Source organism: Crocuta crocuta, unplaced genomic scaffold (assembly GCF_008692635.1).
Source record: "Crocuta crocuta isolate KB4526 unplaced genomic scaffold, BGI_CrCroc_1.0 scaffold144, whole genome shotgun sequence".
Taxonomy (NCBI): Eukaryota; Metazoa; Chordata; class Mammalia; order Carnivora; family Hyaenidae; genus Crocuta; species Crocuta crocuta.
The window spans coordinates 1,997,646-2,069,734 of NW_027529669.1; the positions used below are offsets into that span (position 1 = coordinate 1,997,646).

The 72,089-nt window shown below is 40.6% G+C and overlaps 1 protein-coding gene across 2 annotated transcripts; it reads right to left on the reverse strand.

Moving 5' to 3' along the window:
• Positions 1–21,786: 21,786 nt before the first annotated feature.
• Positions 21,787–47,405, reverse strand: LOC144230579 (phosphatidylcholine transfer protein). 2 transcript variants are annotated; one of them, XM_077762873.1, is made up of 6 exons: positions 47,323–47,405; positions 30,792–30,906; positions 28,112–28,191; positions 25,079–25,250; positions 24,141–24,208; positions 21,787–23,029 (listed from the first exon to the last, which is right to left on the reverse strand). In XM_077762873.1, the coding sequence occupies exons 2-6, from the start codon at positions 30,832–30,834 to the stop codon at positions 22,970–22,972; spliced, it is 423 nt and encodes a 140-aa protein (XP_077618999.1). In that variant the 5' UTR covers positions 30,835–30,906; positions 47,323–47,405; the 3' UTR covers positions 21,787–22,969. The 2 variants fall into 2 exon arrangements, with proteins under 2 accessions (XP_077618999.1, XP_077618998.1); XM_077762872.1 differs by having other exon boundaries at positions 30,792–30,909.
• Positions 47,406–72,089: the final 24,684 nt, after the last annotated feature.

Here is a 72,089-nt window from a genome sequence, read left to right on the forward strand (position 1 = left end):
AAAGAAGATATACTGATGGCAAACAGACACATGAAAAATGCTCAACATCACTCATCATCAGGGAAATACAAACCAAAACCATGAGATACCACCTCACACCAGTCAGAATGGCAAAAATTATTAACTCAGGAAACAACAGATGTTGGCGAGGATGTGAAAAAAAAGGAACTCTATTGCACTGTTGGTGGGAATGCAAACCAATGCAGCCACTTTGGAAAACAGTGTGGAGTCTCCTCAAAAAATTAAAATTAGAACTACCCTACGACCCAGCAATTGCACTACTAGGANGTGTTTATAAATTCTGCCCATTTCTTTACTGGGTTTTTTGTTTTTCAGGTGTGGAGTTTGGTGAGTTCCTTATAGATTTTGGATATTAACCCTTTGTCTGATATGTCATTTGCAACTATGTTTTCCCATTCCGTCAGTTGCCTATTAGTTTTGTGGGTTGTTTCCTTGGCTGCGCAGAAGCTTTTAATCTTGATGAGGTCCCAATGGTTTGTTTTTGCTCTTGTTTCCCTTGCTTTTGGGGATGTGTCAAGTAAGAAGTTGCTGCGGTGGAGGTCAAGGAGGTTGTTTCCTGCTTTCTCCTCTAGGGTTTTGATGGTTTTCTGTCTCACGTTCAGGTCCTTTATCCATTTTGAGTTTAATTTGGTGTATGGTGTGAGAAATTGATCTAGTTTCATTCTTCTGCATGTTGCTGTCCAGTTCTCCCAACACCATCTGTTAAAGAGGCTGTCTTTTTTCCATTGGATGTTCTTTCCTGCTTTGTCAAAGATATGCACTACTAGAAATTTATCCAAAGGACACAAAAATACTAATTTGAATGAGCACATGCCGTCCTATCGACGATAGCCAAAGTATGGAAAGAGCCTAAATGTCCTCAACTGATGAATGATAAAGAAGATGTGGTATATAAATACAATGGAATACTACTTGATGATCAAAAAGAAGTCAATCCTGCTATTCGCAACAACATGGATGGAACTGAAGGGTACTATGCAATGCAAAATAAGTCAGTCAGAAAGACAAGTATCATATAGTTTCACTCATATGTGGTATTTAAGAAACATAACTGATAAATGTAGGGGAAGAGAAGAAAAATAAGAAAAAAACACAGAGGGAGGCAAACCATAAAGAGACTCTTGAATACAGAGAACAAACTGGGGTTTGCTAGAGGGAAGATGGGTAGGGGGATAGGTTAAACGGGCACTAAGGAGGACACTTTTTGGAATGAGCACTAGGTGTCATATGTAAGAGACGAATCACTGGGTTCTACTCTTGAAACCAAGAATAGACTGTATGTTAACTAACTTGAATTTATAGTTAAAATACAGATAAATAAAGAAGGCAAGTGGAGAAACAGGTATTTATGTCTTAAAACACATAGTCTTAAGTATTTCCGAATTTCTATGTTTTGGGCACATGTGTGGGGGGAGCATTTTAAAGGATGTTTTATTGCTTCTCTTAGAAAATTCAACTTTGGGCAAAATTCATGACATTAATGATGAAGACAACATATTCCATCTGGGGTAACAGTGAAAGTCAGTGTGAAAATTTATCAGAAAAACAGAACAACTATTTGTAGTAGTAGGGTAAAAATTCCAACAGGGTATTGCAGCTACTTATCAGGAAGAAAATAAATTCTATCCTCCTTTGACCAAATCTGCAACAGACTTCTAAAAACCATAGGAATTTCACCTTCTATCTCCAAAATGACAATTGTATTTTATACATTAGAGTGTAAATCCAGAAAGGCAGGGAATTTTTTCTGTTTTATTTACTGTTGTCTTTCTAGTGCACAGAACACAGTAAATACTCAGTAAAGATTGTAAGCCAATGAATTAATTCAAGGATTATGAGAGAAACTAATTTGAAGCACTACATTTGCTCATCTATATAGCCTTATAATCATTTCAGTGTTTCAACAAACGCTCAAGCTGTCCCCAGGACTTCATCATCACTTGCCTCTTCCTTCCACTCAATCTGTCACAGAGGATTTGGGTTTACTGAAAACTAGAGAAGAGCTCTCAGATTCAGAGCATTCCATATGGTTCTGCTCTGACTAAAGAATCCAATGGAAAAGTGGCTTTCCTTTGACTAAAGGATGAAAGTGTAGCCACAATATTCCTGGAAATACTTCAGAATACACAGAATCAGGCGCTGCACAGAGTCACAGGACACAATTCCCCTTCCGGCTTCTGCTCTGATCACACACAGCAGAATGAAGGAATATGTTGCTTCCCTTTAGGACCTGAATTATTATTTCAGTTGATTTTCATCTTGTTTCTAAAAACCCTGCTACCACCAGCATGCTCACAGTTAATGCCCTCACTGAAATGTTTCCATTGACAAGGGTGTCTTTGTGCCACTTCCCATAAAAGAGTAACCATGGCTTCTTCTGGACGTGAATCCTTGTAGCTGTTCAGTCACTTTTGTCCAAGAAGAAAGGGCACAGTCAAGGTGTTGATTCTGCCAAACTCACTCAGACATCCTGAAATGTTTTCCAACATTTGGAATTTGACAAGATTCCCAAACATATTTGGCACTGGGTCCCCTTTCCCTTAATTGCACTGGTCCCCTTTGCCCCCTTAAAATGTAATCCATCTACTTCAGATTCATTTTCTCAAAACTCATGAAAATTCTCCTCAGTAAGCCTATCTGATGCCTTTGTCTTTGTGGACCTAACACCTTCCTTCTCACATGGGCCCAACACCTTCCTTCTCACGTTTCCCTTCTTGGAACTAGGAAGCAGACACAGCCAAGACTAACAGGACTCAGTTTCAAACACAAGACACAATGTGTAAAATCAGGTGCTAGGGGTGGAAGGTCGAGAGTTTCACTCCCAGAATTACAACTGTGACACATCTGAGGGGGAATTAAAGGACAGTCTAATACAAATAAGTCCTTGGAAGGCCAGAGAACACAACTCACTAGGGTAGATTCTGCTCCGCCCCATGCCCAGCAGCAACTGGGGGCCAACGCCTTACAACGGTTCCATGATGAGAAAGCTGGAAGCAGAGATTCCATGAACTGCCGCTTGGTGGTGGTCATATTGAGAAACACTGGACTTGGAACACAGGAAGGCCAACAAGATCCATCTAAGACCTGTTAGTAGGACCCTGAATCTCAAAGTAAAATAAAAGTGGGTCAAAGTCCTAACTTATATCTAGTACAGTACTTACCAATTTTGTGATGTCAGGCAAGTTCCCTAATATGTATGAACTTAGGTTTTTCTGTTGTAAATAAAGATAATAAAACTTTCCTGGCATGTTTATTATAAAACTTAGGAAAAACTATAAAGCTTAGCACAGTGCCTGGCATCTGGAAAGTAATTAATGATAGCTATTTGTTTTGTTATTGAGATTTTTTATAATAGCCTTATTGAGATATAATTCACATACTATACAATTTATGCACTTAAAGTGTACACTTCAAAGGTTTTTAATATATGCACAGAGCTATGCAACCATCACTGCCATCAAATTTGGAACATTTTATCACCACAAAAATAAACTCCATACTCATTAAATAATTCCCCATTTTCCTCAATCCTAGGCAACCATTAAATTCTTCTCTTCTCTATGCATTTTCCTGTTTTGGATGATTCATATACATAGAATGATATATGATCCTTTGTGACTAACTTCTTTTAAATAACAATGTTTTCAAGGCTTTCCCATGGTGTAGCACATATAAGTTCATTTCTTTTTATTGTTGAATATTATTCCATTGTCTAAATATACCACATATTATTTATTAATTCATCAGTTATCAAAAATTTAGATTCTTTCCATTATTTGGCTATTACTAATAATGCTATGAACATTCATGTACAAGTTTATGTGTGGACCTTTATTTTCATACCCTTGGGTAGATCTTAAGGCAATATTAACTCTACGTTTAACCTTTTGAGAAACTACAGAAATTTTCCAAGGCAGCTGTTCCATTTTAAAGTCCACTCAGCAGCAAACAAAAACTTCAATGTCTCTCCATCTTTACCAACACTTGCTATTGTCTTTTTCATGTTAGCCATTCTAGTAGGTATGAAGTAGTTTCAATTTGCATTTTCCTGATGTCTAATGATGTTGAGCTTCTTTTATGTGCTTATCAGCCATTTGAATATCTTCTCTGAGTGATAGCCTATACAGATACTTTCTTTTCTTTTTTTACTTTTCTTCTTTTAAGGAGAAAAAGAGGAAGATAGGGGTGCAGAGAGAGGGTGAAAGAGAATCTGAAGGAGGCTCCATGCCCAGCATGAGATCATGACCTGAGATGAAATCAAGAGGAGGACACTTATCAAACTAAGCCACCCAGGAATCCCAGATCCTGTTTTATTTATTTATTTATTTATTTATTTATTTATTTATTTATTTATTTATTTTATTTATTTATTTATTTATTTTTGGATGTTGTCTCTTTATTATTGAGCTACAGATATTTTTTATATATTTTATAAGTTAGCCCCTTATTAGATATATGATTGCAAAGACTTTCTCTCTTCTGTGGGTTGTCTTTTCACCTTTTTTATGATATCCTTTGAAGCAGAACATTTATTAATTTAATGAAGTCCAATTGATGTATTTTTTTCTTTTGTTGCTTATGCTTTTGGTGTCAAATTCAATGTTGTAAAGATTTCCCCTGTTTTCTTCTAAGCATTTTCTACTTTAAGCTCTTACATTAAGTCTTTGATCTAAATTTGAGATAATCTTTGAAAATGGTGTGAGGTAGGAGTCCAATCTCATTCTTTGCATGTGGATATCAATTGTCCCGGCATCATTTGCTGAAAAGTTTATACTTCTCCCAGTGAATATTTTGGCACCCTCTGTGGAAAATCAGCAGATATAAGTGAGAAGTTTTATTTCTGAGTCTCTATCCTAATCCACTGATCTACATGTTTATTCACATGCCAGTACCACACTGTCTTGGCTAATCTCAACTTGTAGTAAGTTTTGAAATCAGAAACTTATGAATCTTCCAACTTTTTTCTTCTTTTTCAAGATTGATTTTCTAGAAACAAGATCATATCACCTGAAAAAGAGAGAGAGTTTTACATCTTCCTTTCCAATCTTAATGTCTGTTTATCCTTTTTCTTACCTACTTGCCTGATCCAGAACCTCCAATACAATCTCTCAATACAAGTGGCCAGAGCAGACACCTTGTCTTGCAGCTGATCTTAGAAGAAAAGCTGTTAGCCTTTCACCATTAAGAACGGTGCTTGCTGTGGGTTGTCCAAGGATGCTCTCTATCAGGCTGAGGAAGTTCCCTTCTATCCCTAGTTTGTGACTGTTTTTATCACAAACGGGTGTTATTGTTATTATACAAAAATGCAGCTGTTCTCATTTTTCCCTTTTCTCCTCTCTTCTTTCCCTTTTTGATTTCTTTCCAGAGCCTGGTAGGACACCAGGATGACATCAGGAAAGCGGAAACCAGGGGCTGGTGCATCCATTCCCTGAAGTGCTCTGTGAGCAAGCATCTGCCGCCTCCTCCCTCCTGACTGCACTCAGACCTCGTGGTGCCCTCATCGTTCTGGCACGAGTTGCATCCCTTCCACTTCGATCTGCTTTGTTGGCTTAACATCTCCTGGTTCTGGGCCCCTGGCTTCCTATCACTCTTCTTCAGGGTTCAGATCCCTTTTCTACCTCTTTCCAGGTGTTCTAGACTACTTTGGCAGCCATTGGTGTTTGGAAAGCTAAAGGCTGTTTTCCACACAGTGGAATTTCCTTTTTATTCCTGTACCAGTTTGATTCCACAAATATTTCGTGAGAAGTTTTTAATGCCAAGCACTGTGCTTGTTTGAATCTGGTAATACTCATGTTGTTTTTAGTTTGGTCCAATTTTATAGAACAGAAAAGAAAGACTCCATGTGGTGAATTTGACTGAGGTCACCTACATAGTAAGTGGCAGAGCCAGAATTTGATCATAGTTCTGTCTGTTTGGAGCCAAAGAGAGGAAATGCATATAGTTGTACTTTCTAGGATAGGACTCAGGTATTAGTTACCATACTGGAAAAGCTAGGAGAAGTAGAAAATGGTATGTGGCATTTCAAAGACAAGGTTTCTGTTGATCTGGTCTTGCAAACTCGTTCAGCCCTATCTTCCAAAAACACATGCTTCTCTCCCCCCACACCCCTGCATCAAGACATGCTGAACCACATCATACTATCTCTGTTCCTGTACTTTTACATGTGCTGTTATCTCTGCCTCGAAAACATGCTCTTCTACTCAACTGCCAACTTCCAGATACTTGACCAATTTCTATTCCTACTTTAATATTTTTTTAGAGTTTGTTTATTTTTTTTTTGAGAGAGAGAGAGAGAAAGAGAATGCAAGTGAGTTGGGGAGGGACACAGAGAACAGAGAGACAGAATCCTAAGCAGAATACCCTCAAAATCACGAACCATGATATCATGACATGAGCTGAAATCAAGAGTCAGACACTTAACTAACAGAGCCATCCAAGCATCCTTCCAGTTCCTACTTTAAGACCCAATACAAGAATCATGTTCCCTGAGAAGTTCTTCTAATCCACCTTAGGCTGTGGCATGGTACTCATGCATACATACCTGTGCCATGGTACTCACCACACTTATCCTCCCTTTCCCCCACAACCAATTACCAATAAATTATTATAACTGATGTATTCAAGGATGGAGGAAGGCATGGTTAGTGCTCCCTGTTCTCCGGGATAGTTCCTGGCCCTGTGTTTTTTAAATAACTAACTGAATCTTTAGGATGAGCTCCTACAAACAGACACATCTCTGGTAGGAGACTTAAACTGCCTCTCTACCCACATAAATTACAGGGACTTTTTGTTCCCTTCCATTATGGAGAATCTGAATCTTAAACCAAGGGGCTCAGGCCTATGAAACTCAACTTGACACAGTAACACCACCTTTCCACTCTGCCAAACACAGCTCACAGTCACCAGGTCACCATGAAGCAGACCTCAGGAAAGAGGATGATCCAAAGGAGGAAACAAAGGGTCTCACTTTAAATACAGAACAAGAGCACCTCATGTTCGTAAGCACTTCTCAACACCAAGGGACCCAGTGTCAGGCCAGAGACCATTTTTATATTAAAAAATATAAGTCATCCATTTCTTCAGCTACTAAACAAAATTATAATTTTACCTGTGACTCAATGCCAGCTCAGTAAAAAGAAGCCAGTCACAAGGTGTTTTGGGGAGCTTTCTGTGACAACCTGAGAGCAAAGCTTGAAAGCAGCCACCTTTTGCTTTCTCCTCTAAGAGAAAGTTGTGAGGTCAGGCCCAGGAGGACAATGCCTAACAGCTCCCAAAAGGCTCTTGGTCTTCATCCTTGCCAATTTCTCTCCAAGCCCTGGCACATCTTGGACTGAAGGCACACATGTTATTTACAGTTAGGCATGAATGCTGAACCAGTAGGTATTTTTTTCCCCTGGGCTTTCTGTTTGTCAACAAACTGTGGTCTTAGGATATATTACCCTTGATCATTTATCTAACAGACCATACTGCGATCTGTAAGCTCCATCCTTCTTGCAGCTTTCACATTCTATTAAAATGGGATCTTTTACAAGGAAATTCACTCAGACGGGGAGTTCATTTGAGGTTGAAACTGCAAAGTGGCCAATTATCTCTCAGCCATTGGTTGCATATGATCTTTACCCCAAGCTTTGGAAATAAAGACAACATTTAGCAAACGTTCTGCTCCAAAGCTAATGTTTTGGAAAGAATAACAGCATGTTGGGAATAAATTACATGGTCGTTAGTGCATTTTAGTGTTATTGCCTCTTAACACACAGTGTGGGGTGTCAACTCATGAGAGAACTCCAGTCTTCTAAGGAATCGATTTCTGAATTCTTGAGTTTATGGCATCCATGTTATATGGAACAGAGTGAGAGTACAGGAGACCATGTCTGTAAAATCTGACCTAAGGGAAGCTATGAATCATAGGCTGTCCCTCCATTCTGAGAGTGTCCAGACCATTAGCACACTCTGGGTAATGATATTGGAGGCTTTTCATCTAGGACTATCCAGTTTCCCTCTTCATAGGCTAAACAGATCCTAAACCAGGTAATTTAACTAATACAAGTAATAATTTAACCTAACTCAAAGCCCTACTAGGTACAAGGTCCTTTACCAGGCTCTGTGGAAGAAGAGTAGAATGCTTAAATAGATCCTTGATTCCATTTTTATGACACGTTCAGAATAGGCAAATCCATAAGGCAAAAGTAGATTCATGGTTTCCTAGAGCTGGGAGGATAGGGGATTGGGCAATGCTGGCTTAAAGGATGGGGGGTTTCTTTTGGGGGTACTGAAAATGTTCTACAATTGATTGTGGCAAGGGTTGCCCAACCCTGGGAATACACTAAAAATACTTGAACTGTACACTTTAAATGGGCAAATTGTATGGTAGTGAATAATACCTCAATAAAGTTGTTTTAAAAAAATTTGCCCTCACAAAAAAAAGGAAAGATGCTAATAATTTCACATGGAAAACACACACACAAAAATCAATAAACAGGTGCCAAAGAATGCTAGGGAAGATCCAAAACTGCTTAAGTTTCTTCCAGCTTTGGGAGGGTTATCTCTTTCCTGGGACTACCACAACCTCTCTTCATGTATGTTTAGATTCAGCGGGTAGGAGAGAAGGCTTTACAGGAGAAGAAGAGAGCTTCTCATAACTGAAGAGAAATGAAACCCATGGGAACACAGCAACAGATGTCGTGGAACCAGAAACACCGGATCTGGGCCTCCCCAAGAAGTCCCTATACAAGTAGGTACCTCCTTTACAGCTGGTCACAAGCAAAGTCTTTTATTTAAAGGGGAAAGAAGGGGAGGGGGATTTTACATCAGGCTGAGAGGTAACTCCTGTTACTGAGGCCTCTCCATTCTACACAGCTTCACCTGAAGAGCACTATCCCCAACCCCATTCAGCCTCCCATGCTCCTGGGGCAAAGGGCTCGGCATCAGGGCTGAGCACAAAGTAGACCAACCGGAACCAGCTCTGTGGCAACTTGTAAAGTATCGCTCCATGCCCAGGTGACAGACACAAACTTCTTTTTCAGGCCATGCAAGCGGCCATAGAAATTCTTCAGACAGAAAAAGAAATTTTATTTCATGCTTATGTGGTTTATCTTTTATTGGGGTAAACTGATTTTTTTTTAAAGATCATTCACCACCTCCACCTTCATTGAAGGGCAGGCCCCTCTCTGCCACCATTTTTGTTTGTTTGTTTATTCTCCTGATTTCCAATATGTACTCAAAGGCAAAATGATCGGATATATTTAATCCACATAATTTAGGTACTTTTAAATGTGATATTTTCTCAACTTTCAAACTAACTGAAATATTTTAAATGACAAAATGCTTTCATAGGTCTCATTAACCGTCAGGATATACATTTTCTTTCTCTCTCAAAAAAATAAACATTTTAAAAAAGGCAAATACTGAAAATTAGAATAAAAGAATACTATATATGAATAATATACTACAAAGGCAAAGAATCCTAGAATTTAAGTACTCAAACAGGCTTCTGAAGCAACATGACTATCTCACTCATTCCATGGAAATAAACTGAAACCCAGGGATGATGAATTCTAGTGACTCATCATCCATGCAAGCATGCATGAATGATCTCTAACAAGGGCCTATGGGGTGCTCCCCATCCTATGTGCTGGGAATTCAAGGATGGAATAGTTGCTTTTCTCTGGCTACATGATGCTTACCATCAGGTAGCAAGTTGTTTCAGATATGTTGAGAAAGTACATGACACCGTGGAAACATCCAAAGTAAAAGACACAGTATTGAACTTGTTCTCAAAGGAAGTATGGGACTTTTGCAGGTTTGAAGGAGGAAGATACTGCAGACAGAGCAATCAGGACACACAGACAATAGTATAAACATACTAAATCAAGACAGGAATTGACAACAAAGCATTTACAACATAACAGCAATTATAGGCCACCTGGTCAGGAAATGAATAGCACTTCCTTAACATCTATCCCATACCTGAACGAAAAGGAAACTTTAAGGCAATGTATGAATTCATATCTTCTGATACTAGATTTGCTAACCCAAAGCATCCAGTAATACATTATGGATTTCAGTTTCTAGGAATTTTATCTTTCAAAGGGTAAAGCAAGAAAAGAAGCATGAATGGGGATTAACCATTTAATTCACATTTGTAAGGAAGGAAATAATGGTATGTGAAAATAAAGTAGATCAGTGCAGGGAGTGGTAGAAGTGGGGCAGGATGCATTTTAAACATGCTAAGTGAGTATGTATAGATTTTATTTAGTTTTCCCAAAAACTTGGGGTATGAATATGATTATCCCCCCATTTCAGGGATAAGAAAAATCCAAGCTCAGAGACATTAAGTGACTTATTGGGGGCACAAAGCCACTAAGTGCTGGAGTCCTACCTACTCCATCTCCAATGCAAATGTTCTTTCTATTAAATGATAATTTCTCTCAAGAATCTGGGGGGAAAGAGGCTGCAGTATCCTGAATTACATAAAAAGTAAAACAATGTAAAGACATTTTAAAAGGGATATGTACACTTCCATGGCTGAGCACCATAAAAAAATATAGCTTATGAAGAATAGACAAATTTTCCTCCAACATTTTATCAGGAAAATTTTCAAATATACAGAAAAGTTGAAGGAATTGTATAGTGAACATCTATAAATCTATCACCTAGATTCTACAATTAATACTGTGCAGTTTTTGCTTTATCACGATGGGCCTCTATGTAATCACTAGCATTATCACTACGATAATAAGTCTACAAATGAAGATAATAAGTCTACAAATAAAAATATAAATACTGTAGCATACGTTCAGCAATGTCAAGAACCATGTGTGGGGCAACTGGGTGGCTCAGTTAGTTAAGCATCTGACTTCAGCTCAGGTCATGCTCTCACAATTCGTGGGTTTGTACCTGCATCTGGCTCTGTGCTGACAGCTCAGAGCCTGGAGCCTCCTTTGGATTCTGTGCCTCCCTCACTATCTGCCCCTCCCCTGCTCATGCTCTGCCTCTCTCAAAAATAAACATGAAAAATTAAAAAAAAAAAAAAAAAAGAACCATGTTAGTTCATTTATCTCCATATAACCAATGCCCAGCTTGGCTCTTGGCAGAATTGGCCCTGATAAATTTTACTAAGTGAATGGATAACATAATCCCAGTGAGTAAAAATGGGCTTCGCCTAAAGAAGCTAGTATAGTATGCTCTCTGAAAAATGAATAATAGAGGAGAAAATGTTCTAAAGATGGAAGGAGCCACAATTCATTGGGGATCAATATATCAGGGGAGCATCCTTTTGGTAAGGCAAAAATGAACTGCAACTAGTTTTTCTGCATCTCCTGACACACTACAACAGGATATGGAGGTTAAAAGAAATATGGTAAAACTCATGAAAGATGAATGTGAAATATTTCATTTACCTGAGGATGAATTACACAAGTAGAAGATGCAGCAACTATTCCTGGACAGTGTTTATATTATTTAAATTTTATGGATGAAGGGCACAAAAACATACAGTTACATCAAAGGAACAGACTAGAGAACCCAGAAACAGACCACAAACGTGCTTTTGACAAAGCAGGAAAAATATCCAATGGAATAAAGACAGTCTCTTCAGCAAACAGTGTTGGGAAAACAGGACAGCGACATGCAGAAAAATGAACCTGGACCACTTTCTTACACCATACACAAAAATAAACTCAAAATGGATGAAAGACCTAAATGTAAGACAGGAAGCCATCAAACTCTTAGAGGAGAAAGCAGGCAAAAACCTCTTTGGCCTCGGCCACAGCAACTTCTTACTCAATACATCTCTGGAGGCATGGGAAAACAACAGCAAAAATGAACTATTGGGGCTTCATCAAGATGAAAATCTTCTCCACAGTGAAGAAAATAATCAGCAAAACTAAGAGGCAACCGATAGAATGGGAGAAGATATATGCAAATGATACATCAGATGAAGGGTTAGAATCTAAAATCTAAAGAACTTCTCAAACTCAACACCCCAAATAACAAATAATCTAGTGAATAAACGGGAAAAACACATGAATACACACTTTTCCAAAGAAGACATCCAGATGGCTAACAGACCCATGAAAAAATGCTCAACATCAAACATCATCAGGGAAAAAAAATTAAAACCACAAGAAGCCACCTCACACCAATCAGAATGGCTAAAATTAACAACTCAGGCAACAACAGATGTTGGTGAGGATGCGAAGAAAGAGGATCTCTTTTGCACTGCTGGTGGGAATGCAAACTGCTGCAGCCACTCTGGAAAATGGTACGGAGGTTCCTCAAAAAATTAAACTAGAATTATCCTACAACCCAGCAATTGTACTACTAGGTATTCGTCCAAGGGATACAGGTGTGCTGTTTCAAAGGGGCACATTCACCCCAGTGTTTATAGCAGCACTATTGACAATAGCCAAAAGGTGGAAAGAGCCCAAATATCCATCAATGGATGAATGGATAAAAAAGATGTGCTATATATATCTACAATGGCGTATTACTCAACAATCAGAAAGAATGAAATCTTGCCATTTACAAGGATAGAACTAGAGGGTATTATGGTATGCGAAATAAGTCAGTGAGAGAAAGACAAATATCATATGACTTCACTCATATGAGGACTTTAAGATACAAAACAGATGAACATAAGGGAAGGGAAGCAAAAATAATAGAAAAACAAGGAGGGGGACAAAACATAAGAGACTCCTAAATACAGAGAACAAACTGAGGGTTGCTGGACAGGTTGTGGGTATGGATGGGCTAAATGGGTAAAGGGGCATTAAGGAAGACACTTGTTGGGATGAGCACTGGGTGTGATACACAGGGGATGAGTCACTGGATTCTACTCCTGAAATCATTATTGCATTATATGCTAACTAACTTGGATATAAATTAAAAATAAACAAATAAATAATTTCATGGGTGGAAAGGAAATTGATTATTATGAGCCCATAGTGTGTGTGTGTGTATGTGTGTGTATACATACATATATACATACATATATATATATATATGGTTAAAAAAAGATCTTCTAGACATAGACAGCAAGAACGGGCTGGGGTGGGGGGGAAGCATAGATTATAAGATGTAACAGTCCTACGGTACTCAGTATTCTTCAAACACCGGGAGCCAAAATAGTACTATTGAATAAACGATTGTGTCTACAGGAATAGAGGAGGTGTTTTTTGGTGAGAAGTGTTCAGAAAATTATTGTAGATTAGAATCATTGAAGGAACAGGGGTTGTACCATGCAACATGGTGTCCATGGTTAACACTGCTGCATGTTATGTGCGAGGGTTATTGGAGGAGAGGATCCTGGGAGTTCTCTTCCCAAGGGGAAACATTTTTTCTTTTTATTTTGTCTATGTAGGATGATGGATGCTGGTTGAGCCTGTTGGGGTGGTCATTTTATAATCTATGTAAATCAAACCATCACGCTGTACACTTTAAACTTTATTGTGCTCTATGTCCCTTGTTACCAAAAAAGAAAGAAAGAAAGAAAGAAAGAAAGAAAGAAAGAAAGAAAGAAAGAAAGAAAGAAAGAAAGAGAAACTGTGGTAAAAAGGAACTTGGGATGCGGAGATCAAGGAGGAGAGAATGACAACGAAAATATGAAAATGGTTGTCAAGAATCTGAAGGGCTAAGAGAAATAATGGTTTCAATAGCAGCTAAGTTGACTACATACACTCATACATTTATGTATAAAATATATACGTATAGTCATATTTTATATTTTTAAATATTTATAGACACATAAATACTTACATTAGAATTGAAACAGAAGGAATGAAACAAAAAGAGTGTTATACTTCATGGCCCAGAAACAAAGAGAAAACAGATGAGATAAAATTGCAGAGAAACCTGCAGATCATGAGTCATGGGAACAAAGCAGCTGTCAAGGATGAGGACATCAGGAGGATCCACATTCCAAGATGGTATCCTTCTGTATTCCCCATGAAAGGAGGACAGCAGCTAGGCCCATATACCACCACCTACCCCACAATCCAAACACTCTAGCAAAAGAAAACACTAACAAAAGAGGAATCTGCTTCAAGATAAGAAAAGTGAACGTGAGAGCTTGAGACAGACAGACAGGGCAGCTCCTAGGTGTTGCTGCTGCTGCAGACCATCCCTGGGGGGATGGCCAAAGGCACCATGGGCCCTACCACTTCTGGAAGCTGGGTGGAGAGAGGGCCATAGCTATACCTCACACATCACCACCCCCAAGCAAACGGAAAGCTGAACTTGCAATCTCAACTACAAAGATGAGCACAAAATGAAGAAACACCAACTATCCAAGAAACGTTTAGAGCAGGAATAAATTCAACAAATAAAACTTATACCCAAAGAAACAGAGTAAATGGAGCAATTAGAACAAGGCTTGTGGAAAATGACTAGATATGTTCTTTATTATTTCGTAGAGTAAAGCTAAGGCCATTAGATGAAAGTAGCATGAAGTTAGACTTCAGGACAGGTGATATAAGAACTTTTCAAAAAATTATGTTCATCCAACAATGAACTTCCATAGAGCACATACAGCTTTAGCCTTGACTCCAAACTATATGTCATTTTTATCAAATGCTTGAAGGTATAGAAAGATATGTTATCAAAGAAGGGTAACTTAGCTTTAAAAAAAAAAAAAGTTTAGCTAAGAGACTAAAATTAACTGGTCCATTTCCCAGGGACAGGAATAAATAACCTATAGTCACTGGGCCTGGTATACAGTAGCCTATGATAAGTATTTGTCAAATGTAAGCACTATCAGGGCAAATACATGTCCACCTTCTTCAGACATGAGTAAGTGTTCATATTAGACATGGTGGGTGTTGACTAAACTTTTATTCTAATAGAAGAGCCAGCTAATAAATACATAACATCAATGTAAGTAGTTTTGACTCCCACAAATAAAAACACAAATGAGTAAGGAGACAGAGAATAATGTGTATTTAATTTTCTTTGGTTTGTTTTGTTTTGCAGGTGAGAGAGAACTTTAAGGAAGGAGACATCTGAGCAGAGGCCTACATAACGTGAGGCAGTGTATAGTGATCTATCCCTGTGTAACTAACTACCCCACAACTTACTGGCTTAAAATGAAATCTTTACTACCTCAGTGCCTGACCAGGGCATGTTTTAGCTGGCTGGTTCCAATGTCTCTGCCTCAGCATCTCCAGCAAGGCTGCAACCAAGACGTCCTCTGGGACTGCAGTCACTGGAAAGCCCAGCAGGGAAGGGTCTGCTTCCAGTCTCACTCACAAGGTTGTTGGCAGGAGTCTGTTCCTCCCAGGCTGCTGGACTGAGTGTCTCAGTTCTGAGTGGCTGTCGGCCAAGAGCCTGTTTTCAGTTCATTCTCATGCCAGCGTCTCTATAGGGCAACTCATAGACTAGGCAATTTGCGGGGTGCCTGGGTGGCTTAGTCGGTTAAGATCCGACTTTCTCTTAGGTCATGATCTCGCGGTTCGTGGGTTCGAGCCCCGCGTCGGGCTCTGTGCTGACTGCCAACTCAGAGCCTGGAGCCTATTTCAGAGTCTGTGTCTCCCTCTCTCTCTGACCCTCCCCTGCTCACGCTGTCTCTCTCTCTCTCTCTCTCTCCTAGAAATAAATAAAAAACATTAAAAAAAAAAAGACTAAGCAATTTGCTTCATCAGAACGAATACATACGAAAAGCCAGAGAGAATCAGCAAGAATGGAGTCAGTCTTTTATAACCTAATCCCTAAGTGTCACAGTCTTTTATAACCTAATTCCTATGTGACAGCCCAACACTGTGCTACTCTTTAGAGAAAGTCGATTCTATTCATTCTTCTATCTAATCTATTTTCTGTTCTATTTTCTATTCTATTCTATTCTATTCTATTCTATTCTATTCTATTAGAAGCAAGTCTTTAGGTCCAGGTCACATATATGGGTGGAGGAGTATTACACAAGGGTGTGAATACCAGGAGGTAAGGATACCTGGGAATCATATCAAAAAGCTGCCATCCACTGGCATAGCACTGTATGCAGATCTGGAGGGGCAGCATTCCAGATGCTGGGACAGCAATGCAAACACCAAGGCAAGTTTGAGGCACAGAGACAAGTTAGGAGAGGAAAAAGAAAAGGAGGTGGAGCTTGAAAAGTAGGCAGGGGCCAGGTGCTATATAACGCGGAACTGTTCAGGTCTTCATTGTTTGATTTGATTATGAGCTGTGAAGAAAATTCCTTGGAGGGATTTGAGCAGAAAAGGTAAAACGAAACTTTCTTTTATGAAATCATAGTGATAGCAAATGGTACATTATATTCATTTATTTGTTTGAATTCCCTCTTAGTGACCTTTCTAGGGGGGAAGCTGGCAATTCTATGTCAATTGTTCTCTATATTAAAGAGTTATTTTATTTCATTCATTCCCACCAATCTGAATCTGACAAGAGGTGATCTATAAGATGATTACAATCATACACTTTTTTTTTTTTTTTGCATTTGAGCTCTACTATGTTGCATTTGGGAAAGAAGGGCTTGCTAATTTGCTATTATTATTTATTATTATTCACTGCAATCAAGGGAGCTTGTCCCACATCAACCTCAAGCCAAAGTCAGGGAAAACAAGGAGCTGCGTGAGGAGCAATACACTGAACCTGCTCCTGATTGTGCATGTGGAGCCACTGGGGCACTTCACCCCAGAGCCCATGGATACTCAGGGAGTGGAGGGGCGACTTCCTCTCAGAGAATAAACACACATAAATTGCTGATTCCTTCTCCCTAGCTATCTGGGTCAGTTCATCCCTGCACAGGGCCGCCAGCTGAGCTCTTCCCTGGCCAAACTGCTCTGCTTTGAAACTCTTCCCCAGGCTACCTCGCCCAATGATGTCAGCCAGGGTGAGTGCCCTGCCAGCTCTCCTCTCTTGCAAGATGATGTGCAAGGGGAAATGCACGCTGTCTGTGCTCAGGAAACATCTGGCTGATCCGCCAGTCCTCAAGCAGCTCTCTGGCTCTTTTATAAGTTAGTGGAACAGAAGAGGAAGGGAAGACATGGAGCCTCAGTGATTGCCCAACCTCAACAGCAAGTTACACACTGAAATGAGGTATGGGGAAGAGGCCTCCCTGGCAAGCCCTCTCCAGGGACCCAGCACTGTCTCCTCACACTCACATTTCCTAGCTTGTCATGGAAAGCAAACACTGTTTACAAGAGCTGAAAGTAGCTCAAAGGGGAACAGGAGCCAAGTGGTAGAATGGAGGGTGAACTCTACATGGAAGCTCTCAGCAGTTCAGTAATTCTCCAGCACCAGGCCTGAAATACAGGCTCCTGATGAGAACCATTACTCACTTTCCCTTGGGAATGGAACACCACACTCATTGGGAAGCAGAATCCATGACCACCTAAAAACAGATCCAGCCCCTCATAAGCTGTCTGACATAAAACAAAAGTTGGTATACGTCCTTCACTGAGCTCTAAGTGATGTTTTTGTCCTGCTTGGTATCCATTGGCTTCTTCTCAGAAGAAACTTGTCCCTGGGGGAATACAGGTTCTCTGAATATTCGGGGTCTGGCCTGCAAATGAAAAGTTCCTTCTCTTCTGCTTTGCCTCCTGCCTCTCTCCCCTCCCCTAGTAAAATCAATGATACCTTTCCAGTGTGTGGACTTTCAGATATTTGGTAGAAGTCCTTCAAGGGTGTGGAATCAAAATGGGTAGCAAAAAAGATTTTTAAAAAATTTTAAGTAATAAAGCAAAATATTTTAAACCACAAAATAACTGAAAGACAAAAGAATTCTAGCTTTAAAAATTTTCTAAAAATGCATTTGTTCTCAAAGTCCATTCTCTGGTAAGAATTAAGTGTAACACAGGATTAACTGTAAATCGGGGGCAGAGGGATCCATTGTTCTGACATGGCGGTCAAACTGAGATCACAGGGCTTTAGGGTTGTTGCTCCATGGATTCATTCATTCCCTCAGCAGACAGTCTGAATATGTTTTGTATTGTATATATGGAGAATATCATTGGGATCAAGATGAGGTACCATGCACTCTTCGAGTCTTTGCAGGTGAACAAGGGTGAAATGATTGAATGGACACCAAGTGCTAAGCCGGTGCTTGACATTTCCTAAGCGGTCAATAAATGTAGCTGTTATTAGCGACCACCCCCAACTTCCCATAGCTATCTGTCTCTCACTCTCCAGCCTCTGCTATGCCTCAGGCTATTCCTTTCATCTGTGAACAAAAATCCTCCCTAAATTTTGTCAAATTTCTGACCAAACTCAAAGATTTATCATACAAAAGTGCCTCACATGATTATGTAGGCAGAGATGTCCCAAAAAGATTTGGGAAACTAATTTTAACTAAGCATATAAAACATAATCATAGTGGAAAAGCTCATTTATAAACTTCTGTCATACTTAAATCTACTTAACTTACTTATTTTTAACAGTTACATTTAGTTGATTCATGAAAATTTTGTTTGATATTAAACAGCTAATCATTTAAAGTTATGTTTCTTGCTGAAAATTTCTGTAACAGAATTTGATATGAATTTAATATGACCTTATTCGACTTTTAGTAAACCGAGGCAAATAAAAGTATTACACTTAATACTGATAACTCTAAAGATATTTTGGTTTTAATTAAACCAATAAACTTAAACTAGCTTTTATTTACTGAGGCCTATCATTTGAACTTGCAAAATATTTGGGTTAGTTTCTATATTTCTCAGAGGATATTTATATAATGCATATTTGTCTTTAGGCCAATTAAATAGAACTCTTTACAAATTAATTTTGGTAGGTTAAAAACAGAACTACCCTATGATCCAGCAATTCCACTATTAGGTATTTACCCAAAGGGATACATGCACCCTGATGTTTACAGCAGCATTATCTACAATAGCCAAAGAGTGGAAACAGCCTAAGGGTCCACTGACTCATGAATAAACAAAGCAGATGTGATATACACACACACAATGGAATATTATTCAGCCATTAAAAAAGAATGCAGTCTTGCCATTTGCAATGTCAGGGATAAGGCTACAGAGTATTATGCTAAGCAAAGTTAGTCAGAGAAAGACAAATACTTTATGATATCACTCATATGTGAAATTTAAAAAACAAAACAAATGAGCAGAGGGGAGAGAATGAGAGAGAGGCAAACAAGAAGCAGACTCAATTATAGAAAACAAACTGATGGTTACCAGAGAGGAGGTGGTAGGAGGCTAATAGGTGATGGGGATTAAGGCGTGCACTTGTGATGAGCACTGGGTGATGTAGGGAAGTGTTGAACCACTATATTGTACACCTGAAACTAATATTACACTGTATGTTAACTAACTGGAATTTAAATTCAAACTCAAAAATAACCCTAATTTTGACAATACCAGTCAGAAGTACAAAATAAATTAAAAAAAAAAACAAAGTAGGTAACATAAATACGTAAGTATACATAAATATACAAACAGCTCAATCAGATCTTACAACTTTCATTTAAGAATTTTAGCCATGAGGGGCACCTGGGTGGCTCAGTCAGTTAAGTGTCCGACTTGGGCTCAGGACATGATCTCCTGGTTCGTGGGTTGCAGCCCCGAGTCAGGCTCTATGCTGACAGCTAACTCAGAGCCTGTAGCCTGTCTTTGGATTCTGTATCGCATTCTCTCTCTCTGACCCTTCCTTGCTCACGCTGTCTCTCTCTCTCTCGCAAAAATAAGTAAAACATTAGAAAAAAAATTTTTTTTACAATTTAGCCATGAGACCGTTATGATAATGCAAAAGTTTATGAAAGGACACTAGTTTATGAAAGGACAGTTGGATGGAACTGTGTTTCTGGAGGACGGAATAAGTTCACCTGCTAAGACAGCTTTTTATTAATGTTTGTGGAAGAGACTTTTAAGATTTTTCCTAGACCTATTTTCCATAAGAGCCTTTTTTTTTTCTCCTTCTGATAAGAACTCCCTTGGTTCCTGGAAAAGTTTTCATAAAATACTTATATCTCAATAGGCACAGAGAAAAATGCAAGTGCCATCAAAAAAGACTCTTGTTTCCCAAGTCCAGATCTTTTACAAAATCTGAGAGCCTTTCTAATGATTAGAAGAGATTTAAGGACTGGAAAAAAGAATAAGAGGACTTCGAGTGGTTTCCAGAACCACATTTCTGTGTTTATACTCAATTTGTAAGATATGCATAATTGCCTTTAATTCCTCAAAGAACTGAGCTGCCACCAGAATGCTATGGACACTGTCCCACCCATCCAACTACATTATCCTCAGTTTACTTCTTTGCATCAGGGAGACCTTCAACTAGGCTGGAAATCAGAAGATTCCTATGTTCTAGAATATGTTCAGAGCTGGGTTTCTTTGGAATGTTCTAGTAAATCCTTACACAAAGGTGCCAGAATGTTTTTCTTCTTTCTGACTCTATGGTTTCAATTATCTTGGGGGAAGGCCTAAAACAAATTTCTTGTCAGGCTCTGAGTATCAGCTTCCAGTTTGGCCAATGACTGACCCCAGAACTAATTTAAAAAGAAGAAGAAAAGTGGAAAAAAAAAAAAGTCCTTTTGCATATCTCGTCAAGTTTCAGCCTTGGACAAGCAATAAATATTCCCAGCATGAATGAACAACCCCATAAGGACCAGAGGCTCAGATCCTATGCTCCAAGACCCACAGCCACTCCCAGAGATAACCCAGAGAAAGACCATTCCACTGAGAGTTGGCAACAGTGGGTAGGATCCCAGCCACACATGGAAAGCATCCCACATTTCTGTACAGCTTATATTATCGGTGGCTCCAACCTGACTGTTGCCAAGCCAAGTCCTCAGGACACAAAATGAGACAAACAAGAAGACAGCATCGTCCTGACAACCAGTGAGGGAAAGGTCTGACACCCAGTGAGTACACAAAAGCACGTACAGCAGTCATCATTCAAAGACCTCACTCCTACAAATGTCTTTTGCCTGCCAATCCGAATTTAGAAAGGAAGGGACAACATGAAACTTTACCTTTTTCTCTCAGCCAGGCCCCACAGACAGAGATGGGAATGGGAGGGCGAACTCTGGTGAAGAATTCTTACCTTTCACAGGCTTCTGCCAGTTTTGTTAGGATCCCCCATCCTCAGGCCCTGGAGTGAGGGGCGTGTCCCAGGGGGTCGCACTCTGGCCACCAGAAACTTTAGAGGAGGAAAAATACTTTTTTATTAAACGCTGTGTAAAGATATGATTTGCAGGACACCATTTCATGTTGATTCTCTGCTCAAAGACTGTGATCGTAGTGCCTGTGTTTCAGTTCCTCTATACTTAAAATTTACACCTGACCCTCTGTTACAAGAGACTTTTAGATTTCACTTACCTAAACTTAAATTCCAGCTATATTACTGATAATGATTTTTAATGGTAAATTTATGAGGTATTCACTACTTGGATAAGACTATCCATATGACCACAGTGACTGGGAAGGGACAGGCACATGGTTGAGAAGGAGTCATAGGATGGTGTGGGATCTACTAGAAAGAAATGCTGCCTTTCTTTGGCTCAGCAAGAGCCTGGGAAGATGTGGGCCTACCCTTTGCTGTCAGCACAATCCTGCCACCAGACACAGCCCTACATCAAAGATAACCTGAAGACAAACGTAGCCAATTCGAACATCATTCTAATTATCAACCCCGACCTGAGGCCACCCTACACCTGGCCTTGCATGTAAGCACACCTAAAACTCTTTTTTATGTTCAAGTTCATTAGTGAGGTTGGATGTGCCTTGCAAACAAATGAGACCCAACTAGTTCATTTTCACAAAAGGAACAAGGTACAAAGAAAACTACAAACAGGATAAATTTATGTCACTCTGTATTTATTGGTGTTTGATCTATTTTCTTCCCAGAGAGAACACATACGTTGAGGTATCCCATTTTATAAAATCCTCTGCTTCTGGCTTTACATCCTGAAGTTCTATGACAACTAATCAAGATTCAGTACCATCACACACAGTGGTTAAAATTTTTCCCTGAGATCATGAAGGCTATGCCTTTAGCCACAGTATCTACCAAAATTCAGGAGAACACAGGAAACTGGAAGTCTTTAGTGGTAGAAGAGGCAGACATGTTAGGTAGAATTCCTGAGAAAAAAGTTGTAGAGTCAAACAATCCACTAATTAATATTTCCCTGGATGTGAACTCTTATCCTTTCAGTATCTCCAAACATTCTAGAAAAGGAAAGTCATATTATTGCATACAGATACTTTATCACAGCTGTGCACACAGCTTCTTGACTTTTGCAAACTACCAGTGAGAAGCATCATGATGCCTCTGTTTCTGGTAAAATGCAGAGCCAGTGAGGTCTGGTCAGCCTCTCTCCAGTGGCAGGTGGGAAAGAGAATCCCAGACATAGGTGATGAGAAAACGTGGCTACCACATCAAGTGCTTAATCAGGCCTGCCATGTGTTTCATCCTGGTTTGAAATCAAAACAGCTCACGATCTTCCACAAGTACAAATAATGGAGAGACTTGCTAGATTATCACCTCAGACCCGGCCAAATCAACACACCAAAGCATCAGACAGATGGACATCAGCACCTGTCTCCCATTCTGAGGCACCAGGAGTCCACACTGAAGGGGATGGCGTCCCAGCAGCCCCTCTGGGTTGCAAGAGGTCACATTCTGGAAGGAGCCAGCTTGCCAGGATTGGCTGCCCTTGCATTTGTTGTCGTTCCTCCACCCACCCACCCCCCTAAAATGGCACAATGGAAAGATTGTATTACCCACTGAGGACTCCCCTTTTTAAAAATAAGCCAGCAAAATTTCCCTCATCTGACCCACATTCAATAGTGGAAGAAGGCAGCCAGTTCCGATGTGGGGAAAGGGGGAGAGGAAGCCAGGCATCAGCAAACACACTTGGGGACGATGTGCGGGACAGTGTGCCAGCCTCTGAAGGTGGAAGAGGGAAAGGAAAGCTGTGCATCGCTGGGCTGTGGCACTTCCAGCGACTTCAGTACACCAACACACGATGTTCTTTCTGAAGTTACTGTCGGTAGTTCTTGCAGGCTTTTGCCATGTCCTTCAGGAAGTTAGGAACGCCATTCTGCAAAGCAAAGGAGACTTGTTATTTCTGTGTCCTCATGGACATTATTCCTGATTCTTTGGGATATGGCAAAGGTAATGAAAGAGGGCCTTAAGAGTATATTAAATATGACAATAGGGTCCCTGTCCTATTTCAACAGCGCGTTGCTGCAGATGACAGAAGACCCAAGGCACAGGTGAGAATAGACAGCAGGCAACAAGGTTGTATGTCTTGGCTTTTGCTAGTGAAAGCTAAGATGTTTCTGAGACACGATTTTTTGGAAAGGAAAAAACACAGGAAATGGGATTACGTTGGGTTGTGGGATTCTCCCACAGAAATCAGAGAAAGGACTTCTTTCACAGAATTAGAAAATGGTGAGGTTGTGGGGGCAAAGGGTTAGGTTATATTATTATTTAGTTGGTGTTGAACATTGTACAGGATTTTCCCCAGACACTGCCTTACTTACTACTACTCTACACGATCAGTAATACCCATCTCCAGTTTTGAAAGGGAAGAAATTGATGGCTTCCCTAGATTACACACACAGAAGCAGGGCCCGGACGCCAAATCTCGTGTTTGACTCAAAGCCTGTGTGCTTTTCACTCTCCCAGGGAATGTGCCGAGCCCTCCCACCAGGAAGCAGGCTGAATGAGTCCCATCAAGCCAAGTCCCCAGGCAGTCTGCAGCGATCCAGGACCACTGCACTTCCCTCTCCTTACAGAGACACAAAACACAACAGCAGTAACAAAACCGGGGGCTTCCAGGCTTGGACACCTCTGCTTGTCTCTCAAGCCAGGTCAGCCTTCCAGGCTCCCCCAGAAGCAGGGCAGGGTCCAAGGGCCCCATTTTCCCTACAAGGAGCAGGCTATTGTCAGGAGGATCCAGACAGTGATCCCAGCAGGCTGTGCTGGCAGGGAGGGTCTGACATTCCAGCTAAGGATTCTGTGTCTTTTTCCCAGCCTCCACATCCTGGGTGTTGGCATCCTCAGTCCTCACTGTAGTCACTCAACAAGCTGCTTCATAAAAGAGCCTCATTAGGCCTGAGACAGGACATCTCTTCAGCCTGACAGCCCCTTGGACTAAGTCAACATTTGTCAAACACACACTCCCCTTCTGCCTCCTGGGATCTCACCTTTGCGACCCAGTTAATGAGCCAGGATGGAATTTGGCCACCTGGGTTATCGAAGTAATACATGAAAACTAGAGGGGAAAGAAAAGACAATTCAGGAGGAGCAAAAATGTTAGAAAGATGAAAACAAATCCCGCCAACCGTCCCCCTTTAGATTTAGAAAGTAAGGAGGGAGGGAGCACGGGGTTCAGGAGGACTTCTCTGCCCTGTCTCCCTGAATATTTATACGTAAACATGTTGAAATCACAGTCACAGGCACATTTTGCTGCTGCTCATTGAATGCCTGACAATGTGCTCAACACCTGGACATAGTATCTCATTTAATATCTCTCATTAGTTACCTTCATGGTACAATGGAGTTGGGAAGATTAAACCTGAGCTAGTAAATGATAACATGGAGGCTCAGAGGGGGTAGGTGGCACGTCCAAGGTGACAGATCTGAAAAGCGTCAGAACTAAGGTTCAAATTCTGCCTCACACAGAAGGCCACACTCGTTTCAGCACTGCAAGTGGCTGAGGGCCCCTACTCTGCTCCCAGCTTTCCTCCATGTGGGCTGAACTCCAGGCAGGCGGGGCCTGGGTCTCTGGGCTTTTGCTGAGCAGGAGCTGCGTCCTCAGAGACAGACCTGCCAGCCTTCTTGCCCAACATATGTATCCTGAGGACCAACCAGAAGTGAGTTTCTAAACCTTCTGGTTCTGGTTTCATCTGGACAGTGCAAGAGTCAGGACACAATGGGTTGAGTCAGATCTGAACGTCCACCATGCACTCAGGTTTCTGGGAGACAATGGAGTCTCTCTCCAGGTGTTAGCCCCTTGTTCGTCTTGTACCTGTGCCCATTCTCTGACCCCAGGGAATAAGCACCATGCACTTTACATGCCTCACAATCAGCATGGTCTCGATACAGCGGCCGAGTCAGTGCACCACCATGCACCCTGCCTTACCTTTGCTCCCCTTCTTGCCATCACTCTCAATCGCCAGGCTCTGCTTATACTGAGTTACCCGGACCACACCAGACCTCTCAGGAAACTGAGGCACAGAAGTGCTCTGGGCCAGGACCACATGGATCTTCCGCCCTTCCATGTCCAGCTCTTGCCGCTGCCGGATGTAGATGTACTATACTCCCAGTCAAGGCATGATGTCAGTGCCAGCATTACAGATGGGCAGCAGGAAACCCCACAAGCCAGAGGCAAAGGGAGATGATTCTATTCTTCCCACCCAGCATTTGCCTCTTATATTGTTACTTCACTTACCTGCCCTGTCTCTCTACCTGCTCTGCAAGACTGTGTCCCATACTGCTTGATTTGACAGCATGCCTTACCTACCTGTGAATGAGTCCTTGATGCTTTTAATTATATAGAGAAACTCTTCCTTTCTCCAAGAAGGCACTATGAGATATTAGAAGATTGATCAGCGGTATGATTCTGCATTAGTTACTCACTGTTTCTGATGCAAAGTTTCCCTCTGTAGGAAAGGGGGTTACACCGTTCAGCAGGCATGCTTGGTGGGGGCATGGGAGGAACCAGAGAAGAACAGGTACCCCATAAGCTTTGTCCTGCCCTTCCCCAAAGCTTTAGTTGCTGACTTCTAAGCACAGAGGATGGTCAAGCAATGTTACTTGCATCTGCTGGCCATAGGAAGAAACCTAAGCACCTGAACATTTAGTAGGCTGATGTCCTCTCTGGATTAACATTGATTCACCAGCAATAAAGCCATTTCATCTCAATCAACGCTCATAGAACACTCACTATGTCTTTGGCACTATTCTAGGGAGGATAATTTAATCCTAAGAAACAGTGAGAGTTACCATTTATTGAGCCTTTACTATTTGCTTCACATATAGCATCAGTTTTGATCCTGAAAAGGTCCCTGTGATTTTGGTTTAAGTTTCCCCATCCTACAGACGACAAAATTGAGGCTCAGAGAAGTAGAGAAACTTGCTAAACACTCCATAGCTCAACTGGAATCTGAATGCAAACCCAGATCTGGCTCCAAAACCTAGTTAGACTTTCATAGCTAGACAGGCCTCAGAAAAAATTTAGGTTTCACACTAGAAGGAATTCAAAGCCTAAACAATTTTTTAAAGATCACTCTAAGTATAACACATTATACTTACTGCAGCAGCAACAACCATCGCCCTATACCACCTCAGTCTCTGCGGCACCCACAGTGGCCCCAGCCCTCACTCAGGTGCCCTGCGGGATGGGCTGTTACCCCTGCTCTCTGTGGACTGAGGAGTGAAATTCTTAAATGTTTGGGGGAAGAAATGAATTTGCTTTGGCTCTGGCTTTCCTCCCGCAGGACTCTATTTCCTCACGGCCAAAATTGTCCCACGGCCTCCTAAGACTTGTTCAGCTCATGATAGATATCACCTGACATTCCACTGAGGAAAAATTAACTGACATATTGATTAAGACTTGGCAGAGGTCTTCGAAGGGTTGGGAGGTCCAGCATTCGATAGAGCCTGTGACCAGAGAACCATCAGGTCACTGAGGCCCAGAGAAGGGACTTTTCCAAGGTCACACAACAAAATCAGGGCATAAGCTCACAGTCAGTGTGGGATCTCTGGGTCCTATTGAATGTTCTTTTCCACTGCACTGTTCTCTGTTCTCAAAAATTTAACCCTTAGTGGAGATATATGTGCTTCACTGTGGGATTGTGGGGCCGGGAAAGCCAATTAACTAGAACTTCAGGTAGCCCAAATGTCCACTTCTAAGATCTACCCAGCAGTATCACAGTGAAGTCAGAGCAATGGGCTGATGCCCTGGTCAAGGTCACCATTTCTGGAAACAGCTGCACCTGGGTCCAGAACCTGCCTCTGCCACCCACGAGTGGGTGAATCAGAGCAAAGTTCTGGACTTCTCTTTGCCTCAGTTCCCTTGGCTATGAAATGGGGATGATGGTACTCACTTTGCACAGTTGTCAGCAGGATCAGAAAAAACCACATAAAATCTAAGAATTAAGTAATCCACGATTTGTTGAAATACATACCATATGTGCACAAACTACCCAGCAGTATGTGACCAAGAAATAAACCCTCATGGATTTATAATCTAGTAGAAGCCAGGGTAAACACATAAACTTAGACACAAACACACACATAAGCAATTTCTATAAAATATACCCGCATACTCTTTCTCTTTCTCGAGAATAATTATTTAGGAACATATAAACTGTATAATGTCAGAGCTAGAAATTTGGTGGTTTCCCAAACTTTTTTTTAATCCACAAGACACTTTGCTGAAAGGACCGTCTGGGGAAACTCAGTCTGTAAAACACCTGGTTTTACTGTGATTGAAGTGGACAGTGAAGGAGTGGAAACCTCACCCATCAGTCATCCTGCCCCCACCCTGCCCGTCCTTCAAATTCCATCCCCCGTAGGAGGCTTGTCTTGAAGGGCCTCTAGGAACCTTATAGTGTTGGCTAAAACTCCCCACATTCCATTCAACTGTCTTAATGATAAACAAGGAAACTGGGGAAGGAGCATACCCCCAGTACCCAGAGTCAGCAGTCAAGGAGGGACTGCTTTGGGGTCAATAAATCTGAAGGGGAGATCCGGAGAGCTGGAAAGGTGGGGGCCTGAGTTGCAGTCTGTATGCAGGTCTCTGTCACTATACCTCCCTGGGTGCTCACTTCCACCTCTAGACTGGGGAAATGTATTAAACACTCTATAAAAACTTCTCTCCAGGTCCCCTTGTATGGAGCCCAACAAATTCAAACCTTAGAAAACTTTTCAGGTAAGTCTGAACCTGCCCTCCAGTGACCACAATCATAGACGCCCCACATGGTCAGGCCCAGACATCACACTCTGAGGTCTCCAAAAGCCACACAAGAAGCAAAAGCTTTAGCAGGTGTTTCTGCAAGAATCAAAGGACAACAGTGTCCACATTGCTGTGGGCGTGACACCACTGGGCGATGGCCAAGGGGCACAGAAACACTTAGAAAGTCAAGTAGTGGTGTGCCTTGAGAAAGGATACATCTCGGTTGGACATGGGAAAAGGGTACTTCACTTGCCAGTACACCACGGTTTCTCCATTGCATTCCTTTTCATAGAGTTCTAAGGAGAACAAAAGAAGTTAATGTATCTGGAAGCCTTCTGGGCTTCAGTTAACAAGGTATGATGATCTCTGAGGGTATGATAAACCACTAACTCATAAGGCACAGAATTCTAGGAAAAAATAAGACAGATTCATTAATGCTAAAAGCTTGTTGCCCAAGGGCAGAATCTAGTAGACACTAAAACACAGTAGAAATAAAATAACAAAACATGTCCATTGTATAGCACAAGCAAGATTCTCAAATACAATACAATGAAACAAAATCAGGCATCCAAAAATAAACGTTCATGTTTTAAAATCAGGGCAACCAGCAGATGTCACTAGAGTACCGACAGTCTTGCTTCTGAGATCTCTAGATAATTGACAGCTAGCCCTGGACTGAGTCACCCAGTCTAGTGTGTTCAGCTGGGAAATGAAGGTTCTAGAGAGGGCAGTGTCCTTCCTAAACAGCTAGAAGTGACATAACTGTGGCTAAACCTAAGTGTCTCACTTCTCTCCCCTGTTTCTTTACACACTATGGTGGCTGCAATGACCAGATTTCCTTTAATTCCATCATTCTATTGTGAGCAAACAGCAGCTAACTTTCGCTGGAGAGAGAAAAAGAATTCAATGACATGCACACCCTCTGACCCCAAGCTGTGCAGTATGCCTTCATGCTAACCATTTAGAGAAGGAGGCAAGCCAAGGCTGCTGAAGTAAACATGAGAGCCCCTTAAGGAGATGCTGATGGGGGAAATGTATTCTTTAATTCAGCTTTGGAAAGAAAATCTATTAGAAGCAGACCATGGATTAAAGAGCTTGCCCATTGGTACCACATGAGACTAAAGACAGCCCTTGAGAGGAAGGGAAGAAGTAGACCTCTGTGACCTTTGCATACTCAGCATCACCTCCCCTTTCTTGGATCAGTGATCTCCATTCTCCTTCACCCTTCCCCTCCTCAACTAGGTGGTTTAAGCAGGACTGTCTCAGCATTAATTTCAGAACTGGGAAAATGATCAAGATGTGGCCACAGTGATTCATTCAGGTCGGTGCATCTGGCCAGGGGCTTACCTTGTCACTCTAACAAGTTCAAGCCAAAAAGTGGTATAGTAAAGGCCCTCAGGTAGCTCACAGAATATGTGGAAGGACCAGAGTTGTGCTTAGAACCTCAGGATTGTTCCAGAAAAGCCAAACTGCTGCTACTGGACTAGATACCATAGCGTGAATGGTTGACATCAAGTACCAAACATCAGAGTCTCTGCAACTATTTCCCCCAGTGTCAGACATTTAGCCCCGACCATCACCAGAAAATTGACTTTGCACGCTGCCTGCTTCCTCATGTAGTTCTCTCTCACATTGAAGCTGCATGTGTGTCTTACTGGCAATGTCTATATTACATCCCTGAACCATGGCTGTTGAGGAGACTGGGACAAAGAACATCTGGCTTCTCCCTTGAAGGGACAAGCATCACAGCTACCCCTAGATAGAAAGGGTACTGGAAAACACTAGGAGACCACACATGGCAAATATCCACAGGATGCCATGAGAGCAAATTCTGGGACTGTAGCCTCTGTGAGCAGTTTAGTGGAAGGCTCCTTCCTGTTCCTGTGGGGTATTTATATGGTTAGACATAAGCCTGGATCTTCTGGTGGCCATCTTTGCCACGACATAAGAATCTGCCTGAGAATTAGGTCAACTCAGAAGAAAACTGAGTCAACGTGGAAAACTTATTTAAGCATTAAATGCAGCTGTCCTGGAAGTCAGATAGCCCTGGACTTTTCAATGCCATGAAATCAATAAACTTTTTCCATTTCTTACACTGGCATTTGTTAGCTTTTTGTTCCTTGCAACCAAAATCCTGACTATAGCAAAGGTCTTTCAGAGTGTACCTGCCCATTGGCTAATTTTGCAGTTCTATTCTGTGACTGATTTGGCAGAGGCCACTCCCACCTTTAAGTGACAGGAGGAACCCCTACTCAATGCCTTTCATAGTTGGCATTCTCCTTCAGAGCATCACTCTTCCCCTCCTACTTGATTTTCAGGGCAAAGTCTAAGAACTGGAGCCTGGTGGCCAGACTGCTGCCTTGGGGCTCTGGGCCTTCCTCCCACTCTACCTCTAGATCTACTACCCCAACAACCCAATAAAACCAAACTATTCACAGTTTTTGAACATACCATACTGTTTGATGCCTTCCTCCCTTTTACTCATGCTGTTCTCTGGGCCTCAAATGGCCTCAAGCCACCCATCCCCTCACCTTCTCACCCTCTCACCTATATGCATTATTATTCTTGATAAAACTTTGGTTCAACTTCCAAACCAAAGCTTGGACACCACCTCCTCTAAGAAGCCACCTATGACTACCTGGATATGTGAGATGATGATGAACTTACAGTGAGAACAAAGTAGCCCCCAGAGCAAATTGGAGAGTGGTTGCTAAGGGAATGCAAGGAATCACAAAGGCACATTTCAGCCCAACACTTAAGACTTTCCTGCCAAAATTAAAAATAAAACATAACATAGTAGAAATTAAACTTGTTGCTTTCTACTAGCTAGAATAAGTAACAATAGGTTTCTATTTTCTACATGTTATTTTTTTAAAAAATAATAGATGTTATTCACCTTTAACATATTGGTCCCACTGTTTTCGGTAGTCTAAGTCCATATAGACATCCGCAAGTAAATCCGGTGGGCAATCGTCCAGAACACCAAAGACTTTATACTCATAAAGTCCAGTCTGCTGTAGAAACAGAACAGGCAAAACAACCTATTGATTTCCAAACAGAGAGAAGCCAGAAGACACAGCATATGAAAAGCAGCTGTTCATACAACACCAATTATTGAATACCTCCTCTGTGGTCTTGGTAACATGATGATAAAAAAGTAGATGAGGCCCTTGCTCTAGTGGGTCTTACATTTATTGTAGACATTGGTGGTGGTGGCGGTGGCTATAAATGCCATCTAGATCGTTTGAATAGGATATAAGGAAAGTTTTGTCATCAGTGGTGCCTGTTTGGGGAGAAAGGGTGTCCTATATAATCAGATGGTCAGGAAAGACCTCAATGAGGGATAACATTTATCAGAACATCTTATTCTAAATATTAGGAGGAGCCAGCCATGGGAAGATAAGGAAAACTCATTCCTGGTGTGGGGAAGACCTTCAGGTTTATGAACCTGCATGCTCAAAAAACAAAAAGTCATGAGATCCAGAGAACTGTGGACTGGGGAGAGTGGTAGGACCTGAGGTCAGAGAGATAGTGGGGGCCAGACTCCAAAGGGCTTTGTAAACCAGGGCAATGGGATAAAGATTTTGTTCTAACTACTAAGGAAAACCAATGAGGGACATTAAACAGGGAAATACTAAATAAAAAGATGATTCTTGATGTTTGGGAGAAAATAGATCATAAGGGAGCAAGGAGATGGGTTTGAGGACCAGTGCAATGGTCCAGATAAGAGATGACAGTGATGTGAGCAAGGAGGTGACAACAGCGATTGAGAGAAGTCAGTGATTTAGAGTTATATTTAGAAGTCATGTCAGCAGGAAGTGCTGACAGACTGCCTGTGGAGAAGAGAAAGCAAAGAATTACTTAGAATCTCTGCTTAAACAACTAGGTGAATGGGAGCTCCATGCTCTAAGATGAAGAACACTTGGGAAGAGGCTATGTGTGAGCTGTGGGGAAATCAAGAGTTCTACTTTGGAGTCTGAGATGCTTAGTAAATATCCAAGTGGGAGTATCATATAATCAATCAGCTATTCTCAGGGGACACATTACTATTTTAGATATCCACAGGGCATAATGAAACACAGCACATTGTTTTTATCAATGCCAAGAAAGAATTTGCCAACAACTTCCTTTTTATTTAAACAATTTGTGTATAAAAGAAAAACAGCAGCTTCAAATCACATTAGTCCCCTTTATTTAAAAAAAAAAAAAAGACCATTTCCAGATTCCAAAATATGGGTTTCTCCCGTCTTTTTTTCTTCACATGAGGCCATACTGTCCTCGGTGAGGGTTCTGGGCTGGAGTTGGCCATGCTACACATTTCACTTTCTGTACAATGGCAGCTAACAATTCCTGACCCTCCTCTTGCCTAAAGGCACTACTGTTAAGATTAAACCAAAAGCTTTTAACTTAAGTTCCATGCAAAAGCAAACAAATCAAACAAACAAAAATGGTGCTTTTAAAATGACACATTCTTCCATGTGCTAAAGCAATATTATTGGCTAATCGAACATGAATACAACTATCCTCTTAAACACCATGCCAAGGTCTTATTGTGAAGTCAAGAGTTTAAACATGGTGAATCTTTCTAGAGATCTTGAGGCTTCAAGGGCTTCCTGGCTCAGGAGGCATAACCCAGGGAAAAACATATCCTAGCTTAAGAATCTCATCTATCTGTTAAAATAACTGGTTAGAAATGGGAGATGCAATTGAAATGGAATTCTTAAAGTTCTTCCAGCTCTAAAAGTACATGAACTTATACCAAAGGTTTCCAGCCAGCAAATGACAAACTAGCAGATCTAAACACCTCACATGCTGTGCCATGGATACCCTAAAGGAAGGACAAACATCAGGAGAAATACCTCCTTCTCTCTCCTGTGCCCTCCCCTCACCCAGATGGGGAGATAGGGAGGGTTTATACATACTTACACATTTATTAATCAACCTTGGAAGACAGACAATTAGTTCCCTGCTCAGGCATACTGGGGCCCCATTTTCTATACATACTGAGCAAAAGGATAATTATGCACTGAGATAATGATCTCAGCTTACATTGAGTTAACTTTGGTTATCTGGATAAATTAAGACAAACTGTTTCCTTAAACTGGTTCCCTTCCCCTTCTGAATTTAGTTACTGCCCTTAGTGACCTCAGTCCTATGCATATCACAGAAAAGAAAAACAGAAAGCCCTCTTAGAAAGAGAAAATAGAACGATGTGATTTACGTGAATACAGAAGAATGAACTATTGTTACAGCTTCCTTTAAACACCCCCTTCGTGGCAGAACAGAGAAATGCCAGGACTCCAGAGGAACAAAACGCTCGGTAACACTTCCCTCGTCTATCAATAAAACATTCTTTTCAAGTAATGAAGACCCCGCCAAAAGTCTTGGATCAAGGCACTTTTTCACTTATTCTTTCTTTCTGACAAGGATCTCAGCAAACATACTCACAATTTTATTTTTCATTAAAAAAAAGTGAATTTTTCAAGTTGTAGATATAATATTCATTATAGGAAAATTAGAAAATGCAAAAAACTGAATAAGGAAAATAAAAATGACGTAACCTCATAATCCTCAAAGATCTATTGGTAATATTTGACATATTTCTTTTAAGTACATAAATACTTCTATATGTTACAAAATGGGAATAATATGGTTTAAATAACCTGTATTCTTAACAAGCTATGGAGAGAGATCAGACCTAATTTAATTATTCTTGTCCAGTACTTTGTTTCCAATATTTTTACAAAAATAAATATTGCTGGCATAAGTATTATTTTATATGAACAAACTTGGTCCATAATTCTAATTTTTTTTCATTAGGAAACCCTCCTTAGAGATAGATTTTAAGGTAAAGATTCTTTATGCTTTTTCTAAGTATAAGGTTCTTTATGCTTTTTATAAGGTTTTAAGAATTGGTACCAATGTATACTCTTGGCAACAGCACAGGAGCATCTCATTAGGATTGGGTACTATTGTACAAACAATTTGATAGGAAAAGGCATAAAACTTACCTTGATTTGGGCAATGTTTTTATACTGACATGTAAGATCTCCTTAAAATTAGAAATATAAACTCTTTGCATATACATCTAAGATTCAATGGATGATTCAATAAATGGTTCCAAATAAGTATCCTCAAGAAGTTCTTGGCTTTCCTGAAGCAACTCCAGAAAGCCATTTGTAAGAATGTCTCCATTTATGTATCATGCTATAAAACTTGGTGTATATTTTTCTAATTGTCCATTTATAAATAAAATAAAAAATTATTCAGTGGTAGAGAATCAGGAAATTCCTGTGTAGAATACAATGACCAGAAGAAACAGAAGATCTGCCATAGTCTATAGTGCCTTCTTTCTTGTTAAGAGAACCTCTGTGGCAACATACACAACTAATAACTTTGCTGGTCTCCTACACTGGTTCAAATATGGATGTTCGGAGCTGCAGCAGCTATTTTGTAATGAAGAGGTACCAAACAGGAGGAGGAAGACTAAAAAGACTCAGTGTTTTACTGGTATCATTGATCAGCTAAACCAGTGGCATCAACTACTGACTTCTGTTCTACTTGTTGAGAAAAATAAACCCCTCTGTGAGTCACTGTTTGTACAGTTTCCTGTTACTTGCAACTGAAAGCAATCTTAATTTAAAAAAAAACGATCCTTCCAACAATGAATTTTACAGGAGTCCTGTGATTTGGAAAAACAGTGAAGGTTAAGAAACTCCCCTCTTCTTTGTGTTCTAGAAAAGAGCCTGTTGCAAAGAACCACTATTCCCCGTATGACTTAGATAAGACTCCCAGATGCTGCCTGTTTTTACCTGTGAAAAGGCCAGACACAAACCCTCAGAATTCCCTTGTGTTGCCTCATAAATGATTAGCTGAACTGCTTGTCCCCACTGATCAATCAGAACAAAATGCTTGTGAACCAGACTGGTTAAGTTTCTCTCATTCTTCCAGACCCCTAAATGTTGGCCCACCCTCAGGCTGAGCCAGTATACAGCCCCTCGTGTGAACAGATTGGCCTTGAGGTAAAATATTCTCTGATCTACTATTCAGGCACGCCACCTTTCATCTCACTTCCTCACACTGGTTTCTCACCTTGTTTACTCATCTCTATAAAAGAAAAATTCTCTTTGCTTCATTCTTGAGACATTCACAGATCTTATGGTCAAAGTGTTCTCCCTATTACGATAATCTCTCTCCTGACTTTGCAATTATCCTTTTTGATAAAAGTTTCTCCTTATAAGTCCAGATTTGTTTTTATTTGACATTATTACTCTAAAGTAGAAAAGCAGACTGCCACAATAGTGCTGATAAGACTTAGATGCATTTACATGGAAAAACTATTATGTATAAATCCATTAAAACAGTACAGATGTACATAAGCATTGCTAAAATGCATTGTCAAGGAAGAGGGAAGAGATCATGGCGACTGTTAATCAACACTAAGTATATTTAATTTTGCATATCTGAAACTCCACACACCCTTTTATAGAAAGTACCACCTCCTTCCACTAAGTCAGAAAAAAATTGTAATTATAAAAAATTAGCATAAGTTTTATTATAAAATTATAAACTTGCTAGGACCTACTATATCCTTGGCCCTGGGAAGAAATCAGGCATAGGCATATTCTTGGCTTTTGAGCTTGGAACATGCTTCCCCCGGTGATCTGCCAGTAGTCAGTGGAAAGCCATGTACCCTGTATTTGAAGTTTTCCAGTCTTTTTGGCCTGCTATCAATTATTTTACTAATACTAATAATTGTTCAGTTTCCAGTTTTATATTCATTACCTCTTGTAATCTTTAACAGAGCTCAGTGATGCAGATGGGAATGTTAGTGTTATCTCCATCTTTATATGAAGACATTTTCTCTGACAGGCTAAATTACTTGCCAGAGTCCCACAGCTAGTCCTTGGGATAGCCCGAAAGAAGGTGACATGGGCCCTTCTGCTCCATCAGTGTCTCCTATTTAGCTCTACTGTCTGTACATTTTCTTCAAACCATTGTTCCAAACCACAATCTAATGATTAAGGTAAAGAAGACCCATCACATAGCATCTTAGAGCCAGAAGGGGCCTTCGACCTTTAAGTGAAAGAGGTCAGTGACTTGCCAAGGGTCCCACTGATGAAGCTGGTAGTTGCAAAACCTGGCTGGGAACCTCTTCCTTCTGCTCCCAAAGCCAGTGTTCTTGCTTCTACCCTGGACCACCCAGAATGGACCTCCCACTGAGATGCTTCCCTGAGGCCCTAAGCCTGGTTTATTTCTCCATCAGGCCTCCAAGCAGCTAGAGGAGTATTTTTTAGATGCTGCTTCTGTAGAGATTCAGATCCAGAGCAGGGAAAAGGCAGGAATGGAAAGGGATAAATAATATAACTTTTAATGGACTAGTGCTTTGCTGTCTTTACATATATTATTCCAGAGTCATCTCAAACACCAGAAAATACCCCATGGTGGTTACCACATTGGGCTCAGAGTCACAGCCCAGTAGAGCTGAAGCTCTTCTACCCACTACCCTTGCTTTCCTCAGCTGCAAAGTGGGTCTAATGAATCTGTACTTAAGGGCATGATTATGAGGATAATGAGCTAATCCATCTAAAATTCTTACAATTGTGCCTTGTACATAAGTACTTAGCAGATATCAGACATCATTTTCATTCATAAGGTAGTTAGGATGATCCCCTTTTTCCATATTGAATAACTGAGGATTCAGGACTGTAACATAATCCACATTTTTAGAAAAACTAACATCTACGAAGTACAAAGCCAGGCACTGTGCTTGGTGATTAATACATGAAATAATCCTGTGAGGTAAGCATATTATTATCTCTACTTTATAAATGAAGAAATGGTGGGAGTGTGGAGGCATGGTTTGGGAATTTGCTACTGATATCACTAATCACTAATTTTTAAGATATTCTGTTATTCTGGATCACTTATCTAAATATCAGATTGTTATATTTCTTAGTAATGCTAAATCAAATGCATAACAGAACTGGATATTTTATTTTCAACTGCATTCACAGGGTTAAAATATTTTGAGAACACTACTGCCAACAGTACACTTATTTGTCCTAACAGGATAAATTCTGTAAGAGCTCATGTGTTTACATATGAGAGGTGTCAAAATGTCATAATGTTTGCATGACATTTGCTGCTCCCACAGAGGACTAGTCCGTGTTAGATCTCCTTTGCCTCTCCCCCACCTGGTCCAGAAAGGTGTCACCCCGTCTCTGCAAATTATGATGCTCATCTGCATTGACATCACTAACTATGAGACAGCCTTGGCGAATCCCCTTTGTCTAATCCTGAAAATGTACCTTTGAGTGTGTGCTGAATTTTCTTCTTAGCCTCTCACAGAAGAGTTCATTCTCATTCCTCAGTGGGGGACAAGATCTCAAATCTATGACTGTGGAAGATGACCAACTCCAGCCACTCTGTGGCAAGTAAACAGGCTCTGAAGTTATGTAAAATAAGCATTTTTTCACCAAAGAACATCAATTCTAATGACAGGAATCAATCTACAGCTGCCACTTAGAAGGGTGTACCAAGACTGTATAAAAAAAGGTAGTTGAGTAAATCTGATTTAATATATTAGATCTCTCTAAAGAAAACATGGCAGGTTTAATCCCTAAGGATTGCAGATAACTAGGTAAAATAATAACGATAGCTAATATTGAATGCTTACTGAATAGTGGTCATTGGACCAATATTGGATTATCTCACTTAATCCACACAATGATAATATAAAGTATGATTCACTGGGAAACCCATTTTTCAGACAAGGAAACTGAGGCTAAAGGAGTTCTGAGAAAATTTTGGAAAAGGTAAGTCTACAGAGATAGGAAGCAGACTGGTGGCTGTCTGGACAGGGAACGGAAACAGGGAATGACCAAAAATGGGCAAGAAGTTTCTTTCAAGGATAACACAAATGTTCCAAAATCAGACTGTGATGAAGGCTGCATAACTCCATAAATTTACTAAAATCCATTGAACTGTACACTTAAAATGTGTAAATTTTATGATATACAAATGATACCTCCATAAAGCTGTGGGGGAAAAAAAAGTCTGTGAAACTCACCTAAAGTCACTCAAGTAATGATCGCAGAACCTGGCCTGGCAACCAGTGATCTGACAGCCAAGGTCATGGTCTGTGATACTGCCTCCAGATTGTCACTGACCTCTCCACATACACCATTGGATAAATAATAAGCTGTTGAAGTGCACAGGTATAGTGAGGATGACCCTATAATTTATCATTCCAACCAGCATAATTTTGAGAGTGAAAGAGATGTAAATTTCACCAGGACAACAGGTATAAACCAGGACTGTAGTGGGTATACTGGGTGAGACATATATTTAGCTACAGCTAACCATTTCTAGGTGGTTATGTAAACACCTACATACTATCTTCCACTTTGCCTCCTGGCCCACAAAGCCTCCAATATTTACTTGCTGGCCCTTTAGAGAAAAAGTTTGGTGATCCCTGCTTGAGACAAATGCCACCACCACTTCCAGAACAGACAACTCCAGAGAACTCAGAACTGCTATAGAGTCATGTTGCAATTACACATATAAGAGAGGAACCCTTGTGTGATAAGATTGATACTTACATTTTATTTTGAATCACATGGGTGTTTTTGCCATGCAGGCTCAGACCACTCTTCAAAGTAAATCTGCCCATCGTGAACATGCCACACAGGACAAATATAAAAAAACTTAAATATATCCTATTTATTTATTTTTAAATTAATTTATTTTTTACTTACATTCAAGTTAGTTAGCAAAATAGATCCTATTTAAACTCAGAAAAGAAAAAGAGAAAATCTTGACCTATAAAGGAACATAGATGCGGGTTACACCAGACATCTCGTCAGAAGCCATCCATGCGAAAAGAGAATGGGATAAAATATATAGTATGTTACAAGAGAAAAGGCACCAGCCTGGAATGCTATATCCAATGAAACTGTCCTTCAAAAGTGAAGGAGAGGGGCGGCTGAGTGGCTTAGTTGGTTAAGTGACAAACTCTTGATTTCAGCTCAGGTCATGATCTCTTGGTTTGTGAGATTGAGCTCCACACTGGGCTCTGTGCTGACAGTGCTCAGAGCCTGCTTCTGATTCTCTCTCCCTCTCTCTCTCTGCCCCTGCCCTGCTCACCCTTGGTCCCTCTCAAAATAAATAAATAAACTTAAAAAAAGTGAAGGAGAAATAAAAAAGTTTTTCAAACAAATAAAACCTGGGGGAATGCAGCAGACCTATTCTAGAAGAAATGTTAAAAGAAGATGTTCAAAGAGAGAAAAAAATGATAAAGGAAACAGATCTATATAACATATAAAGTGCTTGTTTTATGGTCTTAAAGCTTCTTGAAGGTATAAACTTGGTCTTATTCATCAGGTATCACCAGGCACTCAACAGGTCCTAGACTGCTTGAATGAGCACATGAACAAATATTTTGGAGTTTTCATTCACCCAGAGGTAGCTATGGACAGGTATGTAGCCTAAACTAAATGGCAAAATAAGGTTGTTAAGTCTATCTCTAAGCTTTTCTGGGTTCTTTCTAAAAATTTTTTAATGTTTACTTATTTTTGACAGAGAGAGAGAGAGAGAGAGAAAGAGAGCTGGGAAGGGGCAGAGAGAACGAGACAGAAGATGTGAAGCAGGTTCTGCACTCAGAGTGGAGAGCCTCAGGTGGGGCTCGAACTCACAAACTGTGAGATCATAACCTGAGCCAAAGCCAGACACTTAACCGATTGAATCACCCAGGAACCACATCTAAGCTTTTCTGGGTCTTAAAAACACATTAAAGGGGCACCTCTTCATTTAACCTCAGGTCATGATCCCAGGGTCATGGGATCAAACCCAGCATCAGTCTCCGCACTGACTATGCGGCCTGCTTAGGATTCTCTCTCTCTCTCTCTCTGCCCCCCCCATCTTTCTCCCCCACTTATTCTCTCTCCTCCTCTCTTTCTCTTTAAAAAAATACAAACAAAACACATTAAAAGTCCCAGGCTAAAATTCAAAGGTTTGTATTTGCAAGGATGCTCCCTTTCTTACATGAACACATTCATTTGCATAATATCCCTGAAGGATGAAATAGCCTCATAAAATTATGTCCAGGGACTGTGAGCTTGTGAAGTAACAAACTCTTCCCACTGAAGGGAAATTCCCACTAGAAATCTCCTCCCACCTATAAGTGGTGTCAACAGCAGATGGGAAGAACCATTTTCTACCTGGCACTGCTCCAATTCAGCCCCTGTTCCCCCAGGCATGGGCATGGTATTATGTCCAAGGATCCAGAACGTCCAAACTTTTGCTGACAAGTCACTTCTGCTCTCAAAGAGACCCCACGGCCCAATGAAAATCAGAGTTTTGCTTTATTAATAGTCACCTCCTGTGACCCCTTTGTAGGAATCTGGTGAAAAGACAGGGTGAGGATATGAAGCCTGGCTTATACCCAGACAGAAGTGGAAGGTCTTACTCACCCCTGTACTCTCATTCCCCTCAATTTAAATCTTGGGACCAGCATTCTCACCCAGCCTCACACCACATGCTCATCAGGAGAGAGAAGTGAGGAGGGGAAGACCTGAGGCTCTGATATATCCATCCAGTTGCTTGCTCAGGAAAATGGAAAAGTGGAGGGAGAGGGAGAGAGAGACAGAGACAGAGAGCATGAAAAAGAGAGCACAAGAGCTGGCCTCAGTCTGCATGGGTGCTCCACATTCAGACACGGTGGCCCTGCCCACTAGTAAAATGTGGCTCCATATGTGTCCCAGGTCAAATAATCATTCTGTCACTCATGCCAGTAGCTACTCTTCCCTTAGCAGAGAGGTAGAAGGGTGGGAGAAGGAGGCAGAACAGTCCTGTAATCTGGAAGTGAAGATGCTCATGATGATTATGATCTGTCCTGTGGTGGGGGGTTGGGGGTGGAAACTTCTCATCGATGGAAGTAAACCTATTCTCGTGGGAGTTAAATCTGTGCTTCCCACCTAAAGGCTGAATTTTCTCTTAGCCAAGCTGGCTAAACACCATTTTCCTAGGAATGCCAGGCTTTTTGTATTTTAGTAGGTACACAGCACAGAAAAGAACAGTCCCTGGAAAAGAGTTGTTAGCTCCTGAGCAAACTCCTTGATTAGAAGACCTATTCAAGAACAAAGGCACACTGCAGGCAGTCCCTTCTCACAGTGCCAGACATTCAGATTTTAAAATGTTAAGAAGTCAAGCAATTAACCACATCAGCTCAGACACTATTTACTTGGTCTAAATTGAGGATGAAAAGCTCTGCTCACTGATTTCACACTCTTTGTAGGCATGTCACAGTGTCTACAGGCATAGTGATGTAGCCCAAAGCTCCAAGGAGACCTGAATGCAGATCACTGGGAATGCTTTTATAAGTGACCTGTGGCCCCTCTTACCAGGGGGACTTCTCAGCACAGCTCAGAAGTCAATATTCACTACTAAGGTGGCCGCTAACTTAAAAATCAGTAAGAGTGAGGTCTTCAAATGGTCTTGCTTTTATCTTAAGATATTCTTTTTTCTCACTCTTAACTTTCAGTTTCCAATGCTTTTCTAGGACGCTGCCCCCTCTCAGTGTCAGAACCCCACCCCCCAGCACCATGTTAGATCCTCCCCCTTAGCAATGTCAGAACACTGACCCTCAGCACCCTGATAGATGCTCCCCACATATCGGTGGTACTCAGAGTATTGTCCCTGGACTGGTAGCTTCAGCGTCACTTGGCAACTGGTTAGAAATAACACACAAACAAAAAGAAATACAATGCAAACTTTCAGGCCCCACTCCAGTCCACTGAATCAGAAACTGGGAGTGGGGTCTTGTTTCTGAATTTTAACAAACCCTGTGGGTGATTCTGATGCATGCTGAAGTTCGAGAATCATTGTGTTGTGCCACATACCATTTCATTTGATGATTGTTGAGAGGTCTGTAATTCTGAAAGGTAAATATTATCCTTGTTTTGAAAATGAGGAAGCTGAGATTTCAAAATGAAAAGATATCTGACTGATTAATAGTCAGATATTAGCTGACTAATATCACCCAGCTAATAAGTGGGGCTTGCCCCTGGCTACTCTGCAACCCTAGCTTCACCCCAGTCCTGTATCCTTCTGGCTCTTCCTGGAAAACAAGGCAAGCTTAGCCTGACTCTGGGACTTTGCACTCAGTGTTCGCTCTACTACATTGATTTAAAACCCAGCAAGTCCATTTGAATCTCATGGGAAGCTTTACCATTGAAAACAAAAACAACAAACCATTTTATTATGAAGCATTTCAAACATACACAAAAGTGGAGACAACAGAATGATCAACCCCTATAATGAAAGGGGGGTTTTTCAAAGGACTCCCCAAGCCTCACCCCAGATCAATTAATTCTGGGATTCTAGAGTAGGGCTTGGTCATGTCTTAATAGCTCCCCAGGTGATCCTAATGTGCTTGAGCTTTGAAAAATACTCTCTGGTACATTTCTCCTCAAGGTATTTGCATGATGCAATCTCTCACTTCATTTCTGTCTCCACTCAAATGTTACCTCAGCAGAGGGGATCTCTGGATTCCTGTATCTATCACATCACCCCTGGCCACCACTGCCATACCGTCTCTCTATCCCTTTTCCCCACTTTACTGTCTTCATAGCATTTTTCACCCAATGTATCATTGTATACTATGGGTTTATTCTCATTAGTGAATGTCATTCATTGTTCAAGAACTCATTTATTGGAACAGTGGCGCATCTTTCCATTCATCGTTTATCCCCAGTGCCTGTGAGAGCAATAGCTCATGGGAGGCACTTGATGAATATTCTCTGAATAAAAAAAAAAAAAAATGATAATGGGCAGAATGGAGATTTTAACCCAGGACTGTGTGCCTCCAAAACCCATGTTCTTCCCATAATACCACGTGGCTGTTCTGGGCTAGTTTTGCTTAGCCTCCAGAAAGAAAAAGTAATTCTTGCTTTGAAGCAAGCTGTATATTTGGTGCTGAGCTTATCAAAGTAGTCATGTCTAGTTACTAGTTATGAGGTCTTGTGTGATTCACTTAACAACTCTAGGTTTTGTTTCCATCTGTCAAATAGGAAAATTAGCCTGTCCCTACCTATATTACAGATTTGTTTACAGGGATAAAGGAAACTTACATGTGCAGTTTGTAAACTAAATCACCATGTAGTGGTAAGTTACTGACATTACAACCTGGGGAGGAAAAAAGAGAAGAGGAGAGGAAGGAAACAGAGCAGGCAAAGAAAGTAGAAATAAAAAGTGAATGAAACAGATGACGGCATTGGACAGAATGATTTCAATGAAACTTTCAAAGTTGAAAAATTCTGTGATTTAATAGAAAAAGAGAAAATGAAAAAGTATCAAAATACTGTATATCAAAAGTGGCCATCTATCCAAGAATATGACTCCAAACTATTTGTCTACTGAAAAAAAAAGAGCTACAATCTTTTTTTAATTTTAAAATATAATTTATTTGTTACACTGGATAACTAAAATGCCTTTATACTTCAATCTTTCCAAAACATGCAATAATAGATCATCGTCACAGTTCATGATGGACCAACATAAATGGCTACACATGATCCAGACACAGCAGGTTGTTCCCAAAGGAACAGTCAACCTGGTAGAGTGGATAAAACCCCTGCAAAATCTGTTTACCCTGAGAAGGGTGGCTGTCCGATTCTTCCTATCATAACAACTCCTAGTGTTACCTGCTTTTCCCCACCCCACACCAAACCATGAAGCCACTAATATGCTTTATATGCAAGTCATGTTGGCCTGGCTTTATCATGATGGAGATATTCACCAATGAAATATGCTCCTTACCCAAATCATGGTAAATACTTTGATAGAGAGGGTCCCTTTTGCATGGGTACTACATGTAAGCTTACTGCTGCAAAACTCAAGCAATCCCAACAAACCAATCGACTTACCAGAGTACCTGTGTCAGTATTCCTTACATGGGTCTTACAGATCCCAAGAAAAATTAGAGTAAGACAGAGGGGAGAATCAGGGCACTCATCTCAACAGAGTGGAAATCTTTAGATGGTAATTAAGAAGCAGGATGAATGCAGCAGTTATTGATGGGGTTGAGACAAAAGTAGCACTATCTAAAGTTAGATGGATCAATGGGACCCCCTGTTGGCCCTTCAAAATTAAAGGGATCCAAACAAGGCCACTCTGTTTACCCCAATTATTGGAATTTCAAAACCCAGAAAGCAAAGATTGCAATGCTGACCCTCACCTGGATTCACCTGCCTCAATGGTCAAGAAGATTAATCAAGATGAAGACTGACAGAGGGACCAAGGTCTTCTGGTCTGACTCCTAGTTGAGACCTGGGGACCCAAGGCCATAGGCACTAATGGTTTGGGTGGGTGGAAGAGAAGACACATAATGATAACAGGCAGGGTGGATTAAACACCACTGGCCCACAAGACTGAAAAGGGCTTTTGGGGCAGATAGATGCAGGTCTATACAGAGTGTGGGACAAGATGAATTCACTTTTGATAAGGTGTGGTATTCAGATGGAAAGATTTACTAACTGGAAATTACAGAATTCTCTTCCAGGAAGAAGACAAAACATGGAGTCAAAGTGGAAAGAAAATGAGGCTCTAGCCTAGTGGGCCAGGCAGCAAATAATGCTGGATAAGGCTAGAACCCATGAAGGGTTCTAGGAAAGGGTTCATACACTAACCCAATAGGGCCTCTTGACATTTTAATGCAGATGGAGAACAAACAAAGTGTCCATGGAGCAATGGCCTTCCACCCTAGCTGCTGAGGCTCGAGGGCACACCTACGGGAATCCCATGGCCCTTTAAACCTAGAGAAGTTATCTGGGAGCAACATGACACCCCATATCCCTAGAACAGGTTGAAATGAGACATACAGTATTGTTAGTAGGGACAGGAACTCTTCTGAAGACCATACATGGCCTCCCCACAGCAGGGGGGAGGGGGAGGGCAGACTCTGCAACATAACAATACACAATACAAGCCAGTCACTGTCTCAGCTCACAAGCACAAAAGCAAAAGAGCACAGGCCCACTGGAGTAAAGGGTAGAGCGGTCTGGGTTGGCTGGAAACAAGACATGTACAGATGAGATATGGAAGATAAAGCTGGAAATACAAGTTGGGACCTAACTAGTTCACTCATCTCAATAGAGTGGAAATCTTTAGATGGTATTGAGATACAGGAAGAAGGAGAGTAATCTGGATGGCTCAGTCTGTTGATCGTTGGCTCAGATCATGAATACACTTTCTTGAAATCAAGCCCCAAGTCAAGCTCTGATCTGACAGCTCGGTGCCTGGAGCCTACTTCAGATTCTGTGTCTCCCTCTCTCTCTGCCTTTCCCCTGGTCGCGCTATCTCTCTCTCTCTTTCTCTCTCTCTCTCTCTCTCTCAAAAATAAACAAGCATTGGGGCACCTGGGTGGCTCAGTCGGTTAAGCAGATGACTTTGGCTCAGGTCGTGATCTTGCACTCATGAGTCCCAGGTCAAGCTCTGTGCTAACAGCTCAGAGCCCGGAGCCTGCTTTGGATTCTGTGTCTGTCTCTCTCTCCGCCCTTCCCACACTCATTCGTTCTCTCTCACTCTCAAAAATAAACATTAAAAAAAATTAATAAAATAAATAAAAATTTAAAAAAAAAGAAACAGAATGTTGATGGGGTTGAGGCAAAAGCCTTCATGCAGTTCGATAGTCAACAACTTGACAGTGTAACTTTTACTTTTTGACTTTACCAAGGCACAAAAGCAATATGCATGCAGTAGAAATGGTACTTTGAATTTGGAACTGTTCTCTTTCCCTGGGCTAGTGCTATGTGATACGGTACCTTCTCCTGTTGCTGGGCAGGGGCAGTGAGCCACAGTTCCCATCATAAGTTGAGAAAGATCTGTATAGTCTACCCAGCAGCATTTGCCTTCTTTCAGAGAGGCAATGCAGGAGCCTGTTCATGGCATAGGTCTGGAAGTAGACAGGTGAGTTCAGATCTTAATTCAGACCTTGAGCAATCACCTTAACCTTTCCGCACATTCATTTTCATATGGGTAAAAAGGTGATAATCACAGTGCCATACATTAAAGACTGACAAGAAGACTGAGTAAGTCAATACCTGCGAAGCACTTAACGGTGCCTGGAAGACAAGAAAGCATGCAATGTGTGAGCTAATAAAATAGTTAGCATTAGTTAGTTACTCTTAGTATTCATTGTGCAGTCAACAGTGCCAGTGAAAGGGGAGTGGTAAGTCCACAGCCTCTCCTTCACGTGCCTAATCAGGCTGTAATGTGTAGGATAGAAGGGATCAGAGAGGTGAAAGGTCAGAGGTCTTCTGCAATTCGAGGTGAGAGGTACCATCCAAAGTGCCAACCACAAAGGAAAGGAAAAGGAAGGGAAGGGAGCCAGTTATCAGACATGTCTGAGCAGTCAAATTGGCAAAGCTTAGCAAATGCCTGGATGGGCTGGTAAGGAAACAGAATGGTCAGAGAGAAGAATAAAGGATTTTGTCTGAAAACAGGTCCATTTTGGCACCAAGCCAACTAATGAAATTACACTCAGAAATTAATTCTGCCTGCGCTGGACTGTGAGCTTCTTGTTCATTTTGTCATAACCAGAGGCCCTGCTACACACGCCTTCAGAGAGCCTCCCTACTCTAACACTATACCACTCTGGTTCTCTGCCAGGAAGCCTTGATTTCACAGCACTTGCCTAAAGGTGATTTATTATCCCATGTGCCATCAGCTACTATCACTCACTATAAGTGATGAAAGGTCTCAGGTGCAACGCAATCATTCCACCTGGATAGCTCCTACCTGATTCCAAAGGCCTCCGGGAGCGCCTGGAGAATTGCTCAATAACCAACTTCATTCCTCCTACCCTTTAAATAAATCCTTCTCCATAAAGCTTCAGACTAAATTATTAAGTGCACCTTATAAGGAAGGGGCAACCGCGAAAAGAAACAAGCCAGTAGAGTGACTGATATGCTAGTATCTCCCTTCCCAGCCACATTGCTCCACAAGCACACTATCTCCCTGCACATCCAGTCTCTGAACAGTGCAATCTTCTTTCCACCTGTAGGCAAACCCTGGGCTTCTCCCCAACCCACTAACACACACAACAGTGGGAACTACCCAGGAGAGGGATCCACAGCCCTACCAGGCAAGTGCATGCGGCTCAGACTCTGCAGACCCGCATTTTAACTCTATCATTAGCCTCCAACAAACCACTTCCGCCCTGGGCCTCAGACTTGGGCTCAATTCGGATGACCTCCCAAGCGCAGGGGCAAAGTCAGCAGCCGGCACTGCCCCTGCGCTCGCTCCACCCAGCTCCGCGTGACCGACTCCGGCCCTGACTTCCTTCCTAGGCGGCTGCCCCGGGCTCCCCTGGGGAGGTTGGCCCCGGCAAGCGACAGCCCAGGGTCGTCCAGCGGGCAGGCCGCTACCTGGTCCAGCAGCCCGTAGATGCTGAAGCCCAGGGTCTCCACCAGCAGCTCCCAGTGGGCGCCTGCCGGCGCGCGCTGCTGGATCTCCGTGCAGGCCTCCCGGAACTGCTNACGCTCCATCTTTCGGCAGCAGCCCCAGCTCCTCCGCCTGCTGGGCGAAGCCGCGGACCCGCGGGTGCGCGCTCCGGGGCGGGCCGGGAGGGTCAACGTGATTGGCAGGGAGCAGAGGTGCGAGGGGGAGCTGGTGAAACTTATGGCGAAGGAGGAGCCTAGGGGGGCGTGTCCAGTGCGGGGCGGGCTTAGCGAGGTGGGCGGGGCTGAACCAGGCGGGCAGGGATGGAAGAGAACTAAAGCCAGAAAAAAACTGGACTTGATCTTGGGGAAGATTGAAGGGCCAGGAAAGTGAGGAGGCTTGTAGACAGAAGGTGAAGGAAGAAACTAATGTCATCTCAGAAACCCCTCCTTACCCCATCTCATTCTCCTCCCCACCCCTGCACCCNTCCCTCCTTTACCTTCTCTGAAGAAGGAAGGGAAACTCGATGAGGGGATTGGTACACTTGGGAGGTGAGATGGACAGAGCAGAAATGCTTGAAAATCTCAGGGATCAAATGCTAGAACTGAATGCTGTTCAATGTCATTTCTATTCTTTCTGTTATGCATTTCAAAACATTATTCCAAGAAGGGGTCCATGGGATTCCCCAAGAAGAGGTCCATGGCACAAAAATGATTAAATAACCTAATCCATCTACAAGGTAATTTGCCCCCGTGGAGGGTGAAGGATGATCTAAAAGCTACCATGGTATCCACCGAGGATTTCTGCAGCTTGCGTAATTCAGATCTTTGTGCAACTCAAAGATCTTTTTGTTCCTTCAGGTCCTTTGGGTATTACTATGTGTCCCACCAGCCCCCTGTACTTGGCTTTGAATGAAGTAGATAGTTGAAACATAAAAAAATGTCACACCACATTTATGTCATAAACTCTGAAAACCCATGTTTCCTAATCCTTAAAATGGGGTAAGAGTTGGGTAACCAGTGAGAACTGAGTAGGTGACTGCGTAAAATAAACACAGAACATGTTTGCACAGTGTCTGTCAACATAAATACATGTTCAATAAAAATTTCCACGTATTTTACATTATTATATTGAAAGGTTTTTCCTTCTCAATGTAAAGCCTTGAAATTGATGGCAAACTCTGTTGCACGTGAATTTAGCCTCAGTCCTTCCATCTTGACCCAGAGTTTACCTTTTGGGTCTACACTCAGAGGGCTACATAACTATCCTCAGGTGCAAGGGGGGAAAAAACAAGTAAAATGATAAGGGTTAATGGTCCCTGTTAATGGTTATTTAGGACACAGCTGGCATACTCTGTCCTGGAGGTAATAACTATTCCTTTGAGACTCCCCTGTGACCCTAAACCTTGCCTTCAGAATAAATGTTGTCCTACATACCAGGATAAGGGCAGCTCTCTTTATCGCTTTGTAGCATTTTTACAATAACTGCTCACTTCTGCTTCTGTACTGCCCACTTGTCTGCTTGCTCATTATAAAAAGCCCTGAGTCCTTGGACGCTGAGCCACACATTTAGAGTTCTGTGTTAACTCTGTGCGGTCACAGCCGGTAATAAAGACTCCCCTAATTTGGCTTCAGTGCTCTCGGTTGGTCTCTGTGTCTCTCGGAATAACACTCTATGTTCATGCAGATTTCCAGCAGGAGAAATAAGGTCAGATCTGGCAGCGCAGATAAGTTACTGTTTTGTTCAATTATGTGCTGGTTCTGTTTTGTTCTATGAGGATGGTTCTAGACAAAATGCACAAGAAATTAAAGACATTTTCCTACTATTTTTGTAATGCCTTTAAAGTTCTCTCTTCTTTATACAAACTGTATTATATATTTATATATTTTTTAATGTTTATTTATTTTTGAGAGAGCATGAGTGGGGAAGGGGCAGAGAGAGAGAGGGAGACAGAATCTGAAGCAGGCTCCAGGCTCTGAGCAGTCAGCACAGAGCTTGATATGTGGCTTGAACTCAGGAACTGCGAGATCTTGACCTGAGCCAAAGCCAGAGGTTTAACCAACTGAGTCACCCAGGCGCCCCAAAACTGTATTATATTTAAACTAAAATTCAACTGCTTAAGGAAAGCAATTTCATCAAAACCCATTAGCTACAAAGTATTTTCAAACATCTTCAAGGAATCCTATTAGGTGTGCTTTGATGAAGCTGCAGCTTCATCGATATATAACAACAGATTAACAAAAACAAGATGAGAGTGTAAATGGTATTGTGCAAGATTGGAGATATAAGGCCCAAAATTCAAATTGCATGTACTGCATATATTTAAAAGTGTGTTTATCTACTAAACTCGGAAGGTTTAGTACCTACATTTATACCTACATATTATACCTACATTTGGGTATATTGAGATTTATACATGTTTACTTTATTACAGTTCATGAAGGAAAGAATCATATTAGCAAACAGCTTTTATTTTGTGCAACCTCAGAGAAACCTAGAAAAGGCTTGGAGAGAGGTCTAGAACAGCCTGTTCTCCTTTAGGGCTTGCCTATTTTAATAGGCCATCCTGTTTCCTTTGTGAAAACACTCTCTAGAGGAATTTCCAACAATGAGACAGCTGAAACTCCTGGCCTCAGACTTGGGAATTCTGAGCAAAATACACCAAAATAGTCTTAAATGTAGAGTTTAGCTGAAAATAAAGAAAGAGTATGCACCAGATTTCAGAAAGGGAAGAGAGAATGAAAGCCAGAGACACAAGCACACCAGATATCTTTAGAAAGAATTGACTACTCCCCTCCCCCTTACTACTCTAGTTCATGGGAGGAGTTCTCTGTGGAGGAACTTCCTTCCTTTAGAGAGTAATCCTTCTGGCCTTACTCATTCACACTCTCCTTCTCAGGAGAAGAAGGGTGATTTAAATCTTCTCAAGACCAGAAGGATGATGAATTTGAGAACAGGAACTATTGGGCATGCCTAGATCAACCCAGTCTGGCTCCTCCTTTCTGGCACCTTGCTACTTGTAGAAAATACACATTCTCGAAAGAAAGAAAGAAAGAAAGAAAGAAAGAAAGAAAGAAAGAAAGAAAGAAAGAAAGAAAGAAAGAAAATTACGCATTCTCATCTGCCATAGGTTATATAGTAAACTCCAGAACGTAGGCTGTGGTACTGGAATAGAGACTTTTTTCTGCTGTCTGTGCCTGGTGGGCAAGTTTGGTTTCAGGCACAGTGTTGTAATTCTTTTGTTGCCTCTTTTCTATAAACTCCTTCGTTGTAATACAGATGAAATGCTAATTTCCATTGCCAGACTTCAGCAGCTTATCTAAATGGATTTAGAAACAGGGGTGGGGAGGGCTGCCCAGGTGGCTCAGTCAGTGGTTCAGTCTGTTAAGCCTTGGCTTTGGCTCGAGTCATGATCTCATGACTTTTGAGTTCGAGCCCCACATCGGGCTCTGTGCTGACAGCTAGCTCAGAGCCTGGAGCCTGCTTCAGATTCTGTATCTCCCTCTCTCTCTGCCCCCCTGCTCATGCTGTCTATCTCGCTCTGAGAAATAAATAAAAACATTTTTAAAAACTTGTAAAAAAAAAAAAAGAGCAGGGGTGGGGAAGAGAGGAATGATATATTTTTGAAGCTTTTAAAACATTTTTTAAAATATTTTTGAAGCTTTTAAAACATTTTTTAAAATATTTCTTTATTTTTGAGAGACAGAGAGACAGACCATGAGCAGGGGAGGGGCAGAGAAAGAGGGAGACACAGAATCTAAAGCAGGCTCCAGGCTCTGAGCTGTCGGCACAGAGCCCGACGTGAGGCTCAAACCCACAAACTGTGAGATCAGGACCTGAGCCGAAGTCAGACACACAACTGACTGAGCCACCCAGGCACCCGTATTTGAAGCTTCTTAAAATCCAAACAGACAGACACTCCAGGGGCTGGGGCTGGGATTCGAATACACAGGGACTGATGACATGTTACTGGCCCATAGGTGGTGGTAGTTTGGACAGAGGACACCCTCATGAAGCCTAGATTCCTCCAGATCTGCCCCTTCCATTCTAAGGAAATCAGAAAAATCCCCAGCCTGTAGACCAAGGAGCCCTCAAAGAAGTTCATGCTTTTCCTGAAGCCTTACATAGAAAGAAATAAAAAGACAGCTGGGAGAAACCACACTCCCAGTGTGCACCAGAGATGTGACCTAAATTTATCTTATCTGCCCTGTATGGGAGCCACAAAGAGAAATTAACACCAGATCTGATTCAAGACCATTGAAACCCCTGGGATCTCACCAGAATCAGACCCAGGGATACTTTCACAAGTAGGACACATGCAATTACCCAGGAGAAAACACCACCCACAGAAGATACATATACAATAAATGAGTTAAAAGATCTGAGCAAACAACTCCCCATGTGAGAGATGGGGTGGACAGGAGGGGAGGAAATGGACAAATGGACAAATAAAACAAAGTGGAATTCAAATTCCAAAGACCAAAAACCTAAAACAGGGAGGGCAAGGTCAGGGTTTTATTTAAAAGAGGTAAACAAGAGATCTTGATTAGGTTTAACCTCCTGTGCATGTTAAAATTTAATGGAAAGAATTCTCAAAACACAAACAAACCAACAGAGTAGGCAAAAGATTTAAACCAACAGTTCACCAAAGAAGACACACTAGCGGAAAATAGGGACATGAAAAGTTATTCATCATCATTTGTCAGTAGGATAATTTAATTTAAAATCACAACAAGGGGGGCACCTGGCTGGCTCAGTGGAAGAGCCCCACATTGGGTGTAGAGATTACCTAAATAAGCAAAAACTTTAAATTAAAATAAAATCACACTGAGGTACCACTATGCACCTATCAGAATGACTAAAACTAAAAAGATTGATCAAAGCAAGTGTTGGCAAGGATGTGGAAGAAATAGAACCCTCATACACTGCTGTCGGAATGGAAATGATAGAAGCACTTTGGAAAACTGACAATTTCTTTAAAAGTTAAACATATACCTACCATACAATCCAGCCATTCCACTTCCTAGGTATATATACCCAAGAGAAAAAAATAGCACTGTCTGTATATAGATTTGTACACAAATGTTCACAGCAGCTTAATTTGTAATAGGCCAAAGCTGGAGAAAAAAAAACCCAAATGTCCTTCAACGAGTGAATTGATAAAACACATTGATATACCCATCAATGAATTACTCAGCAATAAAATGTTAAATGATTAAAATGTGTGTCTATGAGTGTGTGTACCTATGTGTATGTAATATTGTGTATATATTTATATAATGGAATACACACAATTTAGCATAAATAATTTTAGAGTAAAGTATCACAGTACCTACAATTTACATTCAAAGGGTTAATAAAAATAATTGTGTAATATTTGCGATGTGATAAATTGGGTAATTGTAGAAACAGAGGCAAAAGCAACAAAATATAAACAACTGATGAATTTAGGGAAAAGGTAAGCCTATTTTTATGTTCTATTCCTTTAACTTTTCTGCACATTTAAAAGTAATCAAAATAGAAATGTTGAGAAAACCCAGCTATATGCGTTTACAGGAGAAATAACTAAAATATAATGACACAGAAAATGTAGAGGTAAAGGTATGGAAAACATACACAAGTAAACCCTAAACAAAAGGGAATTTGTGTGGCTCTAAAACTATCAGACAAAATAGAGTTTAAGGCAAGGAAAAAATAGAATTCATGGGATAATGATAAAGGACAGAACTCTTCAGGAATTCTGAATGCTTAAATTTATATTTATTTCACAACATAATCTCAAATATGTAAAGCAAAAAGGTAATTAGAGAAAGAAATCTGCAAAATCACAATCACAGTGAAACATTTTAAGGCTCTTTTCTAGAATATCGATTGATCAAGCAGACAAAAAAATGGCAAAGAGATGGAAGACTGGCACATAATTCATATGCTTGAGCTAAAGGACATTTATAGAACTCCATACTCAATAACCAGAACACCTATATAATTTTCAAACTCTCATTAAACATTCATTAAAATCGATGATCCTGTAAGTCACAGAGGCTATTTTCAAAAATCACTGAAGACTATATACCATTCTCTGATGACAATGCAAAAACAAAAGAAAAATAAAAAATAGCCAATCCCTGTCCCCATATATTTGAAAACTAAACAAATAAAACAAATACATACTTATTCTAGGAGCCCAGCCAGCAATGAATCCCCTACATCAAATTCCTTTCTGCATAAAACACCTGGAGAAGTCTTGTTTTCTGCACTTATTCCTGTGTGACATCTTATTCATAGATTAGAATATTTAATATTTTACAGAAGACCATTTCTATCAATTCAAACTATAAATCTAATGAAATTTAAGCAAAAATCCATTAAGAGTGTTCAAAGAACTTAACACACTGATTCTAAACTTCACAGGAAAGGTATCAAGCAGTTTGAAAAAGTAGGAAAGCACCTTCTTAAGGTATGGGGGCAGGAAACTTGCCTTATCAGATATTAGGATGAATAATAAAGGAAATACTATTAGACTGACTCAAGTCTAGGAAAAATAAATAAACAGCTTTCCATCTAGAAACAAATCCATGTGTATACTGAACATTACCATGTGAGAGAGAATGGATAATTTAAAAATAGTATTAGAAGAATTGTATGGTGACAGATGGTAGCTACACTTGTGAGCACAGCATATTATATAGACTTGTCAAATCACTATGTTGCACCCTTGAAACTAATGTAACATTGTGGGTCAACTATGCTATAAAAGAGAAAAGTGGTAAAGAAAAAAATGGTATTGAAACAATGGACTATCCTTACACAAAAATGAAATTCCATTATCATGTCACATAAAAATGTAAACTCCAGATGTTTAAAGACTTAATTGCATAAGGCAAAATGTTGAAATTTTTAGAAGACAATATAAAAGTAAACATTTAGGACCCAAAAGTTAAGAAAAGATTTCTTAAAGACATAAAACAGCAGAAACTATAAAATAAAAGATTAACTGGTTTCAATTAGAAAGCAAAAACCCCTGTTTAATTACACACTATAGATAAATCAAAACTCAACACATAGATCGGTAGAAGACATTTGTTACATTGAAAACAAAAGATCAATACTGATGATATACATAGAACTCCTATAAATCAATAAGCAAACCCCAAATAATGCAGTTGAAAATATGAACAGAGAAAAAAAAATCCAAATGGCATATAAACACATGGAAAGTTAACTTCCTTAGCAATTGGGGAGGTGCAAAACAAATCACACCATTTCACAGCTATTAAATGGTCAACTTAAAAATTAGAAGTTGATGGGGTATTTGGGTGCCTCAGTCGACTGAGTGACTGACTTCGGTTCAGGTCATGATCTCACAGTTCGTGAGTTCAAGCCACACATAGGGCAAGCTGCTGTCAGCACAAAGCCTGCTTAGATCCCATCTCTATTTGCCCCTCCCCTACTCATGCACTTTCTCTCTCACACAAATAAACATTAAAAATTTTTTTAAATTAGAAGCTGGTAAATATACAAGGAAATGAAAGCTCTGTCATAAAATGTTCTAGTTAAAATGTAAATGATAGTTTGAAAAAAAACTTAGAAAGACCTATTAAAATTGACTATCCCCATACTACCTGGCTCAACAGTTCCATTTTGATGAGTATGCCTGAAAGAACCACTAATAATTGTGTAAAGATGCACAGTTTTCTAGTAGCAAAAACTTGGAAACGACACAAAATATTCTCCAAACACAGAATAAATAAATTGTGGCTTAGCCATTATACAGCTTTTGAAATAAAAAAAGAATCTACTTAAGGGCACCTGGGTGGTTCAGTAGGTTAGGGGTCCAACTCTTGATTTCGGCTCAGGTCAAGATCTCATGGTTCATGGGATCAAGCCCCACATCAGGCTCTGTACTGACAGCATGGAGCCTGCTTGGAATTCTCACTCTCCCTCTCTCTGTCTGCCTGTCTCCTGAATGTGTTCTCTCTCTCTCTCTCTCTCAGAATAAACATTAAAAAATAATCTATATGTCTATGGTAGATAAATCTTGAAAACACTCTTGAATGAAGAAGGCAAATTGCAGAAGGATGTACAGAATAAGATATTTTATATTTATAGCATTTAGTACAGTGTTTAGTCTGAAAACATCAAAATGTGACTGGGAAGGATTCATGTTAACATCAAGAGTACCTGTTCCATTTTATTTCTTTAAAAAAATGATGATGCAAATAAGGCACGATATATGGTGAGTAGTGGGTTCGTGAATGTTATATTATTCTCTGTACTTTTCTGTATATTTGAAATTTATGTAATGGAAACAAATTAAAGAAATAATTCTAGGGGCACTTGGGTGGCTCAGTTAAGTGTCTGACTTCGCCTCAGGTCATGATCTCATAGCTCATGAGTTCAAGCTCCATGTCGTGTTCTGTGCTGACAGCTCAGAGCCTAGAGCCTGCTTAGGATTCTGTGTCTCCCTCTCTCTGCCTCTCTCTCTCTCATTCTCTCTCAAAAATAAAATAAAATATTTTAAAAAGAATAAAAGAAATAATTCTAATAATACTGTAGTTCCCATTTAAAATACCAGGAAAAAAAGAAAAACATTGTTCTAGAATACTGTGTAGAATGAATGAATGAATGAATGAATGAATGAATAATGAAAGTTCACAAATGCCTAACTTTGAACAGAGAACAACGATGCATTACCTGTTGTGATTGATCAGTGCTGTTGTATGTGTGTTTTTTTTAATTGGGGTACTAAAAGCATACTTTTATAGTTACTAGTAAGCAACTGAGAAGAGAATGAACTACATGGCATCATGGATAAAACATCTGGGTAAAGATCAGAACTTCTCACTTCCTACAGTGATGTTTTTCACAGCAGAGAACTAATTTGGTTTGTGGATTCCCAAGATATAGTCACGGTCACAAAAGCTAGCTTTGCAATCAAAAGATTGGGGTTCTAGTCACTTTAAGAACCGGGGAGATCATCTTAATTTTTTAAACCTATTTACTCAACAGTGATATAAAAATAATACCTATCTCAAAGATTTGCTGAGAGGATTATACAAATAATACAAATGAAAGCACTCTGTAACATGAAAGTGAACCCCTATGGAATGTATTCTCTCAATAGTTATTGCTAAATTCTATAGCTGAGTTGAATTTATTCCATCTCAATGGCTGTCCAAATCAGTTTACTTCTATTTGACTTGTACTGTTGAACGTTTGCTCCTATTAAAATGCTCAAGAGTTTTTCCTTGCTAAGGCAGTGGAAAAGCAAAAGTGGGTGATGACGCTATTACTGGGCTCAGACGCTTATAAAATAATAACCTGTAAGTCAGTTAATAATAGCTTAAGCCTGCTGAGTACTCATTATGAGCCAGAAACTATGCTGAGTATTTTCATTTAATCTTTCCAATACCACTCTGAAATCAGTTCCATTATAATCTACAGGTTTTAAATGAAGAAACTAATGTTTAAAGAAATGAAGGAACTTGTCCATGGTCACATCAGTAGGTCAAAGTCAGAGCTGAGGCTTGGGGCTAGTCCTATTGGGTTCTATAGCCTCCTTTCTCATACCTACGTCATCTACCACCAATATAGGATCAATAGAAACGAAGCAGTGAATATAGCTGCCAATTCAATTATATCCGTGAAGGTTTTCACTCCTAAAAGACTTTTTATGAAGCATTCTAGCCATAAAAATATAACAATTAACACCAGAAAAGGATTTAGATACTGCCTTTAATTTGTTCTCGTTTGTGTATTCATGTACTAAGTTGTTTGATAAATACTGATAATTGGTAAGTATTTATCAAACAAGTGAGTACATTAATAGATAAAAGGGTAAGTTAAAGACAATATCTGACTCCTCCATAAGTGTGAGATTTATGTTTTTATGGCCATAACAGCAATTGTAGAGTACAAAGTTGTGAGATGCTATCTTCATGAACACATGAACAATTAGAGAAATTATTTTGTGTATCTGGTATATATATATATATATATATATCAACATCTAGATATGTATTTAGAAATTATTTTATGTATGTGATATCCATCTATTTATATCTATATCTATATACCACCACTTTTATTTTATGGAACCAGTACCATAATGTCTTGATGACCACAGCTTTGTAATATAACTTTGAAGTCTGTAATCGTGATGCCTCCAGCTTTGTTTTTCTTTTTCAAGATTGCTTTGGTTATTCAGAGTCTTTTGTGACACCATTTTAATTTTATAAGAGAGAATTAGAATAAGAGAATTAAGGCACACAGAGATAATACTTTGGAAAACAACTTGGAGATTCAGCTAGTCAAACCATATGGTCACAGATCCATACAGACTGAAGGTCCCTAGTCTATATACCCTGTTAAAAAATAAGATGTACAAACCTGATGGTAGTGAAGATGAGTTTATAATTTTACCTAATTTTGAAATGTACACTTTATGTCAACTTTATTAAAATTGACAGTTCAGAAAACCAGGTGTTTAAATCCGGGTCAGAGAATAATGTCATCAACCACCTTCCTTCCAATAAAGGGATTCCAGAGATGAGCTGGAAGTATTGTATTTCCAAGTGCCTTCCACTGCCCTGACTAATCACTACAGGAGACCTGAGTTCAGTACTAGGGCATTTCAGACAAAAGTTTAGGGTTTCACTTGGGCTGTGGCCCCCAGATTGCACTCTGATACTCATCAGCATAAACACGGCTGTCCTTTTCTTCTATACACCTGGGATCCTCTCGCAGAGGGCAGGTTTCAGGTCTGGATCAGAAGCCTACCTGTCTTCTCTGAGAATGTAGACCAAGTCCTTGGTGAATTCTGCCTGCTTGACTTAGGCCATTTCCACCAGAGCAAAGGACTCACTCACATGGCCTTTCCTCGCCACCATCTCCCCACAATCAGGTGTCCATCAGATTTGTTTGGAAGTTTAAAAACCTTACACTGATACTGCTTTTTTTCCTTCAAACCCCTCATACAATTAGTCAATCGTTTTTGCTATTAGTATTTTCCACATAGCTTGGGTTTGTTCACTTCTTTCTATCTGTACTGCCCACTCCAGCCAAGGCCACCATCACTGTTCCCTGACTGCCCAGCGCCCTTCCCACCAGTCGGTAAGAAGTCCACTCCCCCTACAGAGAGATAGGGAGCACTATATTAAAACGTGATGTCTGCTCCTGTCACTCCTCTCCTGACAACCCTCCACTGACTTCACGTTGCATAAAACAACATTAAGAGTTCTCACCCCTAGATTACAGCATCCCGTGCCTCCCTGTGACCAGCCCTTCCTGTGCCCCCATCTCCATCTTCCCCATTCTCCCCTCACTGCACTCCAGCCTGTGTCCCTCAGTGTCTACGGTCACACCAAGTGTCCCCTGAGCTTTTCTTTATCTCAGCTGCCTTCCCCACACTTCCCACTCATTCTCATCTTTCAGGAATCAGCCCGAATCTTTTTTCTATTGACTCTTCTCTCCCAGCCTCTTTTATGTGCTATCTCAGCCTTTGCCTTTTTTCCCATATAAATTTGATTTCCACATGTGATGGGACCTGCATCCCATGGGTGCAGGAGGAAAGTAATAAGAAGTAAGGAAATAAACGCGAATTGCTTTCTAGCACTGATGTTGATCCGTGATTAGTTGAGCATCTGTCTCCTTCATCAGAGTGTAAGTTCAACAACTAGACCTGTCCATCCCCCTCACCACTGTGTCCCCATTTATGAGCACACATCTGGTATCTAAAAATCTAATGATAGGGGTGCCTGGGTGGCTTAGTTGGTTGAGCGTCCGACTTTCGCTTAGGTCATGATCTCACGGTTCGTGGGTTCAGGCCCCGTGTCGGGCTCTGTGCTGACTGCCAGCTCAGAGCCTAGAGCCTGTTTCAGTCTGTGACTCCCTCTCTCTCTGACCCTCCCCTGCTCACGCTGTCTCTCTCTCTCTGTCTCCTAGAAATAAACATTTAAAAAAAATAAAAAATAAAAATCTAATGACTGAATTAATAGAAAAATTCTATTGATCTTCACATATATAATAACATAGTATATAATAAATAACTATACATAACTTTATATATATCCATTGTATATATGTATATGCATATATTTTGTGGATCTTCATATATATATATATCTGTAATATATGTATACATACATATGAATGTATATGTATAAACTGACCACCTTACTAAATTCTTTTGTTAGTTCCATTCATTTTCTAAAGTTTGTTTATTTTGAGAGAGCGAGTGGGGGAGGGGCAGTGAGAGAAGGGAGAGAAAGAGAAACCCAAGCTGTTGGCACAGAGCCCTTCATGGGGCTTGAACTCACAAGCTGTGAGATCATAGCGTGAGCCAAAGTCAGCCACATAACCAACTGAGCCACGCAAGCTCCATTCATTAAGTTGTTCTCCTCGGTTTTCTACATAGACAATCATATTGCCAGGAGAGAAAAAAGGGTTAAATTCGCCACAGCTTTTTCAAGAGCTATACAATTATTTTCCTTTCCCATGTTATTAAATGGACTGGAACAGTGGTTTTCAAAATGTCAGAGGAGAAACCTCTGACTCTATCATGGGATGGAAGGCAAACTAGCAGGTGCAGCTCCAGCCTCCATCCCTGCTCCACAAGTAAGAGCTAAGCTTTTGTTGATTTTCTTCACTGGAGCTCTCCAAGAAAGTTTACGAGAAGAAAATTTAAACTATGTTTTCACTATTCTTGAGTTCTTAATTTTTATTAATCCTCAAAGTCCTATAAATATTGAAGATTGGCATTTAGCTTTAGGGAGACTAGCTTGACTTGTGTTCCTCCTCAAATACATATTTGTCTTCCTTTAAAAGTCTCCATTCTTACAGAAACTTTGATATGCCTTTTATTTATGTCCAGGAGTTTTGCTTGGTTATACCAAGGCATGTGTTCAATTTATTTTCAGTGAACCATTTTAAAACTTCAAACTCAAATATTTATTTAGCTCAAAAATTTCTTCTGTTGCTTTTATTTTTGCTTGTGTTCTCATGGTTCCAGCACTTGCTATGGAATTCCTACTTTGCACTAACTACATCTTTCAGACTCCTTATTTCCTATCTTTTTCTCTCATTATTTTCAATTATTTATTATTACCTGTGAGCCTTGAGAAAACACTCAGGTTTATCTTCAGCTTTACCAATTAGGCTTTCTTCAGTGTAATAAAGGACATTCCTTCCTTCACTGGGAGTTGAACCTGCAAATCTATTTCTAACTTTCACCCAGTTTTTCCAGACCTCAGATTTTTCCTTGTTCATGCTGTCAACTCTCATTTTTGAGATGAAATATCTTCTCGAATCTTACTGAGAAAAAGACTTTAAATCCTTTAAAAATGCTCACTCTTTGCTTATGAAAAATATATTTTAATACAATTTAGTGGAAAAGCATATGCAGTGCAGGAAATGGAAACAGGAAGTAGAAATATTTGACAATATGGTATATTGAGATCTTGGACACTGGTGTATCATTTTTAGCCCCCAAAACTGATGATGAAGTATTATCAATTTTTGCTTTAGCTTCTAACGTATCTTTATGGAGAATATGGGGCATAAGAGGAAACTTAAAAAAAAAACAATGAGAAGAGCTGAAATCAAACTGAAAGTGTACTTTATAAATATTTATAAAGTTATTATGGGACGTCTTGCAATGGAACACTATGTCACCATTACATGGTCCATTTTATTGACATGGTAAGATGTTTGCTGTAAACAGTACTAAAAGCAAATTTGCAACAGTTATATACAGCATAATCTCATTTTTGTAAGAAAAATAACATACATCTTATGTAGAGAAAATAGAATAAAAATAAAGCACAATCTTGACAGTTCTGTTGAAGGCAGAGTTGACATTTGATTTTTATTTTCTCCTTGTTTTTAACCCCATTTAGTTTTTACATTATGAATAGGTTTTCCTGGCGTTGTAAAAGGGAAAAAAAGAAGACACCATGATTCTTTAAAGTGGTAATTTGTGGGGCGCCTGGGTGGCTTAGTCGGTTAAGCGTCCGACTTTTGCTTAGGTCATGATCTCGCGGTTCGTGGGTTCGGGCCCCGCGTCGGGCTCTGTGCTGACTGCCAGCTCAGAGCCTGGAGCCTGTTTCAGTCTGTGACTCCCTCTCTCTCTGACCCTCCCCTGCTCACGCTGTCTCTCTCTCTCTCTACTAGAAATAAATAAAACATTAAAAAAAATAAAAAATAAAGTGGTAATTTGTGTGTTAGGACTTTCAGTCACACTCTGAGGGAAGTTGTTACCTTTTTGTTTGAAACAGTTAAATTTGCTAGTGCAATACAGACCTTCAGTCAGTAGAGGGCGCAGAGGTGAAAGAACTGGTGTGTGGCTGGTTTGAATGTTTCACAACCTGAAAGTTATTTTGATTTCCTTTTCACTTATGTATCCAAGAAAATTTCAAAAAGATCATAGACACATAGTTGCAGTTTGGCTATCACTTATGTTGCAAAATGTTTGGCATTTATGTTATCTGAAGAGTCAAGCGTACTCCCAGTGGGTAAAGGGAATTAAAAATAATTGAGTGTCTATTTTATACCAGGCACTGACACATACTTTATATACTGTAATCTCCTATGTAAAATATATTTTGATAAATTCATCAGACATTGTAGACAGGTTAAGACATCCTAGAGAAGGTTTTAATTTTTTTTAAGTCCACAAAATTTAGACATGTTGACAAAATCTCACAGCTATAGACCCCTGTATAGTTTATTAAATGCTTGCGTATTTATTATTTCATTTTATGCAACATCCTGTGAAATAGACCCTTTAGTTCAAGATGAAGAAACAAACAAGTTAAGTGGTTTATGGAACGTGGTGGCAAAGTTAGAGTTTCTCACAGCCAGCTCTGTGAGTCTGGGCATACTGATTCCACTACGCTGTTTCTCTAATAATCTAGAAGTCTTCAGACATAAATAAGAAGAACCTAATGATATGAGCAGTAGTTAATACCAATACAAATCAAAAAACTTTTGTCCTCTTTTTTTTTTTATAAGATTTGACATTATAATTCCCATCTCTGGTTCTTGAATTAATTAATCTAGGTTTGGTGGTTTCTAAATGCCAGTTTGGGGACATGCAATTCAAAATGTGAAAAGGAAAATCACTGTGGTAAGATTATATCCTGGGTTTTTTGGTTTTGAGCAATAGTACCCTTTCTTTTAAGAACCAATCATGGTTATGAATGATGGTGTTCTTTTTTTTCCTTTCTTTTTTTTCCAGTGCTTGTTTAGCAAAACAAGTTTGAAATCCTATGTCAGTCTCTCCTCACCCACTATATTTATTTACTCACTTAAGTCCCCAAAGAAGCACCACTGTTGATCAGCGGTGAGCAACCCTAGACTCTCAGGCTATACAGCAGGCTGCCAAGCTTCTTAATAAAGTCATCAGGTAAACTAATAGACTGGTGCATTCACATTGCCAGTTTTCCAAAATTCTCAAACAGGAACATGTTAGTGGCTAATGAGCACTGCACACTTTCTCAAACAGCTGTCTTTTTACAAACAAATTCTGATAATCGCCTAAGAAGCTTTTAAAAGAAGGTTGTAAGGAAAAAAATGTAAGGAATAGAATAGAGCTATTTTCAATTGGCACACCAAAAAAAAAAAAATCGCCCCTTGAGGGAAAACAAAACAAAATAAAATCCTGTCCATACCTCCACATCATGTGCTACTGTAGACACAGATATACAGAGCTCACTATTAAAAAAAAAAATCCATTCAGATGAGACGTCCTCAAACTCTATTGAAAGGAAATTTTTTTGAAAGGAAATTATTAATTTAAGCTTAAAGAGAGGATCATGAAGTATATGAAAAGATGGAAAATAAAGATTAGCTGTGATGTACTAAGAAAGCAACAGAATGATTCAGATGGGCTTCTAGAGGTAGTCAGAAACTGCAAAGAAAATAGTTATCAGTGACTCACTTAATCTGTTCAGGCTTCACTGTTTTTAAGTTTAAAATGAAAGAGGTAGGGGGCGCCTGGGTGGCTCAGTCAGTTAAGCATCAGACTTTGGCTCAGGTCATGATCTCACAGTTCACGGGTTCAAGAGTTTGTGTCCAGAGTCAGGCTCTGTGCTGACAGCTCAGAGCCTGGAGCCTGTTGTGGATTCTGTGTCTCCCTCTCTCTCTGCCCCTCCCCCACTCATTCTCTGTCTATCTCTTTCTCTCAAAAATAAATAAAACATTAAAAAAATTTTTTAAATGAAAGAGCTAGAGTAGACTATGTGCAAGCCCCCTTGCAGCCTAAAAAATAAGTGTCTGGGACCTTCTGACCCATTTGTGTAGAATTTTACAATTTGTAAGTGCTTTTGCAGCCTCCATGTTCAGGTCATGAAACGGTTAACGGAAAGCCCTGGCCAGCTGCAGCTGGAAGGGAGTTGATGGTGGCAGAGTCCACATTTCCCTGCAACAGGGGTCCTTGTCAGCTGAATTCAATCTGGAAACTAATTCTTTCTGCTAAAAGGAGGGAGCAAGATACATAAACCAGCCCACCACAGTGCTGGGAGAACACACGAGCCACAGTGATGGAATGCCCAGAATGTAAAAGGAAGTCATAAAGTAGGTAGAGTGAGAGAGTGAAAGAGAGAGAAAGAGAGAGAGAGAGAGAGAGAGAGAGGGAGAGAGAGAGGCCCTTCTTAAAGATAATAAATAACTGGAGAGGCACTTCATAGGATATATGAGAGGGGGAAAAACATCCTTCAGAGTGGATGAATCTCCCTACTCTAACACTGTGAATCCTGAGCAGTTACAGATGTAAAACCTGCTTAATTTCCTACCACTGATATTAAAGGTCAGCATACCAGGAAGCAGCCATCCCAGCACAAAGCAGAAAAGAACCAGAACCAAATGAGGGAAGCCAGAGGATAGAGATGCTACCTGATTTGTCCACAGTCACAACATTTTAAACAGCAGAGCCAACCAAGATAAGCTAAAATCCAGGTCTTCTGATGTCTAGTACTCAAAGTTTTGGGACACAGGGAATATGTATTATATGTCTACTATGTATCGGGTGCTATGTTTTGGCACAGGGGTCACAAGGATAAATTTTGTAGAGCCCCTGCACTTGAACTCTCAGATTCTCAGAGGAGATAAGCAAGCAAACAGCTGCTTTCCACATAGTTTGGTGAGGAATATGCGTAAGTAGAGCAGCTTTCTCAATAACATACAGTTTTGCCCCCAGGGGACACTTGGACAATGTCTGATTCTCAGAGCTGATTTTCAGCTCAGGGGTTGCTACTGGCATCTAGTAGGTAGAGGCCATGGATGCTGCGAAACATCTTACGATGAGCAGGTTAGCCCCTCCACAAACAAGAATCACCCAGCCCCAAAGGTCAAATATGCCCAGGTTGAGAAACCCTGGCTTTAAGCAGACAGGGACACAGCAGAAGGCCATTGATGCCTGCCTGATCTGAAAATGGAGAAGGACTCATCAGTGAAGGGGATGCTTGAGGTGGTTGGGAAAGATGAGTACATACCACCTTGAGACTCTACAAGTAGGAATCAGCAAGTCATAAGGAACATGAAAAACTGTGTTGTAGTTGTAATTTGTAATTTGATCCAAGCTGGAGCTGAGGCTGGGGAGGAAGGGGCTAATTCGCTGGAGGTGGGAGGCTTTGTATATCATACTGAGGTTCCAAACCTTCAATAAAGAGACATTATTGGTGGGTTTTATCCAGGGGAGTGGTCTGGTTAGGCTCAAACCCTAGATGGCTTGCTATATGAATGTCAAGCAGAGGCTCTCAAATTTCATTTGGAACACGTATTAAAAAATGCAGATTCCTGATCTTTTGAGACACACACAATCACATATACACCCACGAAACCAAATACCCTGATTCTGTAAGGCAGTAGGTAGAGCCCAGAAACCTGTATTTTTGACATGGACCCTGTACAATTCTGACGCAGGGAGTCCAGATCCTAGCTGGTGTACAGAATATATTTGATGGTGATAAGACTGATCCCACCACAAAGAAAATAAAAAAGAATTTTAGAAAGAGAGGGATATATGGGCTAACCTTTTCACTGTTCTAACCCATACACATGAGAATCTGAACTGGGAACACAAGGAATCCACTGTGTCAAGGCAAGTCACACAGCAAATGGCACAACTGCTCCTTCTGGGCCCTGTGGCCTGGGAGGGGAGTGGCACTAAGTGGCTCCGTGGGACACTCTCTTGGCTGCTTCCGGAGAGCCCGGTTCCTTCTGCAAAACAGGTCAGAATTCTCTGTCCCAGAGCCTTGTTGGCATAGCGGTACCTGCTTCCTGTTCCCAGAGAGACTCACCCTTGGGCTTTCCTATCTGTCCACACTATCGCTGGCTGCTCCTGTGTACTGTCGCAGTACACTGTGAACTGAGGTCTCCGACTGATGTCACGTCAGTCACCGCAGGGTAAGGCTCTACATGTGAGAATTCTGACCCCTGCTGCTCGACTTCCAAATTCAATTTACTACTTATCGTATTATTGATCTTGTTGGACACACTCCCTACTGCACTGGCTTTGGACCAGCCAGAGTGGAAATTAGTGTGTGATCGCTGAAAACCTAGAATTTCTGATTGGAACTGAAGAAAACCTTCGCACTGCAGCCAGCTTCTGAGCCAGATGCCTGTGACTCTGTTCACAGGGAAATAGATGAATACCCACAGCAAGAGGTCAATGGCTTTGTTGACAGATACTGAGCCAGGGATTTTTTTTTTTTTTAAAGAGGCTTCCTATAGCTGTTCTGGTATCTTGGGTGGTAATGGTAGTTATTTCCCCAAGCCATCTTGTCTAAGTTCTCAGATTTTTATGAGCCCAAATGGGATTTTTAAAAATAGAGTAAAAGAAAAGAATAGTAAAGGATTTACAGACGGGACCCTGAGATCTGACAGATGGGACTCTGAAAGAGAGGAAAGAAGATTCAAATACAAGTTTCATGACTTTCAGTTCATGGCTGTTTTCATTACACAACCAGAGTGGAGAGTCAGAGATGTTAATTTCATGGTGGAAGCGATCCAAAACCTTACCCTGTGACCCTAGGAAAAAAGATCAAGTCATGCCGGAGCTGTGAAGAAAATTTTCCAAACTAAGTTCAACTTAGAAAATAAATTGCAAGATATAAGGGGGGAGAGGTTCTCCTGAGACTAATGAGCCCATCAAATTGATGGCAGATTTATCGACCAAGTGCAAGTGGCCAGTTGGAGCTGACAGTGGACTTGGTGCCCCCTCGGTACAGCAATGGAAGAAACATCATGTTCTCGTTCCGCAGCCATGCCCTGTCTTGGGATCATTAGTTTTACCAAGCTTTACAAGTGCTTTTACAAAGACAATGATGCCTGTTTCCTGTATCGTTTATTTAAGTAAACAAAAAGGAGACAGCAAGGTACCATCTCCTCTCTGAAGCCAGACTTTAAAATTTTTATCTAAAGAAAGAAAGCAAGAGATCTGTTCTCTGCATTGTTCCAGAAGATAAGTTCATAAGATAAATAGTTCTATTTTGAACTCAGTCCAGCTGGGCAAATGGTCCCTTTCCCACTACCCACCCACGTTGTGGATATCAGATTGTAAATGGATAAAAATGTTTTCAAACAGTTTCTTAAGCTAGTCCCACTCAATCAGGGGGCCACTACAGAGCTTCTACGGGAAGGTGATTGTGTGTTTATTCTGGCAAAACAATAATTTCAAAACCAGAGTTTCTTTTGGACTAAGTATAAACTTCTTTCAAGCAACACAAAGTATGCATTTCATCTGAACACAGAAACAATGTTGCATAGGGAATCAGAGGTAAACTTTGGAGTCCAACAGGCTTTGATTAATCCTGGATTCCAGCATTTTCCAAATGGCGACTTCCCAAGGCAAGTCCCTTAACTTCTTCATTTGTATAATGGGACTATTTCTAACATCTACCTCCTAGATTATTTGTGAGTGTTAAATGATATTTCATTTCATTATTTCATAAATCTATCAAAGGTGTATAGCATAAAGTAAGTGCTCAAGAAATATTTATGTTCATTATTAAGTGAAGCCTGTGGCTGGATCTACATGGTACCTACCTGCCATCCAAAGAATACTGAAAAACTGCCACTGAATTATTAATGTACTTAGCACTAAATATCTGGTCACTTTGAAATAATTTATTTGAATAATGTTCTGAGTTCTCAAGTTTATATCTGATTTAAATGTACAGCCACTCTTTTATTTATCTGTTGATTTATTTGCCAAAGACTTTCTGAGCACACACAATGGCTGATACTATCCTTGAGGATACGGGAGATTTTCCAGTTGACAGGATCTTCGTAAACTCCAATATGAAGGCTTGCTTACATTGCATGCGGCCCAAACGTGACATTTCTTTTGGTTTTTTATTTAATATTTAGTTTTGAAAGAGAGATAGACAGAGTGTGAGCATGGGAGGGGCAGAGAGAGAGAGGGAGGAGACACAGAATCCGAAGCAGGCTCCAGGCTGCAAGCTGTCAGCACAGAGCCTGATCTGGGGCTCAAACTCACAAACCGTGAGATCATGTCCTGAGTTGAAATCAGATGCTTAACCTCCTGAGACATCCAGGTGCCTCCAAACTTGACATTTCTAAAGAAATACACAGTGGACTTGGACTACTTTTTTTGTTTCAAGCATTAGTTCATAGGGAACATAAAATTAGTTCTTGGTAAGGCAAATGCCGTTGGAAGCTCCTATATGCTCTTCTGCGTGAGTAGTACCTTGCTTGGAGTAGTGATCAATTGAGGAGAAAATCTCTTTCATTCCTGGAAAACATCTATGGAGTACTTTTTTCATGGTGCATACTTGTACAAAAAGAATCACTATTTATGTTCTTGTTTTCACAGATATTAAAACTGAATTTTAAGACTGAATCAGTATATTGTTTACATATAGTCAGTTCAACCAAAGGCTCAAATTGGAATTCTTAAAATATTTACATTCTTGTTCTATGAAAAGAGTTAGCCATGTCAAGTCATGTGTGCATATTGTATATACATTAGCAGCTGTGTGTATATGTGTGGAATGAAGTGAGTTATAAACTCATTCATAATTTTAGGGCCAATTTACCTGGGAGCTCTTAATCTCATTATTTGGCAATTCAGAAAATGATTCGTGAATTAGTAGGTGGACAATAATGTCACTTTCTCCACCATTTGCCTCTCCACTGGAGAAGTAGTCAGCTATGCTAACAAAATAACTGTGTATCCTCCACCATCTATTTGCTCCTTGCCCTGGCCTTCTGTTTCTGATGACAGTATCACTAAGCTATTAATTACTTAGGCCTTAAAACTTTACAAATATCTCTCCTTTGACAACCTCCCACACGGAAAATTCACGGTCAAGCTCTGCTGATTCTGCCTATTATCGTGCCTTCACACCTACACACATTTCCTAATATCAGGCCTCAAGCACCTTTCACCTGGACAATACAAGGGTTTTCTAACTGGTGTCCCATTCATACTCTCCGTCTTCCCTGTCTTGACTTTCTGCTTGCATCTCAACAGTGACACCAGGCTACTTTGGATAATGCAGAGAGAGCAGACTATACTATTGTGCTCAAAAAAACCACACTGCTCTTAAAACACAGTCCCAACTTGACATTGAGGCAATAATCTCACCACAAATCCTTCCCCATCTTATTTGGACTGCTCTCTGCCTGTCTCACGAGCTCCATAAGTCAGTCATACAGCTACCCAAAGCTCTCTACAGAAACTCCCACTTTTGTGCGTCCTTCCACCTAGAATCACGTTCTCTCCTTCCCTACTTGTAATACTCTCAGCGCCTGCCTGCCATCAAGCTTTCCCTCTCACCTAGACTAGACCGACTTCATTTTCCCTGGGCTTCCCATAGCAGGTTGTTATTCCCTCCAGTAAAAAGATTACTGGCATAGGTTGCCCTGTGACCTTCCTGCCATGGACTGTAAGCTCCCTGAGAGCAGAGACCATACTTTGTTTACTTGTTTGTATTTCCTCAACTAGAGCATTGAACAAATCCCTGGCAACTGAAAGGAATACAGTAAATATCAGTGGAACTTAAATGTTCATGAAGGCACAGGTATGGCCTGAGGGACTTCTGAAATGTCCCTACTGCCATGGCATCAGGCCCAGGCTCCAATGGAATCTGCTTAGTAACACAGCTCTCCTTCAAAACCCGGATGCATTTGAGGCAACACCACATGGCTTAATCATTCTAGACAGATAGATACCCCTTTTCAAAGCACTTTTCTAAAATTAAATCTAGTGAGAATATGTCATCCCAAACCCAAGAAGACGGGATTTACTCTGAAGTTAGGAATTCACACATAATTAATAAATAATAATAAGCAACAGTAGTCCTCACAGTATAACACAGGAGAAGAAGCTCTTGGACTTGAATCCTGGCTTTGCCCCTTTCCCTATTAGTAGATCCTGGGCAAGTGCTTAACCTCCTGAGTTTTAGTTTCTCTGTCAGCAAAATGAAAACACAAATACTTGAGATAGGGTCTGTATTATGGGTGGTACATATTAGACACCAGGTAAGTACTCCTCTCCTCTTCACTGAGAGTATCCTGTGGGTCAACTCAGAATGAAGGAGTCTGGGCTCTGGAGTTAAATCTGGGAACAGTGATTTCCTCTAAACCTCTGCTTCTCTCTCCCCCAAAATGGAGATAGCAAAAACTACTTGTGATAATCTACTTGACGTTCTTCTTGCCCAAATGCAGAGCTCAAAAATCCATGGTTTCAACTGTATTTTTCATTATTTGGCAGAGGGCCAGCCCTGATATGCCCATCCCATGAGAGTCAATTTAAGACCATCACCATACAACTGAGAGATGGCGAATCAGGTCAGAAGGTATATCCTGCTCTATAAATATGAACAAAGAAAAGCTAACTGACTCTTATTGGATGTCACAGATTAGTAGTTTTTAGAAAATTTTACATGTTGCAGGGTGGTTCAAACTCCTAGCACCAGAGTGGTGTTGAAGCCTGGAATTTGTGTGCTGATTAGGAGTGCATGGGGGGGTCATATGATGTGCCTATTATATCATGGACAAGACAAGTAACATTTGTCACCACAGGCTAGGGGGAGATTGCTTCTGTAAAAAGGCATAGTGGGATCCCATACTACCAAATATCAAGAGGAGCACAAAGGAGTGAGCTCGTTCTGGTCCCTTCCCTTTCCTCCCTCAGAAAAACAGGCAAGTATGGTGGGCGGCCTACAAGCCCCTGAATACATGACCCATAGCCTACTAGGGAAGGCTAATGTGAGTGGTATGTACCTGTTTGGGAAAATGTCAACCCGATTGCTATCACTCTTGACCTTTGAGCTTCCTTACCCTAGGGCTCCAAAGACTAATATGCATAAAGAATTATGCAGATACGTGGGAATGTGTCAGGACCACAGCAGTTTCAGCATATATTTGGATTTTGAAACAAGAAAATAAATTCTTATGTAAGCCTGGAGTGCCCATTAACTTTTGTCAAAGTGAGAGATGATTTACTCAGCCCTCCCTAAGGTCCTACTGTGTCATTTGATTTTAGTAACTCTGGTTTTTTATGTTTATATAACAAAAAGGATAAGAGAATGGTGACCAGGTTGTGTATCTAGAAGACATGTTTCCCTATACTCACATGGATTTAATGAGTTTCTGGTAGCTGGGGACTGACCAGCAAATATTTATATATTTATATCTAAGGCATACCCATTGTTCCTCTTGGTACTATCAGATCTCTCTATTTAACACCCTAGACCTCAAAGAAAAGTGCCTGGGGGTGGAGAGGGTGGTGTGGGGAAAGCAATAATAACATGACCTGTTATCCAAAATGAACACACAAGCACAGATTACTTTCCAAAATGTTCGTGATTTCAGAACATAAATGCAGACACACCCTTAAAAGAAGCATTGGAATAGAGAAAAACTGGCCAGCTTCCCGAATCTCACTGAATCCAACTGGACTGGGTGATGACCCAGATCAAAGGCATGCAGTGATTGGATGGACAGCCGGAAGGAACTGGCATCTTCAGAGCTGCTGGAAATTAGCCAACTCAACCACACCAAGCAAAAGCAAACTGAAAGTAAATATGGGCCAGTTATTGAATACACATGGGGGTGCTCTTCACAAAATGCAAAGTTTGTATGCTGCCAAAGGAGAAATTTCCAGGTCTTCAACAACAGAAAGCCAATGGCAAGATCAAAATGGCCCATTTCTAGCCCAGAGACTGAACCTTGGCTTCTATTAAAGGGAAATGGGCAAAATCTCCCGTCATGGTCATGGTGTTCACTATCTTCCCTGCTCTCCTCCGCTTCTGTATCCCCTGCACCTAAATACCTTTGTTTCCAATCTGATTTCTAAGTAAAATAAGGTTTTTCAAATTTGGGGAAATTCTCTTCAGAATAACAAGTTCTGCTTTTTATGATGCCTTTGGTGGAAGTGTTACATGGTGCAGGGTGGTTTCAAATTCCCAGCACCAGACTGATATCGAAGCCTGGAAATTATGTGCTGATTAGGAGTTCAGTTCCTCAGAGATGTGATTTTCCAGTATATGTTCATTTCCGTGGTGCCTTGCCATCCTCTGACAGAGAGAGCTGATTACACTGCTAATCTGACTTCAGGGAGAGGGTCCACACAAGGAACCACATGTCATTTTCACCATGGATTCTTCTCTTCAATTACTCTTCTTTTTACTTGGATGTTACAAGGAAAGAGATTAGTTTACATCCCATTCCCCACGTCCACATACTCTCCGAACCCCACACCCGCCTGGAAGTATAGAACAAGGATAAA

Bases quoted from the DNA above. Each gene is read 5' to 3' on its own strand.
- LOC144230579 (XM_077762873.1), bottom strand. From the start codon at position 30,834: ATGGACTTAGACTACCGAAAACAGTGGGACCAATATGTTAAAG. The intron at 25,251-28,111 runs GTATCCTTTCTC...CTGGGAGTATAG, and splicing joins TTCCCATGTCCAACCGAGAT to TACATCTACATCCGGCAGCG. The intron at 24,209-25,078 runs GTAAGGCAGGGT...TTTCCCCTCTAG, and splicing joins TGGCAAGAAGGGGAGCAAAG to TTTTCATGTATTACTTCGAT.